Source organism: Mustela erminea, chromosome 6, assembly GCF_009829155.1.
Source record: "Mustela erminea isolate mMusErm1 chromosome 6, mMusErm1.Pri, whole genome shotgun sequence".
Lineage (NCBI taxonomy): Eukaryota > Metazoa > Chordata > Mammalia > Carnivora > Mustelidae > Mustela > Mustela erminea.
The window spans coordinates 85142388-85201767 of record NC_045619.1 but is presented as its reverse complement, the minus strand read 5'-3'; the positions used below and the strand labels follow the sequence as shown (position 1 = coordinate 85201767).

Below are 59380 nucleotides of genomic sequence, written 5' to 3'. Positions count from 1 at the left end.
CTTAAACAGGGTATGGGTGCCTGAAGGACAGAACTGGGTCTCACTTATTTCTGTATATCTAGCTTGGCATGTAGAATGTTCCCAGTAAGTGTTCATTGAGTGAAAGAGTCAATAAAAGAGCTAACTTTGAGTATATGAATGAATGATAGTTTATGAAAGATGGGTGTCAGGTGATAAGTTATTAAATGACCATGACACTGCTGAGAACTGAACTTTACAATATTTGATTACAATATTCGATTCCTTATCTGTCAAGTGAGAATACTTTTAAGTAGTATGGAAGAATAATTTGCAACTATACATATTTGTTCTTACATATGCATTCATTCAGCAAGTGTTTATTAAGTGCCTAGTGTGTGCCAGGCTTGGTTCTAGGTCCCAGGCATACAACAATGTCCATTTTAGGGATTTCTTTCTAAAAGCCATCTTATAGTGATAGTCTTCAGTAAGGAAAAGTGCTGATAGAGCCTCGATCCTAGATGCAAATGCAAACGTAATACCTTTAGTTATTGATTGGCTCTAATTTTTAAAAGCTTTTCTTTGGGCAGAGAACTTTTTTGAGTTGCTTTTTCTTATTTTTAGCCAGTAACATTTAGTTTGGTAGCAGAACATTTAAGTACTTAAGGAAAAAAAGAATAGGCCAACACAGGATGCCAGGGTGGCTCAGTGGGTTAAGTGTCTACCTTCCACTCAGGTCATGACCCCAGGGTCCTGGGATTGAGCCCCACATCAGACTCCTTGCTCAGTGGGGATCCTGGTTCTCCCTCTGCCTGCTGCTACCCCTGCTTGTGCTCTCTCTCTGACAAATAAATAAAATCTTGAAAAAAGACAATAGGTCGACTTAATATATATTAGGTAATGGATAAAAAGCTAGATAACCATGCAGATAGTTGACAAGGAGTCTTTCTTCTAATCAAACTGATGATGTCACTGGAGAAAGGTCAGTTGGAACCTGATGTCTGGCAGTTATAGAGAGCTGTGTCTAGGTAGAGGGTACTCAAGAACCACTCTGGCACCATTAGCCCCAAAGCAGTTAGCATCCCATGTCTAGGCCTGGGTACCAGAGACACAGGACATCTTTGCAACTACCAGGGTGATCCAAAATGGAGAAAGACAGACCCCCACAGTTGATGACCCCTGCTTCAGTGAAAGCCATCATCTCAAGGATTGAGGCTGCCCAGCTAACACGGGCTCAGGAGGTAATACTTGAAATGAAGGAGTTACCCTTCTATTGGGATCTGATGTGAAGACTGGGAACTGACCACAGATTGGGGCAAGAATCCAGCTCTGGGCCTTCAGGGGTCCTGGGATCCTCAGTAAGCTGGGTTTGCAGACAGATTAATCCAAAATATCCATCTCCTAGACTTGGCCTCTGTTGGGCAAACTGAAATCAAACAACCCCCATGAGGCAGGGCACAGGAAGGGAACAGCCTATAAGGAAGACCCAGGATGGCTCTGAGACACATAGTGATAAGTCTTTGCAGGGCAAGAGGAGGGGCCCAGACTTTCTGATTTGGGCCTCTTCTTGGCCACCTGTCAGCATCCTTCACAGTTAGCCCTAGAAGCTTACAGAGAAATGGCCAAAGGCTGAACTCACCCTGCATATAAGTCTCTAGTGCAGTTTTTTTTCAATGGGACCCTCTGATCCTAAGGGTTTCTTAGAGCCTCAATTTTTCAGTCTGTTGCTTCAGGATGCTTACAAGATATCCAGAAGTCCCTAGAAAATTTTAAAATTCTGAAGAAATGCACACACTACGTTTTTTTTAAAAAAAGATTTTATTTATTTATTTGACAAAGAGAGATCACAAGTAGACAGAGAGGCAGGCAGAGAGAGAGAGAGAAAGAGAGAGGGAAGCAGGCTCCCTGCTGAGCAGAGAGCCCAATGCGGGACTTGATCCCAGGACCCTGAGATCATGACCTAAGCCGAAGGCAGCAGCTTAACCCACTGAGCCATCCAGGCGCCCCCCACACACTACATTTGTAGTATTCTCTTCCTTCCTGACCTGGTCTTAATCATCACAAGGACATTAAGAAGAGCTAACATGGGTGCCTGGGTGGCTCAGTGGGTTCAAGCCTCTACCTTCGGCTCAGGTCACGATCCCAGGGTCCTGGGATCAAGCGCTGCATCGGGCTCTCTACTCAGCAGGGAGTCTGCTTCCTCCTCTCTGCCTGCCTCTCTGCCTACTTGTGATCTCTGTCAAATAAATAAATAAATTTTTTTAAAAAAGAGCTAACACTTATTTTATGTGGCAGGCACTGTCCTAAGTGCTTTACAAATATTAATTCATTTAATCTTTACAAAAACTTGGTGACATCAGTACCCTAACAATCCCCAGTTTACAAGTAAGGACCCGGAGGCCCCAAGAGGTGAACTGACTTGTCTGAGATCACCCCTTCCAGGCCATGGTGTCCGGCACCGGAGTTCACACCCCTAAATCTGCTGCCTCCCATGCAGGATATTTCTTCCCAGCTCTCTGACATCTTGGACAATGTCAACTGTGTCATCAACCGCTTCCAGGAAGAACTAGGGTATGATTTAAAAGAAAAGGCAAAATCTGACCGGACAGAGCGAAAGGGCAAGAACAGATTCATCTTGCTGGAGAAAATTGCCTCCTTCTCGGAAGATGCTAAGACCAAAGAGAAGCACTTGTACGAAATTCTCCGCTGGCTGGGTGACTGGGGTGAGTTTGCGGACTGGGTGCCCGGGGGCAGGCTCCTTCCCCGCTGGACACTGGTCCCACCCTCACTCCCGTCTCTTCCTTACCCCACCCCAGGTGGGCTCTGGTGGGGCAGCAGGCACAGCGCCTCTCTACTGAGACCTTCCCCTGCTCCCGTCACAGCAATCACGTCTACTCCCTAGACGGACAAATGTGTGACTGTCCAGAACATAGTAGATTGTGACATTAGCTGCATGGGTGATGAAGCTAAGTCACAGGTCTGTGGTGACATCTCTCTCTTTTTTTTAATTAACACATAATGTATTATTTGCCTCAGGGGTATAGGTCTGTGAATCATCAGTCTTTCACAATTCACAGCACTGACCATGGCACATACTCTTCCCAATGTCCATCACCCAGCCACCCCATCCCTCCCCCTTGCCCCCCTGCAACCCTCAGTTTGTTTCATGAGATTAAGAGTCTCTTATGGTTTGTCTCCCTCCCCGGTTCCATCTTGTTTCATTTTTTTCCCTCCCTATCCCCCATGTCCCCCTGCCCTGCCTTCAAATTCCTCATATCAGAGAGATCATATGATAACTGTCTTTCTCTGATTGACTTATTTCACTCAGCGTAATACTTCTAGTTCCATTCACCTCATTGCAAATGGCAAGATTTCAGTTTTTTGATGGCTGCATGTATTCCATTGTGTGTGTATGTATGTGTGTGTGTGTGTGTGTGTGTGTGTGTGTGTGTGTATGCCACATTTTCTTTATCCATTCATCTGTTGATGGGCATCTAGGATCTTTCTATAGTTTGGCTATTGTGGACATTGTTGCTATAAACATTCAGGTGCATGTGCAGCTTCGGATCAGTACGTTTGTATCTTTAGGGTAAATACCCAGTAGTGCGATTGCTGGGTTGTAGGGTAGCTCTATCTTCAACTCCTTGTGGAACCTCCATGCTGTTTTCCAGAGTGGCTGCACCAGCTTGCATTCTCCCCAACAGTGTAGGAGGGTTCCCCTTTCTCTGCATCCTCGCCAACATCTGTTGTTTCCTGACTGGTTAATTTTAGCCATTCTGACTGGTGTGAGGTGGTATCTCACTGTGGTTTTGATTTGCATTTCCATGATGCCAAGTGATGTGGAGCACTTTTTCATGTGTCTGTTGGCCATGTGGATGTCTTCTTTGCAGAAATGTCTGTTCATGACATCTCATTTTTTTATCAAGGTTGAAATTAAATTCAAGCCCATGCTCTTTTATTTTTTTATTTGTATTTTTCCCAGATTTATTGAGACATAATTGATAAATAACATTGTGTAATTTAGAATGTACACTGCCATGATTTGATAGATGTATATGTTGTGTGGTGCTTGTCACAATCAGGTTAGTTAACACATTCATCATCTCACAAGATGCCCTTTTTTTTCTGCTGAGAACATTTAAGCTCTATTCTCTTAGTAAATTACAAGCATGGCATATTACAATATGGCATGGTTAGCACAGTCACCACACTGTATATTAGAACCCCAGAACTTTTTTTTTTTAAGATTTTATTTATTTATTTGACAGAGATCACAGGTAGGTAGAGAGGCTGGCAGAGAGAGAGAGAGAGAGAGAGAAGCAGGCTCCCTGCTGAGCAGAGAGCCCGATGTGGGACTCGATCCCAGGATCCTGAGATCATGACCTGAGCCGAAGGCAGTGGCTTAACCCACTGAGACACCCTGGTGCCCCGAACCCCAGAACTTTTTTATGACCGAAACTTTGTACCCTTTGGCCAACACCTCCCCTTTGCCCCCACCCCCACCCAGACCCTCGTAACCACCATCTACTATCGGTTTCTGTAAGTTCAGCTTTTTAGATTCCACATGGAAGTGAGATAACACAGTGTTTGTCTCTCTCTGTCCAACTTACTTCACTTGGCCTAATACCCTCAAATTCCATCCATATTGTGACAAATAGCAGGATTTCCCTCGTTATGATGGAATAATATTTCATTGCATGAAGGGGACACCTGGCTGGCTCAGTTGGAGGAACATAGGACTCTTGACCTCAGGGTCATGAGTTCAAGCCCCACATTAGGGGTAGAGATTACTTAAATAAACTAAAAAATACATATATTTCATTGTGTGTACCACATTTTCCTTAACCATTCATTGATCAGCTGACACTTAGCTTGGTTTTATGTCTCAGCTCTTGTGGATAATGCTTCAGTAACCTGGGCATACAGATATCTCTTGGAGGTAGTGCTTCCATTCCCTTTCGACATATACCCAGAAGTGGGATTGCAGGATCATATGGTAATTGTATTTTTTTTAAAGATTTTATTTATTTGAGAGATAGAGAGAATGAGAGCCAGCAAGCATGAGAGAGGGAAGGTAAGAGGGAGAAGCAGACTCCCTGGTGAGCCAGAAGCCCAATGCAGGACTTGATCCTGGAACTCCAGGATCATGACCTAGGCTAAAGCCGTTTGCTCAACCAACTGAGCTACCGAGGTCCCTGTTTTAATTTTTAGATTAAATACTGTTTAAATGGTGGTACCAACTTACATTCCCACCAACAGCGCAAAAGGGTCCCCTTTTTCCACATCCTCACCAACACTTGTTATCTCTAGTCTTTTTCATGATAGCCGTCCTATCAGGTATGAGGTAATATCTCCTTGTGGTCTTAACTTGTGCTTCCCTGACGATGAGTAGTGTTGAGCCCCTTTTCATGTACCTGTTGGCCATTTGTGGGTCTTTAGAAAAATGTCTATTCAGATCTTTTGCCTTTTTTTCTTTCATATATGTATTTAATCATAAGGTTGAGAGGAATCATAAATACACTCTGGCTCTACATTGTTAATATGACAAGTAACAAAAGAAGTGTGTCCAAATTGGTGTCATTTTAAAGTTGTCATCTCTAATGTTAGTGTGCCCTCAATATCTCTCAAGATACTTATTTTAATAATTGTCTGGTGCTGTTGGCCTCCTGCCCTCCCTCCCTTCAGGGCCACGGACTATTGTCACTTTACTAAAGCTCCTTTTCAACTTCAGGAGTCACTATACCTTTGTGGTTAAAATTACTGGCTCTGGGGAAGATGTGAGTCTGTCTCCACCATTTAGGAGATGTATGAACTTAGGCAAGCCATCTGATTTTTCTGCACGGCTGGTTCCTCATCTCTGGAATTGTTGGTCCCGCCCCAGCCAGGTCCACACTGACACATGGCTTGGACACATTTATCAGCACAACAGGGGACACACATTTGCCTGCTTTCCTCAACACCAGGACAACTCTGAGAGTAACCACCAGTAGGTAGTTTTCTCCCCAAGTCGAAAGGCTGTTTGATAACTAATTCTTTGCCATTTACACTTAAACCAGTTCAGAACGTGTTGGAGCTAGTGCAGAAAATTTGATCAAAGGGATATGGGTATGACTCTTGTGTAGCCACAGAATGGCTATGGTTGGGCAATTAAGTTGTTGTCACTTTTCAAAGGGCCACTTTCTGGAAGCTGGGTGCTTGCATAAAAGGAAAGCTTTCTGAGAACAGGCCAGCCTCCTTTGTTCTTTTTTTTTTTTTTCCTTTAAAGATTTTATTTATTTATTTGTCAGAGAGAGAGAGAGAGAGAGCGCGCGCACATGCACAAGCAGGCGGAGTGGCAGACAGGCGGAGTGGCAGACAGAGTAGCAGGCAGAGGCAGAGAGAGAAGCAGGCGCCCTGCGAAGCAAGGAATCCGAGGTGGGACTCGATCCCAGGACACTGCGATCATGACCTGAGCCGAAAGCAGTGGCCCAACTGACTGAGCCACCCGGGGGTCCCCCTCCTTTGGTCTTTATCATGGCTTCTGTGTGGCCTTTGCCCCAGTTTTTTTAAATTGGATTGTTTGTTTTGTTGGCTATTGAGTTGTATGAGCACCTTCTTTTGGATATTGTCCCCTTATCAGATAAACCTGTTTGCAAATACTTCCTCCCATTCTGTAGATTGCCTTTATCATTTTTTAAAAAGATTTTACTTACTTATTTGACAGACAGAGATCACAAGTAGGCAGAAAGGCAGTGGGGGGTGGGGTGGGAAGCAGGCGCCCCGGCCAAGCAGAGAGCCTGACGAGGGTCTCAACCCTAGGACCCCGAGGTCAAGACCTGAGCTGAAGGCAGAAGCTTTAACCCACTGAGCCACCCAGGCACCCCATCATTTTGTTTTGTTGATGGTTCCTTTTACTGTGCAGAAACTTTTTAGTTTGATGTAGTCCCCCTTGTTTATGTTTGCTTTTGTTGCCTCTGCTTTTGGTGTCATAGCTACAAAATCATTGCCAGGACCAATGTCAAGAAGCTTTTTCCCTATGTTTTCTTCTAAGAGTTTTATGGTTTCAGGTCTTACATTTAAGTCTTTCATCCACTTCAAGTTAATTTTTGTGAATGGTGTAAGATAGGGGTCCAATTTGCATGAATGTCCAGGTTTATCAGCATCACTCATTGAAGAGCCATCCTTCACCCGCTGCGTATTTTTGGCTTGCTTGTCAAATATTAGTTGCCCATGAATGCAAGGGTTTATTTCTGGGCTTTTGATTCTATTCCACTTATCCCTGTATTTCTTTTTATGCCAATACCATATTGTCTTGATTACTATAGCTTTGTAGCACAGTTTGAAATCAGATAGTATGACACCTCCAGCTTTGTTCTTTTTCTCAAGATCACTCTGGCTATTTGGGGCCTTCTGTAGTTCTCTGACCTGAGAGAATTTTAGGGTTGTTTTTTCTGTTTCTGTGAAAAATGCTGTTGGCATTTTGTTAGAGATTTCACTGAATCTGTAGACGGCTCTAAGATGGTTGTATGGATATTTTAAACCATATTGTCTTCCAATCCATGAATATGGAGTACCTTTCAATTTATATGTGTCTTCTTCAATTTCTTCTATCAACATCTTACAGTTTATAGTGTGGAGGTCCTTTACCTCCCCAGTTAAATTTATTCCTAAGTATATTATTATTATTTTTATTTATTATTATTATTTTTAAGATTTTACTTATTTTATTTGACAGAGAGAGAGATCACAAGTAGGCAGAGAGGCAGGCAGAGACAGAGGGGGAAGCAGGCTCCCCACTGAGCAGAGGGCCCGATGTGGGGCTCGATCCCAGGACACTGAGATCATGACCTGAGCCGAAGGCAGTGGCTTAATCCACTGAGCCACCCAGGCGCCCCAGTATATTATTATTTTTTGATGCTGTTGAAAAGGGGATTATTTTTTCTTTTTCAGATAGTTTATTGTTAGCATACAGAAATGCAACTGATTTTTATAGAGACCTTTACTGTTATTTATTTTGAGAGAGAGAGAATGTACACGCGTGCATGCAGTCGGGGAGAGGAGGGGCGGGGGCGGGGGGGAGAATCCCCAGCAGGCTCCACACCATGTGGAGTCTGATTGTGGCCTCTATCCCACAACCCTGAGATCATGACCTGAGCCAAAATCAAGAGTTGGTTGCTTAAGTGACTAAGCCACCCAGGTGCCCCGAAATGCAACAGACTTTTGTATGTTGATTTTGTATCCTGCAACTTTACCAAATTTGTTTATTAGTTCTAACAGGGTTTTTTTTTGGTGGAACACAGCAGGTAGTTTATAGAGGAACCCACAGGTGATATTCAAAGTACTTAATGACCTTACTTCATGGGCACTGGGCCAAACAGCACCGATGCCAGCTGTAAACAATTGGTATAGCCACTTGAATGTGGACCATCTAGATGCAGCCCTAGAGCTAGGTGCTACCTGCATTAAGATCAGAGTTATGCCTTCACAAGACCTTCTGCCATGAGGTTGGGCAGATGCTGCAATGTTGGCGTAAGGTGGTATAGGGATGGGCCCCATGCCCGTCACACTGCCCTGCCCCCAAGGAGCTCTCAGTTCTGTGGTCCTTCAGTTCCCCCCAAGATCTAAGCAGAGCTGTTCACTCCAATTAATTCATTTAATTGTCCAGATACCAGACTAGGCAAAGGAGATATAGAGCAAAACAAGACAGACACATCTCTGGGCTTATAGTTAAACGACAACACAGTTTAACATTTATTGCATATTTTCTACACAGCAGACTTCATGTTAATCACTTCACATGTATTATCTCATTTAATTTCCATCCAGCCCTCTCACAGGCATGTATGCTGAGGCTCGGAGAAATCAGTAACTTACCCAACACCACACAGCTAGTAAGAGGTGAATCCAATCCAACCTCAAAGCCTGCTGGTGTAACCCCCATGCTGTGGGACTCCTTAGGGCTCCCTAGAGGAAAGATTGCACTCAGCCTGTACCCCCCACTCCATTTACAGGTGACAGTCTCACCTATGAGCTCAGGAACAGGAAGGGTAAGGAGGAAGAGAAAGCTCTGGATGAATGGATTGAGGTGATGGAGAAGGTGTTACCTCTGTCCCTCATTGCCACCAAAGGAGGCATCGAGTCTCTCATTTCCCTCTGCTCTACTCTCATTGAAAGACAAAAGAAAGGGACACAAAGTAGGTTGCAGGCGTGGAGGGGTGGGGAGATTGGGTGGGGGTGGATGCCATCTCAGAGGAAAAAGTCTCATACTGGGGTCTATGGGGGTCTTTCTGATTCTTCTCCATTAACAAAAGCCTTATCTGAGACGGAGAGGCAGTAGTGAAGGGTTGGGCTGTTGAACCCAAGTTGAGCACTGAGCAGGTCTGAGCTGTGGCGAGGAGTAATGTGAAGACAGGTCCCTGTTGGTGCTTACTGGGGCTGTAGCCTCATGGAGGTCCTGGGAGATCAAGGCTAATACGCCAGAAAGGCTGGATGGAGTATACAGCTGGATCCCAAAGACCATCCCTTCCTTACTCCAAATCCAGCTGCAGAGCCAAGAAATCTGGTGAGACTCAGCCAGAGGTCCTTCTAGAACCTTCTCAACTGTGGCTGCTCCAGAAATGGTCAATCAACAACATGGCTTAACCTTGAAATTCTACTTGTATCAGCCCTAGAAGGGACCTGAGATTATTTACTCCTCCTACATTTTGTTTTCTTTTTTAAAGATTATTTATTTATTTATTTGACAGGCAGGGAGAATGGGAGAGGGAGCCAGGCTTCCCACAGAGCAGGAAGCCTGATGCGGAGCTCGATCCCAAGACCCTGGAATCATGACCTGAGCCTAAGGCAGATGCTTAACAATTGAGGCACCCAGGTTCCCCTCCTCCTACATTTTATAGATGACAACATTCTCCTCCTACATTTTATAGATGACAACATTAAAGCTCAGAGAAGAAGAACCATAAAACAAAACAAAACAAAACAAAACTGTGGCAAAACCAGACCCCACACTTGAGTTTTCTGGCTTTTTAATCTTACTCAAGAGCATGGGCTTCACAGTCAGATGAACTTGAGTTTGAATCCCATGTGCCAATTTTGGGCTGTGTGACATTGAATAGGTTGTTTCATCTTTGTGAACCTCATTCTTTTTTTTTTTTTAAAGATTTTATTTACTTATTCGACAGACAGAGATCACAAGTAGGCAGAGAGGCAGGCAGAGAGAGAGAGAGAGAGAGAGAGAGGAGGAAGCAGGCTCCCTGCTAAGCAGATAGCCCGATGTGGGACTCGATCTCAGGACTCTGGGATCATAACCTGAGCCGAAGGCAGAGGCTTTAAACCACTGAGCCACCCAGGCACCCCGTGAACCTCATTCTTGTCATACACAAAGTGAGGAGCGCACTGCCCATATGCCAGGACCACTGGGTCTGAGGCATCTGGCACCATGCTCAGTAGGCATGTAGGTCATATTAGGGTTTTATCATTGATTATCATGGCCAACTATCAAGCAAGATTGATAGTTGGGGGAGGAAGGAAGCAGGGAAGGGTGTGCAAGAAGGAGACAGTCTCTCCTACAATCCTTAGCATATTATGTCTTGAAAAATAGTTATTTTTATATGCATTTCTCTGCTGGATTATAAACTCCTGGAGCGCAAAGGCCGTGTCCTATTGATTTCTTCTTAAGGTTTACTTACTGAGCACTTACTAGGTACCCAGTTCTGTGCTTGCCATTAAACATGCATGATTTAGTGAAGTCCTATGTGTAGATGCTGTGGTGATCCCCATTTTTCAGAAACAGAGGCACTGAGAGGTTAGGAAACTTGCCTAAAGCAAATAGTAAGGAGGGGATTCAAGCCCAAGTTATCTGATTCTAGAATTCAACCTCTGAACCATTAGGCCATATGGCCTCTCTGACAATATTAGCTAAGTGCTAGCTTGACTTCAGTGCCACTTAATTTCCATGTACCCTTTAGCCTGTCATCCAAAGTTAGCTAGTGTTTTTTCTGTCAGTGATGTTTGTCGAATGGACAAGTGAATGGATGCTCCAAGATAATCACTCTCGCAGACCTACATACATAGATCAAGGGAATACTGCTAGGACCATGACCCAGTCCTAAGGAGCTGAAGTCTATGAATGGGTTTGAAGAGTGCACGGCTTGTACTTATGTGCATTTTCCTAAGAAGGTCCTTGCTTTCATCAAAGTATCAAAAGAGTTCATGACCCCCCTAATGGAAGAAGACATTAGTCATTGAAAAACCCAATGTGTGAACAGTGGCAGAATCATGTGGCAAATTCACTACACAGTCTAGTGGTAACTGGGAAAGGGAAACAAAGCTTCTCAGATGATCTGGAATCTAAGTCCCAGGTAGGCTTCCAGAGTTTGGGTAGTTGATAGTAGGGAGCCAAACATGGATACTGAGGCTGGGAAGTAGCACGATTAGAAAAGTAAATTTACTCCAGGGAAATATGTAGGATTATAAATACATTGAATTAGATAGTTTCAGGCCCCATGGGCCCTGCAGGTGCCTTGGAGCTGGCAGACCCCAGTGGGCAAGCTCTGGGCAAGCTCTGAGCCTGGCAGAGACCTCTCCTGACAATATCTCCCCTGGTCTCACTAGTTGCCTCAGCTCCTTATTCTTGCCAAAGGCCTAAGAGTGTTGGATAGGGAATTTGGCCAAGCAGGGTGTAGAGAATCTGTATAATCAGTGGCACCAATGGAAGTTTATTGCTTTTGTTCTCTCCACCTCTCCTAGTATCCAAACACACCTTCTGGCAGGGCTGGTGGGAACAAAGCCCCCCCAGATCTGCATCCTACCCTCAGCCACTGAGCCCAGAGCAGATGCTCCAGGACAAGCATACTACATGCATGAAGGTCTCTGAGGTGATGTCCATGCTGCAGGAGCTCCTGGACTCCACCATGTTCAACCAGGGGGAGATCAGAGCCATCCGGTACATGTCTGCTGTGGTGGAGAACCTCAACAAGGCCTTGACCCTCCAGCACAAAGAGAACAGTAACCTAGAGACCAAATACAGGAACCTGGAAATAGAGATGACCAAAGAACTCAGCAGCCAGAGGCTCTACTTCCAGAATTCCCTCCAAGTTCTACAGAGCAAGAGGGATGCCCTACTAAAGCAGGTGGAAATTCTAGGGGGAAAATACCATGACCTTCTCCTGATAAAGCATGCCTTAGAGTTCCAGCTGAAGAAGGCTCAGTCTGCTAGAGATCAAGCAGAAGAACCAGCCAAGATCTTGATCAACCTCCTGGGCCCCACTGAGAAAGAGACCCTCTCAAAGAAAGAAAGAGTCATGGAGAAAACCCAGCAGGAAAGGTTGCTTATGTCACTGCCCCCAGGTTTCATGACCGAAGCCTGGGACAGTGGTACTAGGCCTTCAACGTCTCAGGCACTTTCCACCATGACCACACATGCAAGGATTGCCGATGTGTACAGCAGCAAGGACACTGAGTGTCTCCAGCCCATCTTGCTATCCCCAGCAGATAACAAGTTTCCTAAGAAATGGGAAGGACTAGCAGCAGAGAGTCCAGGCCACCAAGTCAAAGACCAGAAGGATTTCCAGAAAGCAGTCCAAGAGAAGGAAGGACTCCAAATTAAGTACCGTGTTAGGATGCAGCTGTCCCCGGAGAGCTCTAAGAAGGTGGCCTTGGAGAGCAAGGTGGAGCACTGGGAAGAAGAACTCAGCTGGGAGAGGCAGAGGCAGCAGTGGCTGGAGGAGGAGGCGATGTGGCTGCAGCGGCAGAAGAAATGGGCCCTGCTGGAGCAGGAGCATCAGGAAAAACTGCAGCAGTGGGAGATGGAGGCGGCGGCGAGGGAGCAGCAGCAGAGGTTGGGCCAGCAGGAGAAGGAGCACGGGGGCCCACGGAGAGACCTGGAGCGGTCGGGCGAGGACGTGGAGAGGATGATCTTCACGACCACCAGGCGGTGGAAAGACCTGGAGAAGACATCCCTGGCACCTCCCCCAAGCCGGGCCCAGTCTGCTCACCAAGGCAGGAGGCCACGCCAGCCTAGGTCCCCTAGTACCCCACAGCCTGCCCCCAGACACCAGAGGAACCTGCGTTCCGCCAAGTCTACCCAGAAACCATGGGCCTCCCAGGTTCCCATGAAGCCCAAGAAATCAGCCTCTTTTCCTGTCGCAGGGACATCCATCCAAAAGGTGTCCCGGCCTCCGCTGCATATCTCCCCGGCAGCTTTTAAGGGCAAAGTATACCACATGGATGCAGAGGCCCAGAGGAAGAACCTTCAGCTCCTGAGCAAGGAGGCTGAGCCGGGGCTGCCGCACTCACTGCGCAGCAAGGCGCTGGAGCTCACCACCACCACCATGGAGCTCGGCACACTCCGGCTGCAGTGCCTGTGCCACAGGTACATCCTCTACAGGCGATTCCAGAGCCTCCGGTAGGTACCCCTGGCACCCAAGCCCCCCGCCATGTGTGGGCAGAGCCAACACCTAAATAGGAGGAGCACAGGGCGAATGGGGATGGAGAGGTCCCCCCAGACAAGGTCCCCTGAGGCAGGGAACTGGCAAAGGATGTCTGGCCTTGGGGCCTTGGCGGGTCAGCAACTTGCTTTTCCTCAAAGCCCGCTCCCTTATTTCTTCCTCTCTTCCTTTCACCTTGTCCCTAATGCACCTACTATGCTCCCCAGCCTGCCTTACTCTCTCTCTCTGTTTCTAGCCAGGCCCCATGGCTCCTCACCTGCCACCACCTTGCACTTCTCTGCCTCCTGTTTTCCTTGGCTTTCAGCAGCCTCTGTTGCTCTCCTTGCTGTCAGCATCTACAACACAGAGTCCTCTCTGCTTAACAGACTTGGGGGAATGGGAATCCTTTTCACCCACGAAGTCACTTCCCTTGTCTCCCAGACAGGAAATGACTGACCACATACAAGTCATGCGGGAAACTGGGACTGCCTACAAGGCCCAGAACCTCTACGTCTTCCTGGATAACATCGACCACCTGCAGAACCTCTGGCTGCAGGCCTGGGCAGACAAGCAGAAGGACCTGGAGGAGAAGCGCCGAGAGTGTCTGAGCAGCATGGCGACCATGTTCCCCAAGGTGGGCCTCCCCTGCCAGAGGTCAGCGCCATCAGGAGGGCCAGGGCCAGGAAGTGAGCCAGTGGGGCTCTGGAGTAGAACTGGGGAGTGGGCAGCTGAAAGGAACTAAGAGGGCAGGTGAAAGCCTCTGAGGCAAGAGGAGGCGAAGGCTGGAAGCGCCTGAGTGGGAGGAAGGGCAACTTTCCAGTTTCCATATATGGGGGAGTCTGGGAGAGAGAGAGAGAGGCCCTCAGAATGAGCTATAGAAGAAGGACTCTTGGGGAGAGGGGAGGCAGCTGGACCCTGCAGTCCCAGCTTTGTGCCCAAGTTCTCCCTCCTTCATGGGTCCCTCTGCCCTGCTCCTGTGGGTTCTACTTGCAATTCCGGCTTGGTCACAGCTGTCTTTGGCACCCACATGCCGGGGTCTCACTCTGCTGCTCTCTGGGACAGCTCCCTTGGCTTCCAGATACCAGGTCTCTTCCCATCACTTCCTGCCCAAGGTTCCTGACAGGTAAAATCACTGAGACCCTGGTTGAAAATGTCTTCACTCAGTCCCTTCACTCTGAATGGACAGTTTGTCTGGAGACAGAAGTCTAGGTTAGAATTATTTTCCTTCTCAATTTTAACAGCTCTGCTCATAGCCTTCTGGGTTTTGGTGTTGCTGTTGACAGTACAAAGTCTTTTTGAGGCCTGACCTGTGGGTTTGACCCATTCATACTCTCTGCGGGCCAGCTTCAGTTTCCCCTGCTAGCAGGCTCAGAGAAGCAGCGAGTGTTGACATGGTCCACAGAGGGCTAGCTGACAGTTTGGGGCGGGGGGGGGGGGGGAGGATTGGGAAATCACAGCATTGGTTCAGAACCCACAGGGAGTCCTCCCTAGGGTTGAGCCAAGAGGGCAATTTGAGTTTGGGGGAAGCTGTGTGCTGAGGCACACAGCGTAAGTGCTGACATTGGGCAGTTGGAGGAGCCCTGGCTGTGGGGCTATTCTCTCAACTCAGTTTCCTACCACTTTCCCCTAGCCCTGATCATCTGCTATAGGTAGCTTGACTTGCTACATTGGTTTTGAGGCTGAGAAGGAAGGGGACAGGCCGGGTTCCCTCACTCCTCACTCAATGCCAAGGCAGGGGCCGAAGAAAAAAATACCCAGAGCATTCTAGGCACAACTCAGGCTCACGTCATGAGCCCTGTGTGCTGTCTCAAGTTCCTGTTGCTCTGGCTTCCTTTAGTTTTTTCCTTGCTCTTTCGCTCACTGTCCAGCTTCTCTACAACTAGGAGAAAAGAGGAGCTAACCTAGCAAATAAGAAGTCAAGGAGTTTTGGGATACCGGGGTGGCTCAATTGTTAAGCATCTGCCTTTGGGTCCGGTCATGATCTCAGAGTCCTGGGATCGAGTCCCACATCGGGTTCCCTGCTCAATGGGGAGTCTGCTTCTGCCTCTCCCACTCCCACTGCTTGTGTTCCCTCTCCGGCTGTGTCTCCTCTCTCTGTCAAATAAATAAATAAAATCTTTAAAAAAATTTTTCAAGGAATTTTTAGGAAATTTTGATACTCGGGGGTCCCAGGAGTCTCTGATTGGAGGGATTCCCTGGGGCTTACCTTCTCTTCTCAGCCCCGAGTCAGGCTGTGCTCTCGAGAGGGGATGAATTCCTGTCTCTGTGATGCCTCTCTGCTGGTTCCTCTAGCTCCAGCTGGAGTGGAACATCCATCTGCACACTCCTGTGATCACCAACCCAAAGTCCAGGAAAAACAAGCCACCCCCATCCTTTCTCCGGCGCATCCACTCCTGCGGCCCCTTCAGCAGGCAGTCCCCAGAGCGCTTCACGCCCAAGCCCTGGGAATGTGCTCCCCTGCGCCGGGCCCGGTAGGTGACGGGCAGCCCGAGGGATGGGTACTGGGAGCAAGACTGGGGATGGCCAGACTGGGGAGACTGGCAGCTTGGTGAGGACAAAGACAGGCCAAGCTTACCTCACGAATTGCAAGATGCCTGTCTTCTCAGCCACCCTGCTCGACTCTGCCCATTGGCTCACAAACCCGTGTGTGTGTGTGTGTGTGTGTGTGTGTGTGTGTGTGTGTGTGTGAGACAACAACAAGACACGGGCTTCAGAAGCCAGCCAGGTCAAGTAGGTTTCAAATTGCAACTGAGCATTGTTGGTCCAGCACCTGCTATTGATCTGTTTGTATAAATAAACCTGATCCTTCCCACCATGTAACCTCCAGGCTCAGAAAGAGATACCATGAGGGGCACCCGGGTGGTTCAGTGGGTTAAGCCTCTGCCTTTGGCTCAGGTCATGCTCTCAGGGTCCTGGGATTGAGTCCCGCATCAGGCTCTCTGCTCAACGGGGAGCCTGCTTCCCTCTCTCTCTCTGCCTGCCTCTCTGCCTACTTGTGATCTCTCTCTCTCTCTGTGTCAAATAAATAAATAAAATCTTAAAAAAAAAAAGGGATACCATGAGCTTCTGGGGGGGTGTCAAGAACACACACATCCTTCCCTGTGTGGGGCATCCCTGGGACACATGCCTAGAAGAACAGAGGCCGTCCTAGCGCACCTCCAGCTGCCCCTCAGCCAGAGAAGCCCCAGGGAGATGAGGCTTAGGGTCAAGGGGAAGCGAGGTGACAGGACGGTAGTGACAACTAGTTGAGAGGGCAAGAAAACAAGGTCCAATGTTTTGGGCCTTATGGACTTGGGGAGCTTATTGTTTCTTGATCTCTCTCTGTGTATCTAACTTTTTTGTGTCTTACCTCCACACCCCAGCCAGCAGGAGAACCAGATGGAGGCCATCTGGAGAACTGATGTGGCCTCCTCCAGTCACCCAATAGAAAAGAGGACTCCCCCCAGACTGACCTGGGATCAGTTTGGAGGGTGCCCTGACATTCCCCGGCTGTTGGCCTTGGATGTGCCTTCCTATCGAAGAAGCTTACAGTCCCTCAAGACCTGGTAAGGTGTAAGCCTAGGCAGTTAATCCGGATTTGGGGAGACATTCCCACCAAGGCCAGGGACCAGAGTGCACACCGTCTCAGATCAACCACCCAAGAGACCACTTTCCTGACATTCATAACGACCTCATTTATTATACCAGATCAGACAGAGATGTTCAGCTGCCTCACCGGCCATCAGCTTGGGTCCCCATGCCACCATTCTAGTTCTCTCACAGGACTTCACGTAGTGTCTCAGAAGATCACTAGGCAAGTCTTAACTGCCCACTTGTTGCCGGAGCTGCCACTTGTTTCCTGAGTTGGCTTAGGAGGTGAATTCTGCCCTAGATGGGGAGGGGGGGTCGTTCTCGTTGAGAAAACCAGGTGCAGGAATGGAGAGATGAGGGAGACCAAGAATCCTGTGATGAAGCTGACACTTGGGCCTGGGCCTGTCTTTGGCGTTCTCATTTCCTTACTGCCTTTGAGAATTGTTCCCAGGAAGAACTGTTGAGGGGAAGGGGCAGGACTCAGTGGGCTGACAGGAGGCTTTTCTAGTTAGGGAGCCTCCACACTCCTTTGGCTCTCCAGGCTTGAAGATGTCACTGTTGAAGACTCAAGGCTCTTTCAAGGAGCCTTTTTAGACATTTGGAGACAATCCCAGCTGCCCCTTGTGGCCCTAACCCTGCCCCAATTATAGATCTTTGACAGGGAGAGGACACTGAGGCCTGCTAGTCTAGATCTAACCAGAACCAAGGCTATCGGATGCGGCTACTGCCCTGCCCTCCAGACGGGGACTTAGGGAAGAGAGGATGACATGATAAGATCAAACAAGGCTGGCCCTTGGCTCTGAAGCAGGCCCAAGGGTACCAGATGGTTCACAGACACCTGGCTTCCAGTTCCCGGAGAGTGGCTAAGAGATATGTGTGTGTCCGTATGTGTGTATGTTGTTAGCTGAGTTGGAAAGGGCAAACAGAATTAATTGAACGTAACCAAAACAACACTGTGGCAGAACTCAGGAAACCAGAGGTCAGCTGGGGCCACGCTCCGCTAAGATGTGGCTACACTTGCCCAAGGCCCCCCATAGTAGAGTCTCTTCTCCCGGAGCTCCCCCTCTCTCTGCATCCCTGCCAGGGCCTGGGCTTGGCTTGGCACCGCTTGAATCTCAGGCCTTTGTTCTTCCCCCACACATAAATATGTGTGACTATCAAGAACACACACTCCACTTGACCCTTGAAAATTTACGAGACGGGTGGGGGGGTAAGGGGCAAAGAAAGGGCTTCTCGGCGAACAGCACTGAACGACAGCCTCCTTTCTTCCCCCCTCTCTGGCATAACGTGCAGAACTCACTCCTTCCTGTCTCCTGCAGAGCTGTTCCACCCACACCCAGGCCTCCACTGGGATCTCAGCTTCAGGCTTATGCACTTATCAAAATATTGTTCCCGGCAAAGACAGCTTCCCCTGGAAAGGGGAATACAATTTTCTTCCCCCCTTTCTTAATTCGATACAACTCTGTTCAGTGCTTCATACTATCAGGTGTAGAGGCAAAGCCTTGCTTCTTCTGTCTTCTTGCTCCACATCCCAGGTGGGTGTCCCCTCCCTGCATGTCAGGCTGGTCCGGAACGGTTCAGTGCGGGGGCTCCCACGTTGTCCTGGGACCCCATTATTGTGGCGTGGGAATCGGCCACTCTCTAATGAAAGTTCTCTGCTGCTTGCCCAGGCTACTGCTGCCTGGGGGCATGGTGGGGTTGGCTGTGCTGCTTTCTTTGCAAGGGCTCCTTGCATGGAGACACACTCCGCTTTCACTCCTACTAGAGGGTACCTTCTCTCTGGCCACCTGCCCCTGGCTCACCGAGGATCCTCAGATCCAGCTGCGGTGTGGTCCCAGGTCACTCACTTCTTAGTGTTCTTGTCACCCTCAGCAGCTCCCAGGGCCCGGGTCACAGCACCATCTAGTCTCCTAAGTAGGGATAAGCTGCACACTGCCTTCCCCATTCTCCTGTCTGCGGTGGACAGCCTGTCTCATCTACAGGTCCCTGGCGTGTCCCCTTAAAACACGGGAAGGGCTCTTCATTGTCCCTCCATGGGTTGGGACACTAGAAAGGCCCTGTCCCTCAAAAACCAGCAGACCCCCTCCACCAAGAGCTGGCTCTGCCTTGTCTTGTAAACCTCTCCCCTGGGCTTCCTGTCTGACAGGTGAGATCACTGAGTGCCCGCACACACCAAACACTGTCTGCTGTGACAGAAGAATCTCAAGGCTGATTCTAAGTGCTCTGCCCTCCTCAGCTCGCGGACTATTCCCACGCCGCCCAAGCTCGGTGGTTCACGTGTTCCGCCAAGGTGCAGCGAGCACAGACTCACACAGACCTCCACCCTGCTGCAGACGGACTGACGAGAGGGCTTGTAACTGCTTCTGGGGAAGGAGATGAGCAAGCAGGGAGTGGGGAGGAAGGAACCCTGATGGAGAGGAAGGAGCAGGAAAGGATAAGGGGAGGGAAGAGGAAGTACCCTGTGATGTGAGACAAGAGGTAGAGCCCCTAGGATGTGACACAAGTGTTACGGTGAGCAGTTCCACATCGGGATCCAGGCTGGGCGATGTCCTGGACTGTCTCCCAGAGGCCACGAGGGAAGCTCTTGGGTGGGCTGGATGGGCTGGGTGGCCTCCTCTCAGCTGCTCTCCAACCCATAATTGAATTGACTTTTTCAGTGACTTGGTAGCTGACAGAAAGGAACACCAGGAAGCCCCAGATGAGTCAGCTGAGCTCGCTTGTAAGAAGTCCAATGAGTCCTTTCCTGGAACTCTAAAAAGCCAGAAGGATCGAGACAATCTCAGTCCTCACTCCATCCCTTAGTCAGTGATTCTCAAACTTCAGGGTGACTAAACATCACATAGAAACTTGTTTCAAAGGCAGGTTCCCAGCTGGTGTTTTTACACAAACATCCTGGGTATCGCTAAGTAGTTCTGGAACTTTGAGAAACACTACTTTCCTCCTTCGGTCCCCAAACTGTACATTTTTAAATAAAATAGCAGTGTGTTTATTTTTAAAGATTTCTGTGTTGTCGCTGAAAACCCACCCCTCCCCGACTCATTTCCCCAGCCAGCTCCGTGACCACTTAGCCCCTGACCTGGAGAAGCCCACTGGGGCGCTTTCCCCAAGAAGTGTCTCTACCCTTTTGGGAGCCAACAAGCTGAGACGGCCACGATTAGCGGCCGGCAGACACCAGTAACTTTTCACTGAATCACAGTCCTGGACAGATAAGTAACTGTTGTGCTGAGAAGTAGCGGGAAAGCTCAAAAGATAAGAACAAAAGGTGATTATCAAGGACCAGTCAAGGCCAAGCGTCACTGGGTGGGAGGCAGAGGCGTGTAGGTCTCTGAGGAGTGAGGGCTGGAGGGAAGACAGGGGACACAAGTTCCAGATCTAGATGGTGTGGGCCAAGGCGGCCATCTCTGGAAATTGTCTTCGATGCAGTTAAACACTACCTTTGTGAGTTCAGCCAACCAGCACTGATGCCCGCCCCACCCTCCCTTGTACACAGCTGTCTGCCCCATCTTGAACTTGGGTCTTCACCCTCACCCTCTTCTCCACTGGCCCAGCTGCACCTTTCCTGACATTGGTCAGGAAATGACCTTGTCCTCAGAGAACCCATAATCCGGTGACTCTGTTTATCAGGAACCGTGCTATCCAGGCTTCCCCTCAAGGTCGAGACTCTGGAAGGAAGAAAAGGCTATGGGATGTGAACAGCTGGCCTTTCGATGATGTCAGAGTAGAAGAGGACTTCTGAGCAATGGCTTAGCACACAGCAAGGATGGAGAGGAAGGTGAGAGGTGTTCCTGCTGCAGGTCTCACACAGGACAGCTCAGGCAACCCCTCCGCTCCTGGCCTTTCAGGTCCCAGGCTGATTCTTTCTTTGGACACCTTGCCCCAGTGGTATCCCCCACAATAAAATGCCCTCACGCTAAATGTACTGCTTTATATAATTTGAAAGGATTTATATAACTTTGCTTTGGAAATAACCCGCTAGGAGTTTTTTTAACATGTCGTTGGCTGTGACTCCTCAACGATCTTCATGCATAGGGATGAAATCTAACAAGTTTTGTAAATGTAACAAGGATATTTTAATACTAAATTTGACAGTGTAATGAAACTGACAGTATTATGTTTTGTCAACAATTGCATATTAATGTTTTTACAGATTTTTTGAAGCCAATGACATTTTAAGGGTTTCGTATGTTTTTATAGGCTCTTGGCACTGGGCTTAAGGTGCCTAGTGGCTACACCTGGTCTGGCGATGGTGAACTTGGACTTTCTGGACATCCTCTAGCAAGCACTCTGGCAAGCGAGCAGAATGTCTGCCAGATTCTTCTGCTTTGTCGACGGTCCATCTCCTTGAAGGCAAAGAAGCTATGGATTGTCCAAGCTGGAAAGCCAAGAGGTTTGGACACCAACGAGAGATATCCCTCTATCTCTGTCTCTTCTATGATATATATGGTGTTTTCAAGTTATGAGGGTTTTTTTTTTTTAAGATTTTATTTATTTATTTGACAGAGAGAAAGATCACAAGTAGACAGAGAAGCAGACAGAGAGACGGGGGGAGCAGTCTCCCTGCTGAGCAGAGAGCCTGATGCAGGGCTCGATCCCAGGACCCTGAGATCATGACCTGAGCCGAAAGCAGAGGCTTAACCCACTGAGCCACCCAGGCGCCCTGAGTTATGAGGTTTTTGATATGAGCTTTTTTTTTTTTTTTTTTCAGAGAAAACTTGATGTATGTGGTCAAATAAGATATCACTTCCACCCCCCCAAAAAACCTCCAAGAAGCCTGAGGCATGTAAAGGAATACTTCTTGGCATATTTCTTCAAGCCAGATTTAGGGATTGGCCATCTGCTTGTGTGGCCCGTGGCCTTGGGGCTTCCAAGATGACAAGCCAATACTAATGTGGAGAAGGGGACATGAGGAAAGGGCCTGCTTTAAGCCCTAAGCACGACCTGCAAGGAAGTACTGGTAAAGTGGAGAGGACAAAAACCTTTTCAAGACAACTCAGCCAAGAGCCAGGGAGCAGAAAGCCGTGCCAGGTCTTGTCTTCCAAGGACTGGGGAGGCCAACTTGGAAAGTCAGAAAAAGGATGAACATGACTGCATGACTGGGAGAGTTAGCTTCTAAAAAAATAAAAATAAAAAAATAAATACAAAAGAGCATGGCTAACATATAACTATCAATTGGTGACTTTGAAATAGCTATATTTACTATAAACAGTCTAGTGGAAATGGTGGACAACATGCTTAACAGGTGGGAAATTTGAGCAAAGAGTAGGAAATTATAAACAAATGGAAAAATGGAAATGCTAGAAGTGAAAACATTAATAGCAGAAATGAAGAATTCCTTCAACAGAGCTATCCAACAGGACAAAAGCAGAGGGAAAAAAAAAATCTGTGAACGGAGCTAGATCAACAAAAATGAACCAGACTGTCTCCCAAAAAGTAGAAGCAAACAAACAATTGAGCAAACCCAAAACTAAGCACCAAGACGTATGGTACAATGACAACTGGTCTAACCCGTATGTAATGGAAGTCCCAGAAGAGAGGGGAGACAGAATGGGGCAGAAGAAATACTTGAAGAGATGATCACTCAGAATCCCAAATTAACGAAACACAACAAACCACAGATCCAAGAAGCCCAGAGAACCCCAAACAGGATAAAGGGAAAGAAAAACACAATAGCATATCACAGTCAAACCGTTGACACAAAAAATTAGGGAACATCTTGAAAATAGCCAAAAAAAAAAAAAAAAAAAGAAAGAAAGAAAGAAAGAAAGAAAGAAAGAAAGAAAGAAAGAAAGAAAGAAAGAAAATAGCCAGAAAGATGCGGCGCCAGGATGCTTCAGTTGGTTGAGTTTCTGACTCTTCATTTTGGCTCAGGTCGTGATCTCGGGGTCATGAGATATCCGGTCCGTTGTCTGGCTCTGTGCTCAGTGGAAGGTCTGCTTATGATTCTCTCCCTCTGCCCCCCCACCCCACTTGGATATTCTCTAGGAAGGAAGGAATGAAGGAAGGGAGGGAAGGAGGGAGGAAGGAAAAAGAAAGAAGCCAGAAAGTAAAAAAAAAATTACATAGAAACACAAGAAATAATCTTATTAGCAACTCAACCAGATGGTTCCTGAGGCCCAGCTGTATCCCTGCTTATAGGTCCACAAGACACCCCAGGAGCATTGCAGGACGTTTCCCCATGTGGAGACTGATAGTAGCTTGGACAGGTTTCTGTTACCTGCAAAACACAGTGGGCACCAGCCCTCCAGTCCCCAGCCAGCAACCATCACTCCCCACACCATGCCACACCCAGACCCTCCCCTCTTTCCACACCCCGCCTTGAGCCCGGCTGTGGCCCTGTCACCCCTCCAAGACTGTTGATTGGCTGTGAACTGGAACGAGGCAGATCAGGTGGAGGCCAGACATACTAGTCACTGGCCTCACTGCCCTCAAGGGAGGCCCTGGGATCTGTCGCTCCAAATCCTTTCCTCAAACATGACCAGCTTGGAACAACCAAAGCCAGAGTCCTGCCGGGACAACCCCCCCACCCCGCCCCGTCAGGGCTCTGCAGAGGGCACGGTCATCATCACTGGTGGCCATGTCTGTGAGAGGCGGAGTGTTGCCAGTAATTCAGGGTCGCCATGGGATCAGGAAGATTCAGGTTTCCTCCCCTGCAACCCCTGTTCCGAGCGTCCTTGTGTTGGCTTCTGGGGCCTCACTTTCCAGAAGAGATCCTTTCCTAGAGAAGCCACAAGGAGGCGCCAAAGAGCTTGCTTCAGGCCTCTGCTGGCCTGGACTCAGAGGGGCTGGATTTACAATAAGGCAACTACCCAAAGACACGAGTGAGGCTGGTGGGCTTCCCCTGAGAAGGTGCTCGGCTGAGTGCAGAGAGCAAGCGTGGCAAAGGTAGGGGAAAGAGACAAGGGATTTCTGACTCACCTTGCACATCTCGATCCTGCAGACAACTCCTGGTAAAGCTGGAGTCCTTTCCCGCAGTGGGAGAGGAGCACCCCTGCAGGGTCCTGAGCTCTGCAGTTCGGAGATCTTTCCTTGCAAATGATTCTTCAGGCAACTGTTTGTTAGGAACTCTGCCGGGAGGCCCTTCCTCAAGCCTACGAGGCGTCCGCCTTCATTCATTCATTCATTCATTCATTCATTCAACAGATAACCTATTGGCCACTTACTACTGGGCATGGTTCTAGGCATGAAACATATAGTTCTGAAGAAAATAGGTTTTTTTAAGTGCTTTCATGGAGTCCACATTCCTTTGAGGGGAAAAAGACAAGAAATGAAAAATGAATACAATACACTGGATTTTAGAGGGTAAAAGATACCATGGAGAAACATGCGTTTCAAGAGGGTACGGCACCAGAATAAAGGGGTTACTGTTTAAAATAGGTCACATCAGGCCTCACTGAGGTGACAGTGGAGTAGTCTTGAGGTGAGATGCGAGCCGTGGGGTAAGACAGCATGCTGGGCAAGGGAACAGCCAAGGTGGGAGCATGCCTGCCGAACTCAGGTTCCAGCAAGTCTCCAGTGTGGCTGGTACCAGGTGAGGGAAGGGGATAGAAGGAGTGATGAGGGAGAGGTGAGGGGGAGAGATCAGCGCCCCGCAGGCCACTGGAAGGACTTCTTTTTCACGCTGAAGGAAGAGCAGCCATGCTTATTTTTTTTATTTTTTAAAGATTTTATTTATTTATTTGACAGAGAGAGGTCACAAGTAGGCAGAGAGGAGAGGCAGGCAGAGAGAGAGGAAGGCAAGCAGGCTCCCCGCTGAGCAGAGAGCCCGATGCGGGGCTCCATCCCAGGACCCTGAGATCATGACCTGAGCCGAAGGCAGCGGCTTAACCCACTGAGCCACCCAGGTGCCCCAGCCATGTTTATTTTGAATAAAATGGGAACCACTGCAGAATTGGGAGCAAACGAGTGACATGATCTGAGCCACACTTCAAGGGCATTGCTCTGGTACACCTGAAACTCATATAACATTGTGCATCCACTATACTTCATTTCGGGAAAAAAAAGCAGACAGGGCGGGGTGACAAAAGCATCGCTCTGGTTACCAGGACAAGAACAGTGATGGAGGCTGGGAGGGGGAAGTAGGGAGACCAGTTGGAAGCTATTACAATTCCCACCCCATTCCAGAAAGCTTAGTAAGGGAGCTCAAGTGCCCTCCCCCCAGGAAGCCCCTCCTCATCCTCCCTAAGACCCCCTTTATTCGGGCAGTTGCCTTCACAGAGCTTGCTCTCCCAGCACAGAGGGCTGTGGACACAGAAACCATGTGAGACCCTCCCTGAGGAATGAGGGATCCCGCTCCTCTATAGTTGTTCGGCCTTCTCTTACCTCAGAGGCTTCTTCTGGGCTGTGGTTCTGCCTGGAGAGCCACAGCTTTGTGTTAAATGCTTTACCACTATAACAGCCCTAATCCAGTGTGTCCGCCACACTTCACAGTCCCTTAGTAGTGCCATGCTTCCAAGACACATTTGTCACTGCCCTGCTAAGGCGGGCTCTCAGAACTGGCAGGAAACACATACAAAACATTGTTTGCCAAAGCCATTGGCCTCTCTGGAGGCTTCTGGGAGCAAATTAAATGAGTAATTATTTATTGAGTCCTTAAACATTTATCGAGCAGCTACTGTGGGGCTGTGGTCTACACTAGGGAGTGAGAGTATCAAAGTGAATAAAACAAGCTTCCAAGGATCTTACTAAGAATACAGGGTACAGAGCATATGCAAAGCACTGGCATGCTCAAATAAATAGGATTAAGTCCTTGTACTGCACCAGGGATTTGCCGTCCACTCATCTGTCTGTCACTCATTCAGCAATCACCCAGGGTACTGCCCGGAGTCCCGATGTGTGATGATGACCTCGAGACAAAATCCCTCTTCAGACTCCAGAGTGGAGACAGAGGAGTAAATAGTGAGGAGCTGGCAGATAGAACAAACACAATTCGGGGCAAGTGATCCAGTAGTACAGGTACAGAGTAAAATGGAGAACAGGGGAAGGAGATGTTCTTTGCAGTGAAGGTCTGGAAAGGCCTTCAGGGCTAAGAGGGATTTCAAAAGAACATCGAAGGATAGGTAGAACTACCACGGCGGGGGGGGGGGGGGGGGGGGGGGGGGGCAGGAGTAGGGGAACCAAGGAGAATCCAAGGGAACAGAACACTGTAAGCCTCCTTAGACCATGTTTATGGGCCCGAAAGTGGTCCCTGGGGCTGTGGTTCACTGGGTAGAAGCCAGGTGTTATAGGAGCTAAGCTAGCCTGGGATTGAGATTTGGATGGGTTTGATGATTTTCAAGGCAAGGAGTGGTAGTTCCAGATCTGTGCTTTTGAGAGGCAGCCGCAGCAATGTGGAGACATTACACAGTGGCTGCAGGGAAACCCAATTACGGGAGCAGCTACGAAGGTTTCAACCCAAGTGGTATAAAAACCAGCTTTGATTGGATTTACTCATTTGTGCCCTTAATTATTCACAGATATATCTATTATGTGCAAGACCTTGTATTGATTGAAGATAGGGATGGAGCAGACAGAGAGGAAACAAAGAAAAATAAAACCAAGTTTATGTCAAGGATATTATAATGAAGTAAGAGACACCATGAAAATGCTTCCACATTCTTCCCTTGAATTCTGTCCTGTGATATTTGGTTTCTCTCCCATGTTCCCTATACTCCTGTGGCTCCTCTAGAAGCTGTCTTCTGTTGCCATAGCTGTGGGTTGCTCCAGTATCTGGACTCTCTCCTTTCCTCATGCCATAGGATGTCCCCAAATGACTTCATCTTCCCTATGGCTTTGAACATCAGGTATATGATCATGATTCCCAAATTATCCATAATTCCAGTCTCTCTCCTGAGTCCTAGAGCTGTGTATCCAAACACCCACCTGAATGTGTCAACTGGTTGCCCGCTGGCACCTCTAGCTCAAGTCATCCAAATAAAACTCATCTTTCCTTCCCACTCAGAGCAACTTCTCCACTGGCACACCCTATCTCAAAGTATAACCACCACTCTCCATCTACCACCAAAGCTGAAGACCGGCCTATCATCAGGGGCTCATCTCCTGCGCCTCTACACCCAGTCCATCCCCAAGCTCTATCCAGTCTATATTTTATATGTCTTGTCTTTGGTGACCACCCTAGTTAAGGCTACTGGCTGACCTCCCTGTCTGTAGTTCTACTCTTAAATCTATGTTCCATACTAGGCCAGAGAGATCTTTCTCAAATCCAGAATCTAATACCCCTGCATAGAAATTCTTTAATGGCTTTTCATGAGTTTAATCATGGCCTACAAAGATGTTTGTGACAGCTCTTCAGCCTGGTTCTAAGATACACCATTGTATGGATGGGCCATAACTTTGTTGTTGTTGTTGAAGATTTTATTTTTTTTTAATTTTTTTTAAAGATTTTATTTATTCATTAGACACAGAGAGATCACAAGTAGGCAGAGAGAGAGAGAGAGGAGGAAGCAGGCTCCCCGCGGAGCAGAGAACCCGATGCGGGACTCGATCCCAGGACCCTGAGATCATGACCTGAGCCGAAGGCAGCGGCTTAACCCACTGAGCCACCCAGGCGCCCGAAGATTTTATTTATTTGACAGAGAGTACAAGTGGGTAGGCAGAGGGAGAGTAGTAGGCAGAGGGAGAGGGAGAAGGAGCCCCCCCACCACCACCAAGCAGAGTGCCCGACGTGGGACTCAATCCCAGGATCCTGGGATCATGACCTGAGCCAAAGGCAGAGCTTAACCCACTGAGCCACCCAGGTGCCTCAAGGCCATCCATATTTAACTAGCCTTCTAGTGATAGATGTTTGAGTTGTTTGTAAACTTTCGCTACTCTAAACAATGCTATAGTCGATAACTTTGTACATACTTCATCTTGTATGTGTGCAAATATAGTGGATCAGAAATTTTATGCATTTTTTTTTAAAGATTTTATTTATTTATTTGACAGAGAGAAATCACAAGTAGATGGAGAGGCAGGCAGAGAGAGAGAGAGGGAAGCAGACTCCCTGCTGAGCAGAGAGCCCGACGCGGGCCTCGATCCCAGGACCCTGAGATCATGACCTGAGCCGAAGGCAGCGGCTCAACCCACTGAGCCACCCAGGCGCCCGAAGATTTTATTTATTTGACAGAGAGTACAAGTGGGTAGGCAGAGGGAGAGTAGTAGGCAGAGGGAGAGGGAGGAGCCCCCCCCACCACCACCACCAAGCAGAGTGCCCGACGTGGGACTCAATCCCAGGATCCTGGGATCATGACCTGAGCCAAAGGCAGAGCTTAACCCACTGAGCCACCCAGGTGCCTCAAGGCCATCCATATTTAACTAGCCTTCTAGTGATAGATGTTTGAGTTGTTTGTAAACTTTCGCTACTCTAAACAATGCTATAGTCGATAACTTTGTACATACTTCATCTTGTATGTGTGCAAATATAGTGGATCAGAAATTTTATGCATTTTTAATTTTGACAAGTATCAACAACTTACAGTTACACCTAAGAGGGCCTATTTCCCCACAACCATGCCAGAGATGTATAATTAAATGTTCGGATTCTTTGCCAGTCTGTAGCTTAAAAATGATATCTAAATGTAGTTTCAATTTTCTTGTGAGGTTGACTATTTTTTCATATGTCTAAGAGCCATTTATCTTTCCTTTTATGTTAACCATCCGATTTTCTTATTGGATTTTTGTTCTTTTCGTATCGATTTGCAGAGATTTTGAATATATAAAGCAAATGATTCCCTTTGTCTATGATAGGATTTGCAGATACTTCCCCTGCATACCATTTATCTTTGTTTATGGTGGTTTTTGCTCTGCAGAAATTATGGATTTTCATGTTGACAGAATTTGTCTTTTTTCTTATGCTTTGGGAAATTTTGTGCTATTCTGACAAATGCTTTCTTCACTATATTATACATCTATGGTTGTATACTTTTCCATTTATTTAAACACAATTGATTCATATGGATTTATTTTAGTGTAAAAACCAAGGCAGAGATACATTATTTTGGTTTCAGGCAGTTACATAATTGTTTCAATACCACTTATTGTATAATCCATTTTTCCCTGCCGATAAGACAATGCCATCTTTATCAGACACTAACATTTTAAATGTCTTGAGTCTATTTCTGGATTCTCTGTTTGGTTCTCTGGATCAAATTGCCCACATATGTGCTGGTGTCCTGTGGATTTTACTATTTTAATTATTGTAGCTTTTAATAGTTTTATATCTGATAGAACTATTTCTCTCACTAACCTTCTTTTTCAGAATGTTCATAGCTACTCATGATGCAGAAATTTCCTTGTGAACTTTATATTCAGATTATGTAGTCTGTTGGTATTTTTATTAGATTGTGTTAAATTTATAGATTAATTTATGGAGAGTTGACATCTTTATGGTAGTGAGTCTTTCCACCCCAAAATAGAATATGCCTTTCCATTTATTCAAGCCTTCTTTTGTGTTCTTTGTTAGCATTTTAGTATTGGGGAAGGATCTAGCACCTTTATTAAGATTTCTCTTGGTTAGTTTACTTTGTTGCTGCTACTGTAAAGGATATATTTTATTCCCCTATATTTTCTAATTGGCTATTGTTCACTGGCTTTTTGTATATTAACTTGTACCTACTTTGCTAAAATGTCTTATTTGTATCAGTTTTGCAGTTGATGTCCTTGGATTTTCCAGGTAGGCTATTATTTCATAAATAAATAATATTTTTTACTTCTTTTCCATTTTTTTTTTTTTTACCTCATTCCTTTTTCTTCTGTAATTAAGTTGGCTAGTACTTCCAAAGCAATATTAAATAAAAATCGTCACAGGGGCTCTCCTTGTGGCCTATCTAACTTTAATGGCAGGCGAGAATTCTACCACTGAACCACCAATGCCTCGTTATCTAACTTTAATGGGAATAATTTAGGTATTCTCATTAAGTGTGACTCTGGCTTTTGGACTGTGATGGGTAAACCCTGTCATGTTCGAGAAGCTGGGTGTTTCACAGTGTCTGTGGTTCTCTGCTCTGGGAACTGCTGTTTCAGGAGGTATGTGTGTAAGGTTTTTTGTTGGCAGATGGTTTCTCTTCCCTTGGGGAAAAAAGAGTGTACAGATATCAAGTATATGTTGACTTATTATGAATCCAAAGGTAACTTTTTGCTAGTCAACAGTTTTATTAAACTTGACTTCCTAAGACTGTATAGTTGAGCCAACAGCAGATCCTTTGGTCCTCTGAGTGCTCAAAAGGTAGTGGCTTCAGATGAGAGGGAAACTGGACCTTCTCTAGTGGACAGAACGGGGACAGGCCATGCTATCACAATTTGGGTCCTATACTGATGACCTGGCAGGTGACAGTAAGACCTAAGCCCTAAGAACAGTACCAACCACTAACATTTTCAAACATTTGCTATATGCTGCTTATTTAAATAGTAATTTACTCCTCAGAACCCTCCTATGAAGTGGGGACTATCATTTCCCCACAGACGATGAAACTGAGACAAAGAGATGTAACTTGTTCAAGGTCACAAGCCGGCAGATGATAAAACCACCAGGTTTTAGTGAGATTTAAAATGAAGTTTAAAATAGACAGTTTGACTCCAGGGCCTGTGTTCTTAGCCACCATTTTCTAATCCCCAGGGGGAGCAAGCAGCTTGGGGCCCTGAGTGGCTGAACAAAGATCCAGGGGAAATTAGGAAATCTCTGCAGTGTATTCAATCAACTTTTATCTCTTCTCTTCTGCCTTGGGTGAATCCCTTTCTCCACCTGTGCCACCCTCTGGCTTCCACTTGATGGGTTGCCCCAAATTCAGGGGGTAGGGAAGAGCCATCTGATTGGAGAGACAACACACTCCTTGTAAAGGTCAAGAAGTTAACGATTTCTTTGGAGTCTTCTAGCACAATAGATAACATCTAGGGAGTGACTGGGTGGGATGTCATGAACACTTTCCAAGACCAGTGACTGACTCATTAAGACCCCTAGCTCCAGGGCATAAGCAACTTTTGGAAGACACCTAAACACTTGGCTTTGTTCCTGGATGCAGGAATACCAGACCACCACCTCTAATAAAAATCCCAAACCCCAAGTAAGAAGATTCACTCTTTGCTGACTCCCCTGGATGCTATGTCCATATCTACACTATATATCTTTAATAAACCGCTCTCACTTCCTCTCAGCTGTGTTTGATTTCACCCAAGGATCCTCTTGGCTGGTCCTGCCAAGAGGAGATCCTGTGGGTCTTCAGGCCCAGCCATCCGGCCTCAAGAGGTCTTGGGTCAGGAGAGAGTGGACCAATGAGATAGGGCCAGATTCTGGATTCTGAATATAAGACCTAGGTCCTATCCTTGGAAGGGAAGGGAGGGAGAATCCCCTATCCACTCCATCAGCAAGTCCTTGTGGTTCTAGCTCCAAAAAATAATCAAAGCCACTATTTCTGTCCATCTCCCCTGCCCCCACAACCCAGCTAACCAGCGGGACCTACCTCTCACCTGGATTGCTACAAGGTAGCCTCTTATCTGATCTTCCTCTTTTACAATCCTTCCCCCAAAACAGCCAGAGGGATCATCTTAAAAATTAAGTCATATCACAGCAAGGATGCCTTCACTTGTTATCCTTTAAGAGCTTTCTAAAACATTAGAAAGAAAGGTCCAAATCCATAGCATGAACTACAAGGGCTAATATGATCTGGCCCTGATGACCTCTGTTCTCATCTCCTTCCCTCCTTTTCTTTTCCTTTTTTTTTTCTTTTATGATTTTATTTATTTATTTGACAGACAGAGATCACAAGTAGGCAGAGAGGCAGGCAGAGAGAGAGGAGGAAGCAGGCTCCCTGCTGAGCAGAAAGCCCCGATGCGGAGCTCGATGCGGACGGAGCTCGAGCCCAAGACCCTGAGATCATGACCTGAGCCGAAAGCAGAGGCTTAACCCTCTTAGCCACCCAGGCGCCCCACTTCCCTCTTTTTCTTGATCATCCTTCTCCAGCCGTACTGGGCTCCTTCCTGTTCCTCAAACTCACCAAAGTCATTTCTGCTTTGCAACTATCTTGTTCCCCCTTACTAGTTCATGATAACCAAGCTCTTTGCACGACTGACTGCCTATCAATTGTCAAATCTCAGCTCAACTGTCCTCTTCTTAGAAATTTCCATGGTAACTCTCATCTGGGATAGATACCATATGATATCTTGAAGTCTCCCATAGTCTACACACCTCTTATCAGAAAACACAGTCTTTCAGGGAAGACAAAATAGGTTATTACTCATTAAGTAAGATCACAGACCAGTAAATGAGGTGAGTACTTATGAAGCAGAGAGCTTATCATACACTGTCTGAGCCAGAAGGGCTGGCCTCCCCTCTGATACTAGCATCCACTGGCAATGTCCCCGTGACATGTGGTTGACACTTACACTGAAAGCACCACTAACTCCTGGACAGCTTTGGAATTGGGATTTTCCCTATTCTGAGCTGCGATATGATTCCCTGGAGCTACTAAACTTCTGTGCCCTTCCAAGGAGAGGTAAAACAAATAGGAACCCTCTTGAGAGGTCTGTTTGGTTTCTTATCCCCAGACTTTGCCTGTAGGCTTGTCCTCCCACCCCAAGCTTCCCTCCAGGGCAATCTCCTCTGCACTTACCCACCGGGATCCACAACTGCCTCCAGTAGTCCTGGTGGGATCTGGCTGACCCTGGCCTTCCTCAGGGCCTCTACCCTCTAGGAACCAGGCCCACGACCCTCCATCCGTTCCTGAGACATCAACCTCCCCGACTTGGGTACGCCAAACCTCTTGGCTGGAGCGAGTTCCACATCGTCTCTCTCCTTGTGTTGTGCCTAGCACAGAGCCCCACACAGAGTAGTTTCTCTAAAAATCGCTGGGCGCAGCAAACAATGCACAGTCGCCCCCAAACTAACAGATTCTTACATCCTGTGGGAATTCAGAAGCCGAAATAGAGTTCCCGGCCCAGCCCTACCCCAGACCCGCCCCTCGCCTATCCCGCCCCGTCTCGGCTTTCCCTTTAATCACTCTCTCCAAGCGAGTGATCTTTCTGGGACCCGGAATCCCTAACGCTTCCTCCTATGTTGTCCCAACTGGGAAAACCTTTAATTTCGATTATTAGCAAAACTGTGACTCAGTCCCCGCTGTGACCACGCCCCCTTCGTCACGTTCCCGGAGAGAACCGGAAGGGATCGTGCCGCCCCTAGTTCTCAGACCCGGAAGTAGATGTGACTCACGGAAGCCGGGTTTGGCCCTGCGGCTGCTGCTGTCGCCGCGGAGAAATTGTTGGAGCTGGCAGCCTAGGAATGGTGAGACTTCGCGGTTCGCTTCCGAGGGTTCTGAACAGAGTTTGGGCGAGATGGAGTTTTCCAGAGTGCTCCGGGGAAAGACCCCCCACAATGTTTGGGGCCCCGCCCCAGTAGCGCCCCGAAAATCTGCGCATGCGTGGGCCGGACCGGACCAGAATCTGGTCCGAGATGTTACGCATGCGCAAAGGTGGCAAGCCGAAGGTGGGGTGAGACTTGGCCTGGGAGTTACTCTCCCTCCCTCGCCACCAGCCCGTGGGGCTTAAACCACGGCTGCGAAAGCATCGGGGTGCACTCGGTGCTTTGCTTTTGAGTTGCAGGGCTGACTTCACCTCTGTCGTCCCGAGCTCTAAAAACAGACCTGCACTAATCCCCCACCTTGGGTGTGCACTCGGTGGAGAACGGGGGCGGAAGAAAATAGTGGGTGGAGACCTAGCCTCAGTCAGCCCGTGGAATCAGTTCCTTCACCTGCTCCCCAGGTGTCAAGATATCAGCGGTATTCTGCAGAGCGGAGCGATTCGACTAACGCACCTGGGGGCAGGGCGGGAAAGCTGTGCGGAGTGCCGCCCGGGTCTGAAGGGGCGGGGCCCGCAAGCGCCACGCCCCAGAGAGTCCCCAGTACCAGAGTTCTCCCGGGGTTAGGAGCAGGCGCCCCAGGGCGGTTGATAACTTAATCAGTTCCCAAACCGTGTTTTTTAGCTTCCACGCGGTACCACCCACTGAATCTTCAGCCAGAGCTGTGGGGGAGGGAGGGCGAAAAGAGCGAGATGGGCTAATCGGAGTTCTATCTCCGTTTCCCTGCTTTGGCTTGGGAGGGTAAGGGGGTGCTGCTGAACTGAGTGGGCAGCGACAATAAGAAGTGAACCAGTAATCCCTTGTTTCGTGTTGGTTTATAGTCGAGGCCCTTTACCTTGCAACTCTGAGTAGAATCATAGAGGTCCATGGACCCACTAACATGCTATGTGTACATTTTTTTGGAGGGCGTAGCTTTTATATTCTCAGAGATGCTGGTGACTCTTAGAAAGCTGTTGGTTTATCAGCATCATACTGGCGAAATAGAGCCTTGTGTCTCTTCTTGTGTCTTCCCTAGCTTGTGGGATCCTGGGGGAGCCTTTCCAGTATAAGGAGGTGAGGCTGGCCCGTTGGAAACCTGTGCCTCAGGGAGCCTCATTTCTCCTTTGCAGAATCTCCTCTCAGCCTCTAAGCTTACCTGGTCAGAATCCTTGGATGAGCCTGTGGGACCCTTCCTCCTAGCCCTGTGGTTTGGAACCAGTGGCTTTGGGACTGTAAGAGGATGGACAAAGGTAGTATGAGGCCAGGCCAGCTCCCCAAACGCTCAGGCGCCAAGCATCTGCTGATTCTACCCCGTGCCTGGCACGTATGTCTTTTCATCCTGGCTGGGCATTGCCACCTCCCCCTGGGCCAGCACCACCCACGTACCTCTCGGCAGAGGCCGCAGTTGACTGACTTGCTGTTGAGCTGCCGCTCTTTGGCCTGGCTGCATTTTGATGGCAGAGGGAGCAGTTATGCCCAGAGCCCGGTGTGTCGGCATCACCAGTCTGACCTGAGCACCATGTGCTGCACGACATGACACGTGGCACCGGGAGAACTGCCCAGCGAGGAAGGTCTGGGCCAGGTCTGAGCCCAGATGGGATCTGGATGGCCAAGGAACTCCCACCAGAAAACTTCAAATGTCAAGAAAGCAGGGGAAGGGTCAGGAGGGCTGGTAGAGGGTCGGGGGAAGAGGGGCAGAGGAGGGGTCCCGTGTTCGGAGGCTAAGGGCTCTGCTAGGCACTTAGGAGACCTGAGTTCACCGCTTCTTGTTTTCTAGATTCTCAGGGGCTGCTAGATTCATCTCTGATGGCATCAGGCACTGCCAGCCGCTCAGAGGATGAGGAGTCGCTGGCAGGGCAGAAGCGGGCTTCCTCTCAGGCCTTGGGCACCATCCCAAAACGGAGGAGCTCCTCCAGGTAGTAAGGGTTCAAAGGGCCAGGGTCTGGGCAAGGGCATTAGGTGCTGCGTGCCTTTACCTCTGTTGGGAATGGTTGCTTGAGCCCCTATGGGGCCTGGGTATTGGCAGAGCTTTGTGCTTTTCCTGCCAAGTCCCTCTCTGTGGGATGTGGGCAAGGGAGGGAGATCTTAGGTCTTTGACGTGAAATCTGTGGTGCGGTACCCTGTCATCTCAGCGGCAAGGAATAGAGCAGTTCTGTGCCCTGTCCAGGGCGCTAGAGCAGTTCGCACCCAGCCGGGACCCGCGCCGTTTCAGGGGCTGGGTGTGTGTGAATGGGTACAAGGGGAAGGGGCAAGGGGTGCTCAGAGGAGGACCCTCCACAGGTTCATCAAGAGGAAGAAGTTTGATGATGAGCTGGTGGAGAGCAGCTTGGCCAAGTCCTCTACCCGGGCAAAGGGGGCCAGTGGTGTGGAACCGGGCCGCTGTTCAGGGAGTGAACCTTCCTCCAGCGAGAAGAAGAAGGTGAGAGATTGTGAGATGCGGGGGCAGGAGAGCCAGATTTTGTGTTTCCCTATCACCTTTGCCAGCGGGCAGGAGCCATGCAGAGGAGACTTGGGAGAAAATCTGGTGGCCCCAGCCCCAACCTCAGCTGCCTCCCTTCTGGGAGCCCTCACTTCTCCCTATTCCCCCTTTCTTCCCGCACCCGCCCCCCCTACACACACACACACACACACACACACACTGTCAGTGCGTCCTGTATCACATTCTGTGTGGGAGGCATAGAGCATGCATCTATTCTGGGAGCAGACAGCCTGTTCCCAGCATTGCTGGGTGTAAAAATAACCCCCAGGTGGCATCGCTCTGGCCCTAGACACCGTACCAGGCAGAGTGGGTTCCTGGTATGCTCCCCGGCCGCCCTCCACTCTGGGGTTGAGGGTGCCACCAGCAAAGAGAAGACCCCATAAGCTCCATGTGGAAGTATTTCGGGCATGGAGGGAGCTAGAAGGCTGAGCTCCTGCCTGTGGTGCTTATGGTCGGGTGGGACTGGGGCTGCCATGCACGGTACAGGAAGCTCAAGGCCTGAAGCCCGAGCTGCCCCGATGCTGGCTTTGAGCTCGTTCTCTTCCCGTTCCCTGCCCAGGTGTCCAAGGCCCCTAGCACTCCTGTGCCGCCCAGCCCAGCCCCAGCCCCTGGGCTCACCAAGCGTGTGAAGAAGAGCAAACAGCCACTTCAGGTGACCAAGGATTTGGGCCGCTGGAAGCCTGCGGACGATCTCCTGCTCATCAACGCTGTGCTACAGGTAGTGCTTCCCACCGTGGGTTGCACGGTCGACCCTCTTTCCCCCAGCCTGCAGTCCCCAGGCCCCACATTAGCCCAGCAGCACCCTAGGGGTGGCAAGTGAAGGGTTCTTGCCAGCTCTCAGGCTGAGGCGAACCCATCTGGGGCATTGCAGACCAATGACCTGACATCGGTCCACCTGGGCGTGAAGTTCAGCTGCCGCTTCACCCTTCGGGAGGTCCAGGAGCGCTGGTACGCCCTGCTCTACGATCCTGTCATCTCCAAGTGAGTGAGGCTGGCTCCAGCAGCAGGGAGGTACAGGGAGCACCAGAATTTGGCAATTGGAACAGACAGAATTATATAAGGGCCCAAGGGAGGGGTCCAGGAGGCAGGGCTCTTGGGACCTTGCATCCTCTGGGATGATATTGAAACCAGCCAGGCTTGGGAGGGAAACTTCTTCCTGCTGCCGACCCTACTGGTCCTGGCTTGATGCCAGCAGCAAGGGGATCTGGAAGCTGAAAAAGCAGCATGGTAGAAAACACCACAATGAACACAAGGAGCCCTGGTTCCACCACTGTGTGCATTGTGGTTTAGGGCAGGTCACTTCCCAACCTTTCCACACTGACCTCCCATAATTTCTTTTTCCATAAAAGGGAACTGGAACAAAAGAACACAAAGGCCCTTAAAAGTCTTAAGTTCCAAGTAAACCCGGATGCCCATGTAGCGCGCGCTCTTTCTCCTCACCCACTTTGCTTATTGTTATCAGAGTTGCTCGGGTCCTTAGCACCCATCTTCTGCTCCACCATCCCTGTACCCCTTAAGCTGTAGCCTGGGCCCTGATAGGCCAGGAAGTGGACGGGGCTCAGTTTTGGGAAGAGGATGTGCTGGGCAGTGGGTGGCAGCTTTGGCCATGTAAAGAGGAAGGTCTTGGGGCAGGAGCAGCAGCTGGGGCAGGAGCAGCAGCCCTCATCTGGCCTCTGGGGGCTGTGCCTTTGAGTCTCTTCAAGGGGTAAACACGGGAAACTCGGTTGACTGAGTAGCCTGGGTTATGCTCTCAGTAAACCCATGAAGCCCCAGGTGCTGTGCTAAGCCTTGGGCTCTTCCTGTTGAGGGCCTGGCCTCTAGTTCTGGATATCAAAGGTCTCCAGGAACCCCAGATTGCTTGACACCCGCCCTTCACCCTGCCCTCTTTCTTACCCCCGCACTCCTTAGGCTGGCCTGCCAAGCCATGAGACAGCTGCACCCAGAAGCCATTGCTGCCATCCAGAGCAAGGCCTTGTTTAGCAAGGCTGAGGAACAGCTGCTGAGCAAAGTGGGATCGGTGAGGCTGAGGGGTAGGGTGGAGGCCTGGCCACGGGGGAAACTACTGATATGGGAGGCCCCATTGCCTGAGAACTTTCCCTGCTGGTGCTTGTGTACCTGCGGGGGCTTTTGTGGTTGGGGTCTCAGAAAGAGAGTCAACACTGGCTCCCTCTTCTGGCTCCTGATGGGGACCAGGGGTGTGGTTGGCAGACACAAGAATGAGAAAACCTAGGTGCTGAGAACAGGCTCTTACCCTCCAGACCAGTCAGCCCACCTTGGAGACGTTCCAGGACCTGCTGCACAGACACCCTGATGCCTTCTACCTGGCCCGTACGGCCAAGGCTCTGCAGGCCCACTGGCAGCTCATGAAGCAGTATTACCTGCTGGAGGACCAGACAGGTAACTGGCTCCGGGAGCTGACAGGGTGGGTGAATGAGCCGGTCTGGGCACAGCTGCTCGCAGGTGCCCAGAAACAGATCCCTTAGTGGCCACTGGTGTCTTGCACCTCTCTTTGCAGCAGAACCACTGCCTTCCAGAAGGAAGGAAAGTGGTTAGAATGATATTCAGGAGCATGGTAAGGGTATCTTTCCCTGGATCAGGATTCCAAGTGGCAGAGTTGTATCCCACTTCTTGTTTTGTCATTTTTGACATAGTTTACATTACGTAAATAATGTATTTTTCATGAGTGACATTGAAACATGAGTAAAATGTGAAAGTTCCCTTCTTGGCTTACCCTGTCTCATTTTCCTCCCTAGAGATGCTATTGTCCTAGAGATGGTACTTTTTCTAAGTCTTTCTGCCTCTTCCCTCTGTGCACATTCCTTCTTTTTTCCTCTTGCTGCTTTGGAGCCATTCAGAAATCCCCACTGGGCCTTCATATCCAGGCCCTCTGCCTTCCTCCTCTCCCATGGGCCCAAAGGCCCTCTGCTTCCCCTCCCTCACCCGCAGGCTCTCACTCCGAATGACAGGTACTGGCAAGGTTAGCTGACTAAACTGCAGGCTATTCATCAGTTCTGCTTGGGCCCTGGGGTCAGCCTTTCATTGTACGTCATGGTACAGACACTCTCTGCTCTCACTTCTGGACAGTATTGCCCATCAGCGTCTTCTCCAGAGTTGTTCACACTGTTCTGGAAACTAGGCTGTGCCTGTGCCCTCCACCTACTCCCAGGGTCCTACTGCTTCCGGTTATTAAGAGATACTCCTGCAGGAGTATTTTAGGAAATCTTGTCAGGGAGAGCTGTGTCTTCTCTTCCTGAGGATCTCTGCATTTAGTGGGCATCTCTCTTTATTCCTGCAACTTTCATATCTCTGCTTCTGCCTCAGGCTCAGGTGTCATTGAATTCCTACAGAGATTGGACACTGGGTAAATTCTATTTTTGCTGCTAGAGCTAACTTCTTTGAAAGTTAATTTGTGTAACTTTGGGATTTAATTTTTCTCTTCATGAGTCTTGGCTGTGGGGATTTGATTTCTCCTTGGCTGGCTAGTGCTGGGAGGTCCTGAGAACAGGGCTATGCGCTGCTTAGCTCTCGAGTCGGCTGACTTTAGGTTAGTGGGATTGTAGGCCACTGTGGCGGGGGGCGGGGGGGAGGGGAGCCGGTGGGGGTGAACACCCCAGTCCCTTGTCTCCCACATGGTCTGACCTCAGGGAGTTGGGGGGGGGCTGGAGAATTTGTGGCTCCTGTGTAGCCCCCCCTCGCTTCCCTGGTGGGCAGCGATGACTCCCCCTACCCCCGGGTTTGACAAACTCCTCAACCAGCAGTATCCTGGCCACTAGGTTGCTGCCACTGAATGACACACAGTCATGGAAGCAGCTGGCAGTAGTTGTCAGAGTTTGAGGCCGCGGTCCCTTTGTAGTTTGATCAGAGAAAAACCTGAAAAACTTTTATGAAACTATTCTCAGTATATGTGATGGACTCTTAATATTCTATTCCGTTTCACATTTTTGCAAAAAATGAGAACTTATCTTGTGACCCGTAAGACGTCCTGGCAGCAGTTTGAAAGTGCCCTGCAGGGGGCGTGGCGGCTCTTCTGGCACCTCTGTGGAGTTGGGGGAGCAAGCTGTACCCCTGCCTCCAGCCCAGTGTGGCAGCCCGGGGAGCGGTGATGTGGTAGAGGAACAGTTTGGATTTGGAATCAGGAGAGCAGAGCTTGAATCCTGGGTCTGTCCTAAACCCAAGTCCCGTCACGAGCCCTCGTTATGGAGGCCTCTTGTCACCTGTGCAGGGGAGCTAACAGCAGCGCCTTCCCCCCTTTGTTCATGCCTATGGGAGAGCCTTTGCGCTCTGAAAAACCCACCCAGGAGGTCAACTTTAATTCTCTTTTCTTTCTAGAACCACCTCTGCCCTTAGTTCATGTCAGGAATCCTTTGTGCCAAGCTAGCTGGCGGCCTAATCTGGCTTGTGCTCTGTTACCTGTTGCTCTCCCTGCAGAACGGTCTCCACAGGCTCCGCCTTCCCAGTTGGTCCCCTTAGTTTAGTCATTGTCCACAGCATAATGTGAAGGAGGAGCAGCGGCGCTGACCTTCTCTCCGTGCTTTGTTCAGTGCAGCCGCTGCCCAAGGGGGACCAAGTGCTCAACTTTTCCGATGCAGAGGACCTGATTGATGACAGTAAGCTCAAGTGAGTGGCTGGGGCCCCAAGCAGGGTATAGAGTGGGGTGTCTCCCAGGGACAGAGCACTCCGGGCTACCTGGCCCTGCCTCCTGCCTGCAGAGAACTGAGGCCAGCCCACACTGAGCTTGTTGCTTGGTCTTGCTGAGCTGCCCTGTCCCTGCCCCACCCTAGGGGGTGGAGGTTAGTCCAAGGCCAGAGCAGCCTCCTGAGTTCCTCAGCTGAGGGACTGAGGGCTCCCAAATGAACTGAGTAGCCCCTACTGGTAATGGCAGGTGAGCCGGAGATGGATCCTGATTTGTCCTTCTCCTCCCACAGGGACATGCGAGATGAGGTCCTAGAACATGGTGAGTGTACCCCGGGGGGGAACAGTTAGGGGATAGAAGCTCATGCCGGCACAGAGGACCAGTACAGGGTGCTGTTGGCCGCAGAGTGTCCCTCCTTTCCGCCCCCCTCACCCCAGAACTAACCGTGGCTGACCGGCGCCAGAAGCGAGAGATCCGCCAGCTGGAGCAGGAGCTGCATAAGTGGCAGGTGCTGGTTGACAGCATCACAGGTGAGGAAGCCGGGGCCAGCAGGGCTGTGCCTCTGCTCTCTCCGCTCCTGTGGCCCCATCCTGAGCCCCTGTGCTTCTGGGGTGGGGACCCCCCTCCTTTCCCCGGCCCCTGGATCCTTGCCCTCTGCCCCGTGTCCCTGAGGGGTGGGCTCTGCCTGATTCAGTGCCTTCCTCCGTCACAGGCATGAGCTCTCCGGACTTCGACAGCCAGACACTGGCGGTGCTGCGGGGCCGGATGGTGCGGTACCTGATGCGTTCTCGGGAGGTAAGGCGGCCCAGCCCATCAACTCCCCTCCCGCAGGCGGCTCCCCTCCCGAAAGCAGCCCTCCGCCGCCAGCCCTGCGCCCACTGACCTTTCCGTGTCTGGTCCCTGATGTTTCATCTTTCCCTTGGCTTGTGTAGACCCATTCCTCAGGTCCCAGCCCTCACCTGCCCCATTTCCGCAGATCACCCTGGGCAGAGCCACCAAGGATAACCAGATTGACGTGGACCTGTCTCTGGAGGGGCCGGCCTGGAAGATCTCCAGGAAGCAAGGTACTGGCAGGAAGCGATGCGAGGATGTCCCTCCCAGCCTCACGCCACGCTCTGGCCCTGTGGCTTGGTCTCCCTGGGAACCGTCCTGGAGCAGCTGGGGCAGAGCAGCTGGCATTTCAGGATCTCCAGCTTGAGAGTCAAGGGTGCCTGTAGGCCCTCTTCTGGCCTTCCCTGTCTCCTCATCTGCCTTCATGTCTCCATCCCCACAGGTGTCATCAAGCTGAAAAATAACGGTGACTTCTTCATTGCCAATGAGGGCCGGCGGCCCATCTACATCGATGGACGGCCTGTGCTGTGTGGCTCCAAATGGCGCCTCAGCAACAACTCCGTGGTGGAGGTGAGCTGGGAGGGAGGCGGAGGGAGGTGGAGGGGACGGGATGAGAGCAGGGGCATGGGGAGCCGTGAGGGGGGCCTGGCCCCCAATCCCACCTGTCCTCAAGCCACTCTTCTCTCCTGCCCATAGATTGCCAGCCTGAGATTCGTCTTCCTCATCAACCAGGACCTCATTGCCCTTATTCGGGCCGAGGCTGCCAAGATCACACCACAGTGAGGAGTGGTGGCAGAACCCATGTGCTCTCTCTGGCCTCAGTTTCCCCTGCCATTCCAGCCCCTTGGAGCTGGGCACTCAGGCTCCTGGAAAAACCATAGTGGGCAGGAGGAGACCCAACTGCTGGCCCATTGATCGGAGCCTCTGTGGGAAAGTAGGGCTGATCCTTGGGAAGCCCCTCGAGGCTGGGAACCTCCGGCTTCCTTGGAGCCAGAGCCCCTCCCCTTCTCTCTCTGCAGGCCACCATTCTCTTCCCCTCAGATTCCCACCTTTGTCCCTTTGTCTCCAGCTGATTAGCTCCAGACTTTTCCTTTATTATTTTTCTTTTGTAAATAAAAAGCACCAAGTTCCAAAGTAGCTCTTTTTATTTTATTATTATTTTTTTTTAATATAAAAAATGGGACTGGTGAGGCAGGGACACATGCAAGGGATGGATAACCAAATCCCTCTCTGGCCTCAGGCCTCTGTCTCCCATCCTGCAGAGGGAAACAGGAGTAGGCTGAGGAGGGGCCCAGAGAGTCCCAGCCTGGGGCCTGCCCCTTAGGCTCCAGCCCACTGAAAGTCGGGCTGGGCCCTGAGCCAGTGGGCAGCACAGAGTCCAGGGGTGGCTGCCACCCTCCCTCTGCCCCGAGGCCAGGCAGGGCAGTAGATGGCAGCATGTCTGGCAACACTGAGTTCTTGGGCCAGCAGTCAGACCCCTGTGCCCTCTTCTTGGGTCCACTGGACTGTGCCAGAGCCATGACAGCCGATAAGCACCATCTCCAGGCTATGGGGTTCCCAAGGCAAGGCCAGGCCCCCGGACCCTGGCGGGGGCTCTCCAGTGCTAGCAGCCTCGGCCTGGTGCGTGGGCTCTGGGGGCCCAGTCCTAGCCCCTTCCTCAGCAGGTGGGGAGCCAGGGGTGCTAGGCTCGGGGCAGAGTTCTCCTGAGCCCGGGGGCTCTGAGTCAGAGGTGGAGGTCCAGAAAGCTGTGGCCCGAGGCCAAGGGGAGCTCTGAGATGCCGGGGGGCCCCAGGGCCAGGCAGCCACAAGGGGCGGGGGCCCTGGGCGAGGGTGAGGCCAGGTCCCGCTCAAGACAGAGCCAGCTGGGGGCTGCAGGCAGTAGGAGGATGTCCCAGTGTCCACACACAGAGGCTGCAAGAGCCCAGAGGCACTGGACAGGCATGGCCCCTCTCCCGACGCCCGAGGGCAAGGGCCCTCCCCATGGGGCACCAGGACCTGCTGCACAGCCTGGCGAAGGGACTGCAGGCCCTCCCGCATCTGCAGCACCTGCTCAGACAGCTCTGTCACCTTTGGGGGTTGAGGGAGGAAGAAAGCACATACAGTTAAAGGAGATTGGCCCTCCCACAGCCTGCAGTGCCCACCCCTCTCCAATCCTGCCCCCAGCTCGCCCCTCACCCACCGCCTGCCGCAGCTTATCCAGCGTGTCTGTGTTCCTTGCCTCACCGGGTCCCAGGGGGACAGCGAGCAGGCCATTCTCTGCAAACAGGAGGACGGGGTTACTAGCCGGCGCTGGGAGGAGGAGATGGTATGGGGTCCAGGCCTCGGCCCCAGTTAGCACAGACCTCACTGGCCTGGCCTTCCAGCCTTGCCCCAGTTGGGGAATTCTGCCCAAACTGCCAGGGGACGCAGGGCATACTGCCCTGCGCTTCCCCCAACAGGAAGCTGCTCTTGGTGCCTGTCCAGCCACACGACCACTCCGGGGAGCTCATTCCCTGGTCCACTCTCAGGGCTGCAACGCCTGGCTGGGGGCCACTTCCACAACCCTGCTTCCCCCACAGCCCTCTGTCCTCCCCAGGGTCCCAGCAGCAGCATCTGATTCAACACACACATCCACCGTATTACAGGCTGGAAGCTGGGCAAGAACCAAGATCCCGCTGCCGGAGAGCCGACCGCTGGGATCCAAATCCCGTCTCCGTCCACCTTCCGACAGCAAGGTGCGGGTCTTCACCCCCAAACTGTCCCTGCCAACCATGTAGATTGAGAAGGGCAAGAGGGCAAGAAGTCTGGACCCTGCTGCCTTCTTAGAGGTTCACAGGGCCAAGAGGCAGCCCTGCCGACCTCCCCCTGCCCCCTCTGGGACCCGGTCCCCAGTACCTGGCCCCGGGGAGGGGCTACTGCTGCACTCTGGACCCGACTGCCCCACACGGAAGGAGAACTTGGGCTGGTCAGAGCCACAGCCGTCCTCAATGCCATCTACTACCCTGCGGACACAGGGGCCAGGGCAACAGATCAGTCCACAGGCAGCCACTGCAGGGCCCAGCGGCCACACACACATGCTGCAGGAGCCTGGCGCTCAGGGCCTGGGACAGGTAACATAGTTGGGCCCTTTCCCTAGGGGCTTGCAGTTTCACTAGGGATTTAAACTTGAGCAAGTGACACAGCGGGAACTCTAGGCAATGAATGGCCAGGCACCAAATGGTGGGGTGAGGGGTCACAGGAAGGTGGGGCCCAAGACTGTTTCCTGGAGGAGGCAGGGATGGGTTAGGATAGAAGGATGGGCACCTGAGGGAGGAATGTGTCCGATCGGGGCCCCAGCCCCATCCCCACCATCTCTGCCAGAGTACATCGGCCCAGGGCCTGCTTACCTGGGGCTCAGATCCGGGGGCATGTTCCATGGCACAGAGGGCAGCTGCAGACCCTCTAAGCTTCGAGGGTGGACAGAGGGGCCAGCCTCAGCCTGTGAAGCCCCTGCCCTGCCCGGCCGTCCTCTGCCCCGCAGCCTGGGCCGGGGCGCCGTTCGACGCGGGGACAGCAGCTTAGCCGCTGAGGAGGAGGAAGTGCAGCCAGGGGACAGCAAGGGGCTGGAAGGCTCATCAGCCGGGGCTGGGGAGACTGTGGGGCCCTGCTCCCCGTCCGTCTCTTTCTCCTCCAGCGTGGACATAAGGGTGTTGTCGCCACTCAGGGAGCTGGTGTCTGCCTGCGGATTGTGGGGGACAGGGAAACGGTATGGATAGCCCCTCCTGTGCCCCCCTCACCTGCCCCACCCCAACCTCATCTCTCTATAAGGAACCATCTTTGTTAAGCTGGATGCCTGCTATCTCCCACCCGCAGAGGCTCAGAGGCTCAGGTGTGTATGTGTGTTGGGGGGTGGGGGACAGCTTTTCTGCCACCACGAAGCCACCGAGCCTTGAAGGAATTTGCTGCCCAGCCAAGTGTGGATACACCACATATCGACTCAGTCCCTCAGACTCACCTACCTATCCAGGAGAACACCATGCTAAAGACAAGTTTGGAATTAGTGGATAGAAGCCAGGAAAATTCAAAGCCCCTCAGAGCAGTTCTCCCTCATGGGGAAGAAGCAGGGGAGCCACAGGGCTCTTCAGAGGCAGCCTGGAGGACTAGTGCCTGGCCCTACCCAGGCGTCCCATCCTTCATGTGTGGCCCTCAGTCTCTACCGCTGAAGACTTCACTGTGGACCAGGCCAGGCCGTCTCAGATGGGCCAGGGAGAGCACAGCAGGGCTGGGAGCTAAAGGACAGTGTGGGTGTGAAGGGACAGGAGATGGGAGTGTAGACCCACACACACACAAAGTGTAGGGGTGGTAGCACCAGGCCGGATGTCGCCGCCTCAGGCCCCTGATGCCCCAGCCCCTTGCACACATTCCCAGCACCCTCACCTCTGCAGGGCCTCCACCGGCACCCAGGTTGTAGCTGAGCTCCCCTCGGAGGCCCCGGCTGAAGCGTGGGGCAAACTCGGGGTACAGTGCAAGGCTCTCGTGCAGCCCAGCAAGCTGTAGACACTGTAGGACGCAGTAGGTCAGCCCCTTTACATCAGCATTGGCCTTGACCACCTGCTCCCGCCGAGGCAGCTCGCAGCCAATCAGATCACCCTTCCCTGGAAAGTGGAAGCACAGGTCAGCGAGCCCTGCCCCTCAGTCTGTGGACATGGGAGTCGAGCAGAGGCAGCTGAGCTTTCCCTGCGAGTTCAGTGGGGCCTTGAGAGCCAGCAGAGAGGAGCAGAGGGGCTCAGGCCCCAGCAGACCCATACTGCCTGCCTCCGGCTCCTCAGTGAAATGCACGGACACCCCGGGACTCAATGCACATCTGGGATCAAAGCCACCATGCTGGACCCATTTGAATTTTAGCCCTGAGACAACTGGGCAGTCACCAGTTCTCATGGTTCCCCAGTTGTCCATAGCTCCGAAACCCTTACAAATGTTAAGCCAATCACTCCTAGGCCCCATCTCTACCTACGGAATCATAGTACCTATAGGAGACCCCACAGTCTGACACTTCGAGCCTCACAGGTGATTCAGGTGGGGCTTGTCCAGAAACCCGGAGGTTAGGGCCCTGTGGGGCATAGTGATATCCAACAGCCGCATGACTTCATCTCCTGGAGCCCTGGTGCTTGCAGGACAGATTTTGTGTTGAACTGAGTCGTGGTGCTTTCTGGATCTTACCAGAAGGTGTCAATGGAGGGTTTTCCCACCAGCCAGCTGAGGCTGCCACCTGGCTGACAGCATTGTAAAGTGGCATCAGAGTCTGCGTCCTAATCTCAGAGATGTTAAATTGTAGGGGGAAAATGTGCATCTTAGAATCAATGAACGAGGGTGTCTCCAATAAGGGACACGTGAAGATTCATGAGGTAAAGTGCCTGACCCAGAGACAAGCAATCAAAGCTCATTTCCTTCCTCACCCTCTGGACTAGAGTTCCCTGTAGATGACTCCCAGCTGGTGCGCTGTGGGCGCTGCAGCAGCGCTCACCACCCTCACAACACAGCTCAGTCCACAGTCAGAGTTCACAAGACTGGAAAGCCTTTCCTCACGGATCATGGCCACCAACCCCCACCCACCCCCACCCCCACCCCCAGCCACGGGCTGCCTCCTGCCGCCAACATAACTGAGCTTAGCTGCCTCTTGTAAATGTTCGTGGACTTTTGCTCGGACTTAAGTGTAGAAGGCACTGCTGTTAGATCATATTTTGGGTTGGGGCCATCCTTCTGGTTCCTTCTGAGAGCTGTTTGGATCTTAGTGTGCTCCTCTGATGAATGAGCGCTCTCTCCTCGTGTGTGTCATCTGGAAATAGGAGAAGTGTGTATTTTTGGTCTTCATCCAAAAGGTGAGACAGAATCGAAAAACATGACAGGACCGATGACAGAGCTCCATGCCACTGGTCTTAGACCAGAGCCCGCTCTCCAGGCTGGCCTCCTGGCTGGGACCTCTAGCTCAGCTCTCCAGCCCCCTCGGGTCTTCCTGGCGTGGGCCCCCAGTCTGCCTCTCTTCTCTTGCCTCCTGCCCCGACAGCCAACTGTGTGTGCCTAGCTGTCAGTCCATACACGGAGGTCAGGGCGAAAGTAGACACTGCTCAAGGCACCATGAGCCTCCGTGGCCGCAACAGGTGAGAAGCTGTCCCCCACCCCGCCCCGCCCAAAGTTCAGATAAGGAGGCAGGTGGGGGTGGTCTGAAGGCAGAGCAGGAAACCAGCGGGTGGGGAACCAGGCTTTCACCAGAGTGTCCAGACCCATCAAGTCCACAGCTGAAAGTTCATCTGGAACATATGGACAGGGACAGGATGGATCCAAAGGGGCAAAATCCTGGTGCCAGGTACACAGGCAGTGAGGCAAAGGCCTGGGAGACAGGTGGTGGACACTCTCGGGACTCTGTCTTCATAGTGAACAGGATTCTTCTGCAACCTGGAGCCTGGCATCCATGAAGAGCCACTCTTGCAGGAAGAACGCCAGCTCCCAGCCTCACTGCTGCCTCAGCTCTGAGTTGAAAACCATCTGTTTAATAATCTGGTCGACAGTCTTGACCAGTCTGCGATTGTCAAAATCTGTTTGCCCTTCTGAATCTCTCCAGTTCTCCATCACTTCTTAAGGCCTGCCAGCCCTGTGTGAGTGGCCGCAATTTCACCTGCTCAGAGTCCTGGCATAAGAGGCATCTAGGTCCAGAAGCCAAAGTCACAAAAGACTCAAAGTGAAAGGTGGGACAGCCTCTGGCCTCTCTTACCTCTAAGACCGTCTTGAGGGTATTTTTCCTGTCAGAAGATCACCCTCCTCAAGACAGAGAGGAGGAACACCCAGTAGCTACTGGGTGTCTGGTCTTAATTCTCCAGGTGAGTGACGAACTTCAGGCCCCCCGGGACTCAGCCATCTCCACAGTGAGTCTCTGAGCCCTTGGCTGAGGATTCACCTCCCTTTCATCCCCCAGGAGAGGTCCTCCAGGACCCAAGCAGATGAGAGAGTTCCCACCTGCTGGGGCCACTGCTGGGAGCCCATGCAGCCCTGTCTCCCAAGCATTGCGTATTCCTTTCTAGAGCCTTGAGTGTGCATCCTGCCACCCTGAAATCATGCCCTTTCTTTGGGACACAGCTCTCCCTCGAGCAAAGCACCTGAGAGCACAGTGAATGAAGCCTGAGGTTGATGGCCTAGGTTCTAATTCCTCCTGCCCATTCATAAACCTCTCCAAGCCTCCCACTCCTTCCACACAAAACAGGCACAACACCAGTGCCTCTGCCATGGGTTTTGTGAGGTCTGTATGTGCCGAAGCACCCAAGGGCCAGGTCAGCTGTGAGACTCAGTATCAGCACTGTTTGGATGTCCATTCCACAACTGCGACCTCTAATTCCTTGTCCAGGGACTTGACGCATCTCGGCCTCCTTTTGCCACGAAGGAAGTACACAGGCAGAGCCTGAGCCCTGCTGTCATGCATTGGAGCCCTGGGCCTGCTCTGTGACAGGCCCTCTGGCCTGAGCTGGTGCACGAGCCACCAGGAGAGCGCTCACGGCCCCCTCGCAGTAGTCACTTTCACCAGCGCTGCTGTCCCCCTTGAGGGGGAAATGCTGATACCCACTCGGGGAGCCTTGCACACCTGCAGGCTAATTTCCTCCTCCTTGTGTTGCCACCTGGTGGTCACTGGGTCTGCTATGCGCTCTGCCTGGGGCTCCGGGGCTCCGAGGCTCCTCCCGACCCCATCCCCCGCTGTCTCTCGAGACGTTCCTCGGGTGGCCTTGCCTGCGTCCTCTTTCCGTGTTTCTGCTGAGGGGCCCCCTGGTCCCACCCGCCTCCCACAAAGGCCTGCTTCCCCTCCTGCCCACACACACCTAGGATTGCCAGCACAGTGCCGCCCTTGAGCACCTCCATGGAGCCGGAGCAGACAAAGTAGAGGGCCTGGAGAGCGTCCCCTTGGTGGATGAGGTACTCGCCGGGCGTGCAGAAGGCGGGCCTCAGGGCCAGGGACAGTGCTCGCAGGCAGCCACGGCTCGCTGCCTCAAACAGGGGCAGCTGCAGAACCTCCTTGTGCAGGTGCATGGCGATGTCTGCCCGGAGCTCGTCGGGGAGGCTCTGCAGCAGCTGGGGGGTAGGGGACGTGGGGAGGTCAGTGGTGGCAGAATGGACCGCAAGCCTTGGGAGCAAAGCGAAGCCTTGGGAGCAAAGCGGGAAGGATCTGAGGCTTCACAAAGGGGACAATCAGTGAGAGGGACTGTCTCTGCCTTTTTCCCAATCACTTCAACCCGGGGCCAGCTGCTCTGCTTTCCTCCTGCAGGCCTCCAGCTGGAGGTCCGTGAGCAGAGCCTGCGGGCCTAACAAGGGTGCAGAAAGGCCTCCAAGTCTTCTTGAGAGCCCTCTGCCCCAGACTACGGTCCCCCCAGTGGAGCACGGAAGCCAGAATTCCGCATTCCTTGCCCCCCAGCCCACTGCTGGGGGTTTGAGGCCAAGCACGCACTCCTCCAGGGAGCCAAGTCCGGAAAGGCCCCGCCCAGAGACCCGCGCGCGCACCTCGGTGGTGTCGATGCCGTTGTTCACAGCCCAGGTGGCCTGGAAGTACTCGAGCATGCGCTGCTTGAGCGGCTTGGGGATGCGGTGGATGCGGATGTAGTCGCGCAGGTCACGGGTGCGGCTGTGGTACAGAAAGCGGCGGGCGTACATGCGCTGGATGATGGCCGTCACGTTCCCAAACACCACCGCGTGCATCAGGGCTGGGGAGGGCGGCGAGACGGGGTCACTCCGGGCCGGCCTGACGCCGCGCTGGGCGCATGGGTCCTCTGTCCCCGCCCCCACAGGTGCCTGGGTCGGGCACGGAGTCCTGCAGCCACGTGGGCTCCCCTGGCCCTAGTTCTGTGTTTCTCCAGCCGCGTCCCCCAAAGCACAAGAAACTCTAGGAAGGACTTTGGGCTCTTGGGGCAGGCGGGGAGCCAGGCCTGCCTGGGGCCAGAGGGGAGCGGGCCTCACCGCCAATGAGCATGGTGCAGATGGAGAAGATCTTCTCCGTGTCTGTGTTGGCGGACACATTGCCAAAGCCCACGCTGGTTAGGCTGCTGAGCGCGAAGTAGAGGGAGGTGATGTAGGCGCTTCGAAGAGAGGGGCCGCCCAGGAGCTCCAGTCCAGTCCCATTGGCCTCCCCGCTGATGCTGCTACAGTTGTCACTGCGGCCCGAGCTGTTCCCCGCAGCTGGGCTCTGGCCCACTAGGTAGTAGGGCGTCTCCAGGCGGCGGGCCAGCTCCTGCAGCCAGCCTGGGGGTAGGGATGGGTGGACCTAAGCGGGGTGCAAGGCCTACCCTGTAGGCCCAGGTGTGCCCACTGTTGCCCCCTCCGGCCACTGTGGGGGACACGTGGATGCAGATCCACCCCCCAGGTTTCTCTGCCACTTGCCTCCACTGCTGTCCAGCACAACCCAGTCTACACCCCTGCCCCCCACCAGGACAAGCACAGGAGGACGAGGCTATCCTCTCCCCAGCTGGGGTCTGGTGGTGCCAAGCAAGGAGCACCAGCCCCTCTTCCCTGTGGCTGCCACAACTCCCAGGAAGCAGGCTCAGCTGGAGGCTGCCTCCTCTACCCTATACCCCCAGACTCCTCCTGCTCTCTCTCAGCTCACCTGCTCTGAAAGCCGCCTCACCCTCACCTATCCTCACAACCACACAGACCACGCAGCCCCACGTACGCGTTCTCAGGCATGCTGACGTGGACTCGTGCATATGCACTATTAAGGCCACAGTCAGGCTCCGCCCAGGCAAGAGGATGAGGACACACACGTGTGAGCACACTCACAGGTGCACAGCCGCAGCCACTCATACGGAAAAAGCCTGCGCACACTTGGGAGAGAGACAAGGGCACACAGGGGCTGACACTCAGACACCTGGGTAGGAGAGGCGACCACAAGCACACAGGTGAGCACACTCAAAGGCCACAGGGAGGCAGGCCCCTGGACATTCACTGAGGCTCTTGAGCACATGTGTGGACACGGGCCAGCCTGGGACACTGGCAGAAGCTGGACACTGCTCCAGTCTCCATCAACCCCACGTTCTCTGTCTGGCCTAGGCAGGAAGTGGGCCTGTGTACTGGGTCTCTCAGGAGCTTTGGCTACTCCAAGTGACTCGGGAGCCTAGCTGGAATGTTGTGGGAGTTGTCGGGTATTGGACAGGGATTCCTGGGGTCCACGGGGGCCTCAGGGGTCCTGGCAGAGCTGGGAGTCAGAGGAGCAAGGGAGGGAGGGCAGATCTAGAGCAGAGACACGGAGGGCAAGTGCAGAGGAGGCTAGGGAGCTCGCCTCTGCCTCTCTGTGTGCACTCAGCCCCTTCCTCCTGGACATACTCAGCCTCCCTGAACCACAATCTCCCTAACCCCTTACACACGCTGCTCCCGGAGATTGCCACATCTCCCCCTCATGCTGGGAGCCGTTCATTCAGCAGTTGCACAGACATGGGCCTCCTGCACAACACCCGCAGGCCACGTGCTGGGGCTCAAGCCAACACGCTGTGGGTTAGGGCCAGAGGCTTTCCTGAAAGAGGTGCTACTGGTGTTTGGTCTCAGCGGATGGGTAGTGTTTTGAATCAAAGAAGCTGAGAAAAGGTTGTTCCTGATCTAGGGAAAGGCCATAGTGGGTCAATGCTAGAGATGGAGACAAGTGCAAGCAAATAGCTGGAAATTAGCTAGAACGTGGGGTCTGCACTGGGGGTGTCAAATTCTTGCCTAAGGAATTTGGGAAGATATGTTAAGGCCTGAGCCAAGGTGAGGACTCGCCCTCCTGCTCAAAACTCCTCAGCTGCTATTCAGTTGGGCCTCTGACCTGAAGCCAGTTGTCAGGTAAGGAGGGTGGGGGTCAAGGGTGAGAAGCAGAAGGATGAGGGAAGGCGGCTGGGGGGGCCTGTCCTCTGTTCTGGCTCTGGGGCCCCGGCAGCTGCCGGAGCTGGTGATGTGGGCAGGCTGCTCTGGAGGCTGGTGGAGGAACGCCCTGAGTGATCTCCCTCAGTATCTCGCACCATCTTTTGAAAATTGGGCCCACTGCTACTGGGCTGATGGGAATTGGAGGAAGGGTGTCTGTGTCTACACCATGCCCACAGGAGCCCCAGAACCAAGGCAGGGAAGCCAGACAAGGCACCTCCCACCAAAGCTGGACCAGGAGGGGGCGCCACTCCCCCCCTCCAGACATCCCTTCTGAGGCTGGGCTCTGGGAGGTCCCGGGTGTGGCTCTGACCCATCTGGGGAGTCCTTTCTCTGCAGAAAGGAGGAGCGGATGATGTGAAGGACTTGGAAACTCCCCTAATGTGAGCTAGAACCAGCCCATAATAGGATGAAATTACTTGAAAGCTTGGGGTCAAGGGTGCTAGATTTAACAGGCAAAACAGCCTGCCTCCCACTTGCCCGTGTTCTTCACGGTGAGATCCAAGCCCCTCCTGGAGCCAAAGATACTCTTCATGTCAGCTGAGCGCCCCCTGTCAGGGTGTCAGAACAAAGGAGCCATTTGATGCATGACTCGGAGCATCTGGGTCCCGTGTGGGAGTGAACTGACCCAGGGACTGGGTGTCTGAGCCCACCTCGGGATCAGGGTTATCTACCTTCCAGCCCACTGACTGTGTTTGCTGGGTGGCCGTCTGACCCCCGGAGCCGCCTCCACCACAGCCTCCCTCTGGGAAGGGCAGGTGCCAAGGAGCCGACACTGCCTGGAGTATCCCAGTTCCATGTGCTCGGCAACTAGAACTTTGGGGAATACCCGCGTGGGCCTCTGGGCCACGCACCAGTCTCCATGGGTTTGGCAGTGGAGAGAGGGTTTGCAGGAGCCTCCTCGTCCCTGGGAACCGATCAGAGCACGTTTCTAAGGCCCACCTGCCCTCCTGCTGATCCCACCAAGGAGCAGATGGCCAGGCCAGGTGAGCCCCTGGCCTGTTGCCCACTGACTAGAACAGGCACTACAGGCCAGTTCCTGGGAAGCCACCAGAAGGCTGGAGAGCATGGGAGGAAGGAGGTGTGTTCGGTTTGGGGGCCTCAGGGTATGAAGAATTAGAACAGGTGGGCACGAAATGGTTTGGAGTTAGGGGAAGGAGAGAAGTTGAGATGGTGTTGTGGCGCCCGTGGGATCACACAGCACGAGGTGAGGGGAAGAGACAGGCCGGCCCAAAGGAGACTGGTGAGGGCCGTGTTACTCAGGGCGGAGAGGCAGAGCGGTTCAAAGGAGTGTGGTCAGCAGGGTTGGGTGCCACAGGACACCAAGGAGATTTGGCCCCAGAAGGTCCCCGTGACCTGCCAGCTGTCATTCTGGGTGGAGAGGTGGGGGTGGGAGCCTTGCTGGCAGAAGTGAAGATGTGAGTGGGAGGTGAAGAGGGGGAGGAGTGGAAATGGAGGTGAAGTGAAGGAGAGTGAAGGCACCCGCCCGCGCAGAGAAAGGCTGCACTTTAGGCCTGGGGGAGGGAGGAGCCGCAGCTGAGAGAGCCGGGGCAAGAGGTGACTGGAGTGGGGAAGGGCTCGGCAGGCCAGGTACTTGGGGAGATTTCGAGAGGGCGATGGGATGGCACCAAGCCTCAGAGATACCCAGGAGGGCAGCGGCTCCCTGCAAATCTTCTCCTGAGAGGGGTGTGGTTCTCGGCTGAGCAAGGGCCTGGAGAAGGTAACAAAAGCTAAGGCCACAAGGAGGTCGTGACGGGTGAAGAGGACTCCCCTGGGCAGCCCATGGAGCTCTCACAGCTGTGCCTGACTGCTAAAGAGCAGGCCTGCCTCAGAGTGGTGGCTCTGTCACACTCCTCCATGCACACACACATGCCAGCACCCACATTCTCCTCACACACACACACACCCACTTGCCCAAACCCCCCAAATACCCTTGCCGAGGCCGACTTGCACGCACATCCCTGACTCCTCATGTCAGCTCAGAAACACACACCGGGACTCCCGTTTCCCTGATACACACACACACACACACACACACACACACACACACACGTAGACACGCTCCTCTGGCACACACAGGGACACTCGCCCCCGCCCTCCAGGAGCCTCCAGTACCAATCTCTGGCAGCTCTGAGGCACTGCTCTCGATCTCCCGCTGGCCGATGTAGAACCAGACGCAGGCCACCCAGTGGGCGAGCAGAGCGAACACGGCCATGAGCAGGGTGAGCACCACGGCGCTGTACTGGGAGTAGCGGTCTAGCCGCGGGAGCAGCCGCAGCAGCCGCAGCAGCCGCACGGTCTTCAGCAGGTGGGCCCCAAAGTACTGGGGATGGGGAGAGACAGGGAGGTCATCCTGGGCCCAGGGCCTACCCACCCGGTCCCAAAGCCACACCCAGCCCGTCTGCACTGACCACATTGACCTTGAAGGCATGTAGCAGGTCGAAGGGCCAGCGCAGCGATGACATCCAGCAGGAACCAGGTGGTGACGTTAGTGGAGGCAGATGGGACTTTGGGGCAAACACCACCTGGCCCGACTTGGACACGAACGTGGTACGGAAGTTCAGCACGATGTCTGCAGGAAGTCCGGGTGGGACTCAGCGCCAGGTTCCAGAGGACACCCTGCTTCCTGGGCTCCTGCTCAGTATCTGACAGTGGCCTGGGCCCCCGACCATCTTACTTTGCACAGAACTCTAAAGGGTGGACACTGTGTGCATCTTTGATGGAGGGAAAAACTGAGGCACGAAGAGGCAACGATTGGCTCAGGGTCCCATAACCCATTAGCAGTAGAGGCATGTTTGGAATCTAGGTTTGCTTTCAAAGCCCACAGGTCACAAACAGGGGGGCGGCATGGGGGACATTTGTCAGCAGGCACGGAAGTCACACAGACTTTCCCCATCAGACCCTGAGGGGTGCCCGGCACAGGGTAGGGTGGGAGGCACAGGGCACACGTACCAAGAATGAAGAGGACCTCCACAGCCAGATCACAGATGCTGGGGGCACTGCGGGCGGCACTGGGCTCCCGGGCTGTGCTCACACACACGCTGTAGGGCACGGTGACAGCCACGTAGAGGGTCGCAAGCAGGATGAAGCCGTCCCAAGTGGCCCTCAGTGCCCCACAGTGCAGCAGGATGAAAGGCGACTTTCGGATGGCGGCTACTTTGTACTCGGGCAAGTTTGGCTTCTCCCCGAATACCCCCTGAGTGCGGCAGGGCAGGTCAGGCCAGAAGGACAGGAAATTGGCAGAGGCTGAGTTTGGATGGGGTGTGGGGCAGGCATGAACCTCCTTTCTCTCCCTGCATACTCAAAGCTACCCGACACAGGCATTAGAGTCCCCATGTTACAGATCAGAACACTGAGGATCAGAGAGGCCCACTGACTTAGCTGAGGTCACACCACTGCTTGGGAGAGGAGCCAATATTGATCTTGGCCCTGAGGAGCAGGCCAAGATTTTATCTTTGATGGATCAGATATCTGACATTCCTTCCCTCCCTCTGTCCCCACCTCCAAAGTGCTGTTGGGGCCTGGGTCGTCCCCTGGACATCCTCTCTCTGGTGGGCTTAGTTCCTCTCCTCCATCTCCTCAGCTTGCCCCTACCCTGCCCCCCAAACACACACCCGTGTGCACAATCCACCTTATTGAGCTTGTGCTTGCCCTTGGGCTGTTTCTGCAGGTGCCCGGATAGGTGGTAGAGCACAGCTCGGCTTCGCCGCCGGTTGGCATTGAAGCCTTTGGCTCTTCCCCGGCCATATCGGCGCCGGCCACCACCTGCGAAAGAGGAACCCATGAGGCTGATGGGGGGAGTGCCTGCACACCCCAGCCAGGGTCTTGAGTGTAGGACACCAGTTGCTGGCCCACGAGCTGGACTGACTCAGGGACCAGTTAGTCTGTTAAGAGCTGGAGGGCTCCAGCTTCCTCATCTCAAGGGGCACTCGCCAGTGCCAGCAATGGGCAGTCCTGTGGGTGCTTCTAGACATGGCTCCCCATGCCTGCTTCCAGCAGAAGGAGGTCTGGATCAAGGAACAGGCAGGAGAGGATCTCCATAGGGAAAGGCCTGAGAAAAGGAGTATGGAGGTGCATCCCAGGGCTGGGTGGGGGAGTGGGGAATGGACAGTACCCCCGGCATCCCCAGGGGTAAAGCCAGCTTCTGATGACAGCTTTCTGAGCTGGTCAAAGGCCTCCATCAGCTCTTGGGCTCCCAGTCAGGTCAGTGGGAGGGAGAGGAACCAGGTGGGTCTGTGCTCAGCCTCACTAATTGGTCAGGAAATGGTACTTCACCGGCACTAGGGGCATCTGCTTGCTTTTAATTTCTTAGTAAAGTGGACTTTAAATCTCCAACTTTGTCTCAAGGCGTCTGTTTGGAAACAAGCTTTCCATACCTGGGCATGTGGAAATGAGAGCAGCACAGGCCTCTCACCCAGCAAAGGAGTTAATGAATGCAAGAGGGTGGGGGGACCCACGAATGCAAGCTGAGTGCGAACACCCCTGCCCAGGCCTGAGGTATCCAATATACCAGCCAGCTGTGGCTACTAAATCAGCAGCCCCACAGGCACCCACCTCTCTCCTTCCAGTTGTCAGGACCCCCTCGGTTCTTGGTGTCGCTGATATCCTTGTGAGAGACCAGGAAGAGGGCCACCTCCCCTTTCTCATTCTTTATGGGTATGACATCCAGGAGACACCAGAACGGGAGCCCTGGGCACAAAGACAGACTCAGCCCAGCTCCTATTCGCCACCTTGCCCGAGGTGACAGAGGTCCTACTGCCAGCCCTGGCCAAGACACAGGCAGGATCAGGGCTTTCCTGGGAGGGGAGGGGCAAGCCTGGCTCCATTCAGGGCAGGGCTTGACGGACAGGGTCGGGGAAGGCAAGGGAGAGCAGAGATGGCCATCAGACATATGTGCTCATAGCTCTGTCCTGCTGAGACGGGGACATTTTTCTGCTCGGGTGAAAAACCAAAGATTGGAAATTGAGGAGAGGCTGAGGTGAGGAAGAGAGAAGCCAGGTGCTGTGGATGGGGTGGAGAAGGAAGCGGGGTAAGTGGAAGATGGGGCGAGATGGGGAGATGGAGATGATGGGGATGGAACACTGGGACAGTAGATGGAGTGGGTGCCAGGCTGGGTGAGACCTCCAGAGTGAGGCGGGCTGGCCAGGCGGGCCCTCACCGCTCTTCCGGTACAGGATCAGCTCAGCCTTGAACTCCTTGTGCTCATCCAGGGCCTTGCGGATCTGTTGGCGGACAAGCTCACTGGTGTCTGGCCCATAGAGGAAGGAGCAGGCGCAGCCCCGCTGCATGACCTCGGCCCGGGAGAAACCCGTGAGGTCGCAGAAGCCATCAGAGCAGTAGACCACGGGGAAGAGCCCCGTCACCTGGGCGTTGCCCAGCACGAAGTTACTGTCTGCAAGAGAGCACCTCTCAGAGGAAGCATGCTGTGAAGGGGCCCAGGGATTGCCAACCCCCTTTCCTAAATGCCTGCAACCAAAGGGTGGGTGTCACAAAGCCCAAGACCCGTGTGTGTGTGTGTGTGTGTGTGTGTGTGTGTGTGTGTGTCCAGGGGTTAGGGCAGGCACTGTTTATAAACAGGAGTCAGTGTGTCACTTACGGACAGATACCACTCCTAGCAGTGGAATCAACGCATGTGAACACAGTGTTGGTGAATGAAGCCCTGTGTGGGAACTGTGTCCTCTGCACTGTGTCCTGAGCAGCTTGGGGTAAGGCTAGGATTGGGGATGTCCAAGGGGGTACTGCACAACCAGCTCTAGGCAGCCTCAGCCCTACTCCTACCTCTGCCAGGTTCACTCACCAGCTAGGTACCCAGGGTGGCTATGGGGCTCCTCTCACGGGGACTCACCTGGATGGGAGGCAGTCCAGGCCACCACCCATTCTGCTCTCCCTGTTTGAGTCCCAGCTGCTGGACCTGGCTCAGGAATTAGTGAGTGTGATCGAGAATGGGGGTGTAAGGATGGTAGCTGAACAGCACAGCCTGGAGCCAGGAACGTATTGGGAGTGGGGTGGCACTGAATCAGCAGGCTGCGGGAGCCAAGAGCAGGGCAAAGCAGATGGAGAAGCCAGTGTGTGTGTGTGTGTTGTGTGTGTGCGTGCGCGCACACGCGTGTGTAGGGGGGTGCTCCAGTGATGGGTTCCCACCCCCTATAAGGAACTGCAAGACCGTGGAGGATGATAGGCAGAGAGCTGGTAAGCCCCACTGGGTGTGAGTGTGAAGGAGGAGAAGGGAGGGGGTTTGCATCACTTTCCCTGTGTTCAGAGCCCTGGGAACCCAGGATCCAGAAGCTCTGGTCACCTACTGCAAACTTCCGCAGTCTTGGTAGGAGTATCCAAACCTAGCTTTTTGGGTCTAGAGGGGCTCTGCAGGTTTAGGCTGAGGAGTTTAGGCGGTGAGGTGAGCTTGGACTAACAGTGCGATCCTAATCCCACCTACTCTACCTCCTTTGCAAACCTCTTTTCTAAATCGGGCTTTGAACCCTCTGGGTTCCCCTGAGCACCGCTCCTCTGCCTCACCCCCCACTGGCCACTTCCATGGTAGTAGGTAGGACAGCGCCAGACACAGGGATGGGGTGAGTTAGACTGACTAGGTCGGGGTGCGCGCCCTCGCCAACAAATGGCATCCTGGGCCCTAACCCGGAGGACCTTTTGGCCGTTTTGCCCAACCTGGGCAGACTGCACCCTGAACCTTTGAGAAACGGCGTCTGGAAGGAGATGGTGGTCCAGGCTGAAAGCCGGCGTTGGGGAGGGAAGGTGAGAACAGAGAGGGCACCAAGCCGAGATGCCGGGGTGCGGGACCTGCGGGAACCCTGGCAGGAATTGGCTTCCCTGGGAGCCAGTGGGGCGGAGGTCAGACTCACGCGTGCCGTCGAAGCGCGTGGCGATGGTGTCCAGGAAGGTGTTCTGCGGCGCCAGGAGTCCCCGCATGGCCGGCATCTTAGGCGGCCGTAGCCGCCCGCCCCATCCCTCCGGGGCGCGGGGGCTCAGCACCGGGGGAGGGCGCCCAGCTCGGCCGCCCTCCGCCGGGCCCCGCGCCCCCTAGCGCAGCCGTCGGAGGCCGAAGCCCACCCCGGGTTGGCAGGCCCGGCCAGCAGCCGGTGCGCGAGGGGGCGTCCCCGCCGTCGGGGCCCGGAGCATGGCGCGCGGCCTCTCGCGTCCTGGCCGCCCACGAATCCCGGGCCCCCGGCTCGGCGCCTGCTGCGCTCTCCGCACCTTCCGCTCGCGGCGGCGGCTGCGGCGGCAGCAGTGGCTCCCGTTTCGGCCGCGGGTCGGCTCCCGCTCGGGCTCCGTTTGGCGCCGGGTTCCCGCAGCTCCCTCCGTCTGTCGGG

The 59380-nt window shown here is 52.5% G+C and overlaps 3 protein-coding genes across 7 annotated transcripts; 2 read left to right on the top strand and 1 right to left on the bottom strand.

Annotated features, from left to right (window-relative positions):
* Positions 1-941: 941 nt before the first annotated feature.
* FAM186B (family with sequence similarity 186 member B) lies at positions 942-21686 on the top strand. The gene is given in 10 exon segments (XM_032348119.1): positions 942-1199; positions 2456-2681; positions 8949-9131; positions 11686-13342; positions 13806-13998; positions 15657-15835; positions 16727-16909; positions 21129-21184; positions 21187-21321; positions 21640-21686. Coding segments are annotated over 10 exon segments (2919 nt in total). The 5' UTR covers positions 942-1103; the 3' UTR covers positions 21651-21686.
* An 11334-nt stretch (positions 21687-33020) lies between these two features.
* On the top strand, positions 33021-42314 carry MCRS1 (microspherule protein 1). 5 transcript variants are annotated; one of them, XM_032348108.1, is made up of 15 exons: positions 33072-33183; positions 34365-34484; positions 35012-35150; positions 35515-35653; positions 36273-36431; positions 36585-36694; positions 37622-37730; positions 37972-38110; positions 40255-40330; positions 40639-40667; positions 40784-40876; positions 41059-41141; positions 41323-41410; positions 41620-41747; positions 41874-42314. In XM_032348108.1, the coding sequence occupies exons 2-15, from the start codon at positions 34475-34477 to the stop codon at positions 41958-41960; spliced, it is 1389 nt and encodes a 462-aa protein (XP_032203999.1). In that variant the 5' UTR covers positions 33072-33183; positions 34365-34474; the 3' UTR covers positions 41961-42314. The 5 variants fall into 5 exon arrangements, with proteins under 5 accessions (XP_032204000.1, XP_032203999.1, XP_032203997.1 ...); XM_032348106.1 differs by having other exon boundaries at positions 34365-34816; XM_032348107.1 differs by having other exon boundaries at positions 34365-34893.
* On the bottom strand, positions 42305-59020 carry KCNH3 (potassium voltage-gated channel subfamily H member 3). Its single transcript, XM_032348102.1, is given in 18 exon segments — positions 42305-43244; positions 43357-43433; positions 44052-44158; positions 44543-44874; positions 45573-45790; positions 48998-49247; positions 49674-49873; positions 50127-50408; positions 54171-54378; positions 54467-54502; positions 54504-54545; positions 54547-54558; positions 54560-54627; positions 55008-55251; positions 55687-55820; positions 56610-56744; positions 57214-57447; positions 58913-59020. Coding segments are annotated over 18 exon segments (3252 nt in total). The 5' UTR covers positions 58989-59020; the 3' UTR covers positions 42305-42647.
* Between the last annotated feature and the right edge of the window lie 360 nt (positions 59021-59380).

Coding starts and splice junctions, on each gene's coding strand:
- MCRS1 (XM_032348106.1), top strand. CDS start 34,768: ATGACACGTGGCACCGGGAGAACTGCCCAGCGAGGAAGGTCTGGGCCA. Junction 41,142..41,322: donor ACCTGATGCGTTCTCGGGAG/GTAAGGCGGCCC, acceptor CCATTTCCGCAG/ATCACCCTGGGCAGAGCCAC. Junction 41,411..41,619: donor GAAGATCTCCAGGAAGCAAG/GTACTGGCAGGA, acceptor CCATCCCCACAG/GTGTCATCAAGCTGAAAAAT.